Below are 66195 nucleotides of genomic sequence, written 5' to 3'. Positions count from 1 at the left end.
GTTGTTACCGCAAATAACCAAATCGTCAAAATAAACAAGAACATGTACCTCAATGTCGGGTTTTAAGATAGAGAAAAGCGAGTGATCATATGGGCATTGTTGAAAACCATACTTTAAGAGAGCGGAAGCAAGTTTTGCATACCAACATCTGGGAGCCTGACGAAGGTCATATAAAGATTTTCTTAAGCGGCAAACTTTCCCATTGGCTGATTGAAGAAAGCCTTGTGGCGGTTTCATATAGACTTCCTCGTCGAGATCACCATGGAAGAAGGCGTTATGGACGTCCATTTGATGCAAAACCCATTGTTTGGCGACAACGAGGGCAAGTAAAGTCCTGACAGTGACCATTTTCACGGTTGGAGCGAATGTTTCATTGTGGACATAACTTTGTCGAATTGAAAGTTTTATGGGATGCTATTGCCAATTACGAACCACCCTTCGCTTGCAAATGCGGTGGTTGTAAATATAACATCTCGAAATCTGCCATGGCTCGACAAGACTCAGAACGAGTCCATAAATTTCTCATGGGTTTAGATGCGACGCTTTATAAAACTATACGGTCACAACAACTCGCTCTTGACCCGTTACCTTCATTGAACCGTGTGTACCACTCTGTTTTGCAAGAGAAACGGCTTGTTTCCTCCCCTACTGTTATCGAGGAACCCACGGATATTATGGCTTATGCAGTCCGTTCCGATTCCTCTGCCCATGCCACGGCCGGTCCCACTCCGAACTGGCGCGCTTTGCGTGATGCGAAGCGACAAGAAAGGCGTAAATTATTTTGTACTCACTGTGAAGCTAATGGCCATGAATCTATCTCTTGTTTTATTCGTACTCAAAGGTTTCCGGATTGGTGGGGTGATAGACCCAAGACTCTCGCGGACTTAAAGGTTAAACGAGCTGCTTCCGCACGTACTCCTACCCGTGCGAATTTTCTAGGCGGCTCATCTTCTATTCCGTCTTCCGATCGTCTGAATGGTATGTCTCCTACCTGGATAATTGATACGGGAGCCTCTCACCATGTCACTGGTGATGCGACATGGCTGGCCGACCCTCAACCGATTTCTCCTTACCCGGTTACTCTCCCTAATGGGCAGAGTGTCTCGGCTTCTATAGCCGGAACGGTTCGCTTGAATGAATTTTTGGTTTTACGCAATGTTTTATACGTCCCTAGTCTTACCTTCAATCTCCTTTCCGTTTCCCAATTAATTGCTGTCACTGATTGTATTATTAGCTTCACTAATTCTTCTTGTCACATTCAGGACCGGTCTTTGAGGACGAGGATTGGAGTCGGTGAGTTACGAGACGGTCTCTATTTACTGCGTGCGGTGGTCAAGCCAACTATCCATCGGATGTGCGCTGATTCTTTTAAGTTGTGGCATCGACGACTTGGCCATCCATCTAATAAAATAGTTAAACTTTTACCTTGTGTTAGTAATTCAAGTTCTCAGTCAGATTTTATTTGTGATACTTGTCATGAAGCTAAACATAGCCGCAGTTCTTTCGATTTAAATGAGAATAAGGCCTCAGCTATTTTTGAGTTAATTCACTGTGACTTATGGGGTCCCTATCGCTCTCCGTCTACCTGTGGGGCTAAGTATTTTCTCACGATAGTTGATGATTTTTCCCGTACCGTTTGGGTTTATTTGCTCCTCGATAAGCGTGAAGTCACAGACATGTTTTTGAGTTTTTTTGCCTCTGTTAAAACTCAATTTAATACGGTTGTTAAAATAGTTCAATCGGATAATGGGACAGAATTCTTTCATATGGCCGAATTTTTCACCAATATGGCGTGTTGTTTCTCACATCTTGTGTCGGGACCCCGCAGCAAAATGGTCGCGTTGAGCGTAAGCATAGACATATTCTTAATGTTGCCCGAGCCTTAATGTTTCAAGCAAACTTACCGGTTTCTTTTTGGGGTGAATGTATTTTAACGGCGGCGTATTTAATTAATCGCACCCCGTCTCATCTTTTGCATAATAAAACACCCTATGAACTTTTATTTGGCTCGGCACCCATTTATACCCATATTCGCACCTTTGGATGCCTCTGTTTTGCTCACAATTTACATACCAAGGGCGACAAATTCGCTAAACGCAGTCGAAAGTGCTTGTTTATTGGGTACCCACATAATAAGAAGGGCTGGAAAGTATTTGCTCTTGTCACTCGGGAAATCTTTATAAGCCGGGATGTATACTTCTATGCGAATAACTTCCCTTATATTATCGATGCTCATACTTCTTCTACTTCACACTCGGTACCCAATTGTGACGATGGCCCATTGCACTCACCTGATCCGTGTGACCCCACGGACCCCACAGAGCCTCCACCCAATGACACGGGTTCCGGGGACGGATCAAGTACAGTTTCGGGTCAACTCTCGGATACGGGTTCCTCGGGTACGGGTCCTATATTTGATGATCCAGGTGCTCCCTCGGGTTCGGACTCAGCTGACAATCTCGATGCTACTGTCACTACCTTTCCACCTGTCGAAATGGGCCGTGGTAAGAGACCTAAGATACCATCGACCCGTCTTCGTGGATACGTTGTTGGCACCGCATGCACGTCTTCCGATACCGACTCACCTCCTGACTCCCCTTGATCCTCAGGTACTCCCTATGCTCTAGCAAATTATGTTTCATGTAACAATTTTTCTTCGAAACATCGAGCTTTTCTTGCAGCTATCACAACGGGTGTCGAACCCCCAACCTTTCGGGCCGCTCTCGCTGACCCCCGTTGGTGCAAATCGCCGCTCTTGAGAATAATGCCACCTGGGAATTATCCACTCTTCCACCGGGGAAAAAGGCACTTGGATGTCGTTGGGTTTTCAAAATTAAATATAATTCCGACGGCAGTATTGAAAGCTATAAGGCTCGTCTGGTTATCTTGGGTAATCATCAGGTGGAGGGCATTGATTACGGTGAAACTTTCGCCCCTGTGGTAAAGATGGTCACTATTCGTGCTTTCTTAGCTGTAGCTGCTGTAAAGAAATGGGAGCTCCATCAAATGGATGTGCACAATGCCTTTCTTCATGGCGATCTTGACGAAGAAGTCTATATGAAGCTTCCCCCCGGCTTTGGAAACGGAAAGGAGGGAAAGGTCTGTCGGTTACGCAAATCCATGTACGGCCTTCGACAAGCTCCTCGTTGTTGGTTCGCTAAACTAGCAGATGCCTTGCGCCGGTATGGTTTTACTCAGTCTTATTCTGATTATTCTTTGTTCAGCTACACACAGGATACTACCTCTCTTCACGTCTTGGTTTACGTGGATGACCTCGTCGTGGCCGGTAATGATCCTTTGGCTATTTCGAAATTTAAGAAGTATCTTGGTGATTGTTTCCATATGAAAGACCTAGGTGTCTTGAAATATTTTTTGGGTATTGAAGTTGCCCGAAACTCCGAAGGAATTTTCTTGAGTCAGAGGAAGTATGCCCTTGACATCATTTCTGAAACCGGTATGATGGGTTCCAAACCCGTTGAAACTCCCATCGGACAGAATCATACACTCGGGGTTGATACAGGTGAATTTCTTGACGATATCGAGTCCTATCGAAGACTTGTTGGGCGCCTTGTATACTTAGCTGTAACACGGCCCGATCTCTCTTACGCTGTCCACACTTTGTCTCGCTACTTAAGCAAGCCACGCAAGGTTCATTATGACGCAGCTCTTCGTGTTGTTCGCTATCTCAAAGGTAGCCCGGGTCAAGGCATACTTCTTCGTTCCGATAGCGAGCTCGTTGTCACAGGTTGGTGTGACTCCGACTGGGGCAGTGATCCTTCAACTCGACGGTCTGTTTCTGGGTGGCTCGTTTTCCTTGGTGCCTCCCTCATTTCTTGGAAGACAAAGAAGCAGCAGACGGTCTCCTTATCTTCAGCCGAGGCCGAGTATAGAGCGATGGCAGCTCTCCTTTGTGAGTTAAAATGGGTCAAAGGATTGCTCCTCAGCCTAGGCGTGTCTTTTTCGTCTCCCATGAATGTCTACTCCGACAGTCAGTCCGCAATTCAACTCGCTCAAAATCCCGTTTTTCACGAGCGAACGAAGCATATCGAGATTGACTGTCATTTCATTCGTGATGCCATTACTGATCGATTAATCCGTCCTTCTCATGTATCGACTAAGGAACAGTTAGCTGATATTTTTACAAAGGCCTTAGCATCGACTCAATTTGTATTTCTCCTCCGCAAACTGGGCATTCTTAATCCTCATGCTCCAGTTTGAGGGGGGGGGTATTAGGGCCGGCCTATGACATACGAAGTCTCGAGTCTCGATATTGTATTTAAGCCAATGATGATTAATGAGAAAGGCAACACAATGATTAAACACAAAACATAACTTAACATGGAAGGCCCCCGTATCAACAATCCAAGAAGAAGAAAGAGAAATATTACCATTAAGACGGTCAGTGGCGACATTACTGTTTCGAGCATGCCATAGGTTGGCCAATTCTTTCAACTCACGTGGTGTGAGTGTGTTCAGATCAATTTTATCAAAAGAAGAGTTTTTCTTATATTAATTAATATTAATATTTTATTAGAAAAACTGATTATTTCCTAATTAAATTAGGAAGTTAGAGTATTTTTTTCCGGTAAGAAGGATATTTGTACATCCTATAATATAAGGTTGGTTAGGTTGTTCATAATTGTACCCAAAACAGTCTGTCTCATTATAGATGCCACTATCCGTTTATAGCTGGCCCTCTCACAAAATTAAAGTGGGAGGACAAGTGGGGGTATCCATTTCCAATACATGCACTTGCACTACCCACTTTCATTTGTGAGAGGGACACTATCCGTCTATAGCTATAGACGGATATTGTCCGTCTATAATAAGAATTTCTGTACCCAAAAATTGTGAGAGAGAACCTATGTAGTCAAATTTGAGAGTTCTTAAAGTTGTAGAGTTACAAAGAGTTCTTTATAAATGACCTTGTGTTGATTAATACGGAGTACAATAAAAGTGTGAGAAAGTTCTTCCACTAAAATCTTGTGTTTTTTTTTCCGTACTTTATTTTTATTTACCGCTTAATTAATACCTAACAATAACTTATAATATATGTATATTTACTCATTTTTGGGTGTTTGACTGCGATTTCTAATGTGCGATTTCTAAAGTCCATACAAAAACTACAATATCCTTCAAAATACTACTACTTCATCTGTCTCGGTCATTTGTTGTCCTTTTCGATTTAAGGGTGTCTCAATCAATTGTTGTCCTTTCTATTTTAGGATTGCATTTCATGGACAATTTGATCCTTCACACTCAATTTGTTCAACTTGTCATCTTTTAATTGACCTCCTTCTTTTTCCTTGGTTTTTATGTCAAAACCAAAAAAAAATTGAATAACAATTAACCGAAACGAAAGGAGTACAATTTAATGAAGTAAACTATTTTTTAATTTGACTTTTTAATGTCAAATCTCTTAACCACTTTACTCCCAACTCCCCTAAGTTTATCTTTCATTACATATTACATACGGAGTATTATTGTTATTAGTCACTTTGTCTTAGTTATTTGTTTATCTATTTCATTTTAGAGTATCTTAGTTAATTGTTTACCTTTTCATTTTAGGAATATATTTGATAACCAATTTAATACTACACACTTAATTTGGTCCACTCATAATCTAATAATTGACTTTGTGCCAAAATCAAAGGCAAACAAATAATCAAAACAGATAAAATATTATTTTTGGTACATACATACCTCTTTATATTAGTCTAATGCGTATGTTGTAGGAACATCCACCCTCCAAAGATCGACGGTGGCTTGTCATCCAATTACCTACACGTAAAGCCAAGAGTACACCCGTGGTATAAGTAAACTCAAATACTGTCGACGACGACGTAAACTTGCGTCAAATAAACCGTGGCCGACGTAACAAGTGCAACAAAATGTTCCTTATCAAACAATACAACATACCCCATGCAAATAACTTACTCCCTCCCAAAATTTAATACATCCAAATTTCAACTTCCTTACCACTTTCCGCTCCATTCCATAATCCCTATATATATCCGCCATACATTTCGATTGCCTTTTATCAAAAACAATACTCATAAATCATCATAATACATATAAAAACAACCCATTGTTTTTAATTTACAAATACACTCTTATATATACATCTATTATCGATTGATATCACAAATATATACGGAGTATATCACTAGTACAACTAATTTATGCAAGCGAAAGTTAAATAAACTAGATAGGAATTTTTAATGGCAAGTTTTAAAGTTCTCGTGTTTGTGTTTCTGGCAACGTGGGCGCCATTGTCTGGCCGGGTTTCATCATACAACCGTCCTCCACCGCGAGAAACACTCTATTTTCCATCTAATTTTGTTGATTCCACCACTCCTCAGCAGGTTCGTCATCCTCCTTTATGTAAATTCTCTTTAATTTAATTTTCATAGAGTATCACTTTGATTTTAATTCCGTTTAATTTAAGTCCATCTCGCAATCGCGACGTTGGAACTATACATTGTGTAGCTTTATTCATTTTAGTTATTCAATTCGATTTTTGAAATGGCAGCACAAAATTTAACGTTTGCCTAATCTTATTTTTCTTGTGGACGACGAGTTCCTGAAAAACACTCAAGCTATGAACATGAAGTATAAATGTATAATCAATAAAAAAAGGGTTGCTCTCACATCTCCATCAATAAACAAAATAAATAAATCCTCTGTAAATGATTCTACGAAGTAAAACAGATGTATAGTATAAAGTGACCTTACACAAGTTCCGGTTTGTTAATAAGTACATCTACTCACCAATATGGCTATGTTTAGATCTACTTTACACTATTTTTGTGTAAAATTTGCATGATATCTCATCAGGTTGGCAATTAATATTTCAAACAATATGTAATTACTCGTACTTTTCGCTTCCAATTTGTTCCGATTATCGCCTTATACTTATCACAGAAGATTTTCACCCCCTTTATCATATCCCGATTCAAATAAAAATAGAATAATACTATTCGTACATTGTAAACCTTAAAGTGACGAGAAGCTTTAAAAGTGTATTTTTTATGAAGAAAGGTACTCCCTCTGTTCGAGTGAATAGTTTACATTTGTTTTATTTTGTGAGGAAGTAATAAAGAAAGGGTAAACTATTGACTGAGACGGTTATTGTAAGGCTTAAAGTGAGGTTATTGGGAAGATTTATGACTTTCTACTTTCTAGTACTACGTAGTTATCTCATGATTCTAGAGCCTAAAGAACCTTTTAGTGGGTCCAACTGAACGAATAATTAGTTGAATATGTGACGGAACGAAAGTCGGAAGTATATAACAACATTTTATGGCTCCAACCATCTTTACGTAACAATAATAATAGTATGACATGCATGTTGCGAACTAATTTCTTTTTGTAAGTACATTCGATCAAGACTCGATACCACTCTATCTCTTGTATATAATATACGGAGTATCATGTAAGGTATATCAATAAAAATTGATAGGCTTCACATAATGCATGTGTGAAAGTGGTATCAAGAAGGATAACGATGTCTCATTCTTCAATCATTTTTTTTTAATTAAATGTGGCATTAATATTTTGGTTACGTAAAATGTTGCATCTCTTTTGCAAATGAGAATATTCAAGACTCAAAGAGCATTATGCTATTCCTATCCTAAACAAAGCTGTGAGGTCCATTAATTAGGACGGGTTTGACTTAAAATTGGCCAATTTTAAGGAATCAATCGATCTCCACGTTGTAAGGCGAAATACAGTGGATCAAACTTTTATTTCACTTTAAATAAGTGGAGTGAATATTAGGACTTGTCTCCCAGTTATGTCGTACATAATCGATAAAACCCTTAAATTAATTAAAAACAAAAACAAAAACAAAAATACGAAATAGAAAAAGATAACTACTACTTTGGTCGAGTCAGATTAAAAATAAATATTTTGATCATATCACGTTTTAAGAAAATAATAATAATAATAATAATAATAATAATAATCGTACACAAAAAAGGGTTTGTTATATGAGTATTTTTCTTTTGTCCAAAAATTATTTTTAAATACTCTTTATAAGGGTTGGTTATATTTTTCGTTTGTCCACGACAAATCATTTTCAAATACTCTGACTTAAAATGTATAAATACGACAATTTAACGAAACTGGTTAACGTACTTAGACGATGTTTTATAATTGCTTATGGAATAAGGCTATATATATTACGTGAATTTAAGAGGGAAATGCTCTTTAGATTTTCTAAAAAGGTAGACGTACACCACATAAAGTCTTAAAAAAGTACGTACGTAATTTCTTTGGATTGTATAACATAGTCTTTACTAGAAATGTGAAATATTCCGAGCTTATATTTGTAGTTGCACCAGTCCATGACGTTCTGTTTTGCTTAAAAAGAGAAATATTTTGTGAAGTATAAATAAGTGTTGCTTTATTTTTATGATTTGTTAATTGCATCATCAAACTGACTCGAAATTAGGTTTAATAGACGTCAGAAAATAGCTTAGGCATTAGGCAACCGTGTGGGAAACTTGCTTGTATACTCGTTTTCCTTGAAATTTTCGCTAATAGCTAATACTTCCTCTGTCCCAATTAATTATATACGTCATTCATTTCTAGATGTCTCACTCAACTGTTAGGCATCTTTTTGACATTAATTTTTTCACATTAAAAGCCCTTACAAACCTCATGTGCAATCGGCCGGCTCTTAACAAGTACGTAGAAGATGAAAAGTAAGAATAGATTCATACATTTGATTCATGCCTTGAACTTCGTGCCAAAAAAAATAAGAGAACGTAAAGCGTTCGTCGGGAATTGGGACAAAGGGAGCATATGGTACTTCATATATGAAACAATTTATATTTGTCCTAAATGATGTTAAAAAGCTAAAATGCGTTATTTTTGAGTTATTTTTCTATCTTATCTTTTTAAGTCTTACATTAATGATTTGTTCCGAATTTTTTCTCTTTTTAATTTTAAATCCTGATTCAGTTACTGAAAATAGTGGCTTACTATGCTCTTATTAATGATTACAAATTACAAATGCAGGTTCATGTATCTAAAGTAGGAAGAGATAAAATGAGAATATCATGGATAACACACAAAGAAGCTTCTTCCAAAGTAGAATATGGTACAAGATCTAAAGTCTATGACTCTTGTGTTGAGGGTAGTGCCTCAAGTTACAAATACGTCGCATACAAATCAGGCCAAATACATGAGGCAGTCATTGGACCGTTGGCCCCGAATACAGTTTATTACTACCGGTGTAGTGGCCATGCATCTCGTGAGTTCCGTCTCAAGACTACACCTGCTCAACTCCCTATCACATTTGTCGTTGTAGGTATGTTCAACAAATTCTTTACTATTCATGCATATACTCGTCTATAATATAATTAGGTAATTATAATATCATTTTTTTGTAATGATCCCGTAATTATTTTTGTTAAATTAAACAAAATCTTAAAAAAATTTGTTGTCGTGTGACTATACAAGAATACAATCTCCTATATACTTAGAGAATAAACTTTCTCAAAAAATTTTCCTCCAAAAGGAATCTGCTTAAATAAGGAAACAAGATTATATTTTAGTAAATTATTCACTATAATCTTCTCTAAATTTTAAATTACATTTGTATAACTAAAATAAAACAAAACTGATATAGATCTAAAAATTATAAATTACTAACAAAAAATTCATCAAAATTATTTGAGAAAAATTATACATTAAAATCATTAGTTTTGTGGTAAACAAATCACGAAAATACACATATCATGACTTCACTCAATTCTCTTAATAAGTTTTCACTTTTTTTCATATTAAAATAAAAAGGGTGAAATATGGAATTAATGACGCGTCATTTTAAAATCTATAAATAATAAATAAAATGTAAAAGCTCTATATACCGCGCATTATGCGCGGGATCTATACTAGTATAAAAATTACTCATATTACATTTAATTTATTAAGACATCAATAAAAATGACTAATTTTCGACATGGTGTGACTTCTAAAATCAAATAAAGCAAGATTTATATAGGTCAAATGTAAAATTACGTTAAGTAAACATTTTAACTAATTGCGAACATTTAATTTGATCTATGGTAAATAATGTAGGTGATTTAGGGCAAACAGGATGGACAAAGACAACACTAGAGCATATATCAAAATCAAACTATGACATGCTTTTACTACCGGGAGACTTATCCTACGCCGATTGTTGGCAACCACGTTGGGACTCATTTGGCCGATTGGTCGAGCCATTGGCTAGCCAAAGACCATGGATGGTGACCCAAGGCAACCATGAAGTCGAAATATTACCATTAATTCATAATACTCCATTTACAGCCTACAATGCAAGATGGCTCATGCCTTACAAAGAAAGTGGTTCACCATCTAATTTATTTTACTCATTCAACGTTGCATCTTCGGTGCATGTTATCATGCTCGGATCTTACATTAGCTTTGAATCTGGCTCGAGCCAGTATACTTGGCTCGAGCAAGATTTGAAGAAGATTGATAGGAAGAGGACACCATGGGTTTTCGTTTTACTCCATGCACCATGGTATAATTCTAATAAGGCTCATCAAGGGGAAAAAGAGTCTGTTAACATGAGATTTGCTATGGAAAAATTGCTTTATGAGGCGAAGGTGGACGTCATTTTTACCGGCCATGTGCATGCTTATGAACGCTTTGTAAGTTACTCGTAACTTTTTAAATATTTCTACATCATAAAAGCATGTTTTAGATAAAAATGTAAAATAATGACATATAAAGACCAAAATAGAATATGTAAACAAACCATTGAGATAATAGATGGACGTTTATTGGTCTTTCTTAAAGACTTTAATGCTAATGTACCTTTTTGTTATTGTAACAGACTCGGGTATACGAAGGAAAGGCTAACAAATGTGGTCCTATACATATTACAATTGGTGACGGTGGGAATCGTGAAGGCCTGGCATCAACGTGAGTGTTTGAAACTAAACTCGATCTATTTATTGACGGTTCTTTAAATTGTTGTAATTACAGATATTTCGAATCTCCTATCTACTAAAGGAATAAGGATTCTCAAAAAAAATTACCTCAAAAATGCTCTAACTAAAATATGGCCTGGAGACAAATTAGATTTTCTTCCATTAAACTAATCTTATCATTTAAAAAATAATAATCTTTTCATCATTAAAATTTTAAATTTCTAAAATAAAATAAATTTGATATAAAATTATAAATATACATAACCATAAATTGTTATTTTTAACTTCGCGATAAAGAAAAAATTTATTAAAAGAATTTATGAAAATTTATAAAATGAAATCATTAGATTGAAGTAATTAAAATATTTTCATAAATACACATATTTCATGAAATTACTCAATTTTTTTGATTAATTTTGTGATTTTAATCTAAAATCTATAAGCAATACTTTAAAAAGTAAAAAGTCTATTGTGCGGGATCTAGACTAGTTATCTAATACTCCCTCTGTCCCGGTCATTTGTTGTCCTTTTCCATTTTGGGGTGTCTCAGTCATTTGTTGTCCTTTCTATTTTAAGAATGAATTTGATGAGTAATTTGATCATTCACACTCAATTTATTCCACTTGTCATTTAGTAATTGGCCCCCTTCCCTTTCCTTGGTCTTTGTGCCAAAACCAAAGGACAACAAATGACCGGGACGGAGGGAGTAAATCACTTAAAATATACTCGATAATATACTCTCCTTGTTTTGTTTACTTTTGTTAAAATACTTCTTACAAAAAAATATAAACGATAAATAAATGGATGTGGTATTAATTGGTTTATTTGCTTGTTTGTTTCAGTTTCTTGGAAAAACAATCTATTAGCATGTTTAGAGAAGCAAGCTTTGGTCATGGAGAACTCAATGTGGTGAACACAACACATGCTCAATGGACATGGAACAGAAATCAAGACGACCAACCCGTCTCAGCCGATTCGTTATGGTTAACTAGCCTTGCCTATGATACTGATTGCATTCCTCACCAATCTTATACGGAGTAATAATATCCATGATTTTACTAGCTACATTTTAGAGAAGCACTAATGTAGTTTGTTAGCTATAGTAAAAATGATTTTTAACTTTTATAGGACAGAAAATTCTGAACTGGTTGCAACCCTATAAGTGTAAATTTTAGAACGGTTTTTCTAACATGTGCCCTAAGGGCACATGATAAGAAGTTAAGTAGGGAAAGATATTCAACATTATATCACTAATTATGGTAAATAAGAGTTTCAAATCTAATTTCTCATGATATATTCTCAACAAACCTTCCATACTTAACTTCTTATCATGTGCCCTTAGGGCACATGTTAGAAAATCCGATTTTCGAATTAGCGGTAATTAAAATGTTAATGTTAAATTGAAATTTCGATGTTATGGTACAAAATACTTGGCTAGAAATATTAAGGACAATACTGTCTTCTAGTGTTACCCCCATTATGGTTATTGTATTTGTTTAAGACACTTTCCTTATGTTAAGTTAGGACTCTAGTTTTACCATAACTAGTATTGTTGCCCGGCTTCGCCCGGGCTACCTCTATTTACAATTAATTTTTTTTTTCATTAAATTAAATTACTTAAAGTTGCATAACCCATAAAATTATCATTAATATATTTTTTATAACATATCCTAAAATTACGATGAAATAAATTTTGAGACAAAAATTCACTACTCCCGCTATTAACATTTTACTCTTATTAATAAAACAATTGTAATAACATTTCACTACTTGCCCGTAATCATTGTTACTTTCACTACTCCCGGCGTAATTATTGTTACTGTCACTACTGCCGCATTAATATTGATAATTTCACTACTCCCGCCGTAATTACTGTTACTTTCACTATTGCCGCATTAATATTGATAATTTCACTACTCCCGTTGTTGTTTCTACCACTCTCACTTATCTCGTTGATAATATTGTTACTTTTGCTATTCAAATGAGTGATTACTATCATATAACTATATCCAATGTTACTACAATTTTTTTCTTTACTGACGAAATTACTTTTACTACTTAGACGTGCAATTTTAAGAGGATTATATATTTATATAAATATATTACATATATGCATTAAATCAAATCGAAAAAATTATGCAATATTATATATTATGGAATCTAACTTGAATTATTTATAACCTACTTATTATATTTTTGTATGTTAAATAATTATTATCTCTATACATCTAATAAACTATAAAGTTTATTAAAATTGCATAGATTTTAAATTTAATATATAATTTTATGATGATAATAATTAATACCATAAGTGTGCATGTTTATACTAATTAATTATTTTTTTTAAGGAAATTGATCATCTTCTAGTCTTCTATAAATATTTAGGAAAATTACCAGGCATCTTCTTTCGTTTAGTCTCCTTGAAATTGACCATCTTAATTAATTATTTTATTTTAGGCGAATTGACCATCTTAATTAATTATTTTATTTTAAGAAAATTGACCATGATTAGAAAAATTACCAAGCTTCTATATAATTTAATTTTAACCCAAACTATATAATATTTGCATTGAGATCCCTTAATTGGGTCCATCACACGGTGCTATTGATTTAAAACTATATAGTATAATTAATTTGTATAACTTTCTTTAATTACATTGAAGTCCCTTGGTTTCTGAATTTAATATATAGTATTGATTCTGTTCTAGGTTATATTTATTTTACGTGAAATACAACATATATTAAACAAGAGTCTATTTATATAGAGAAACTAACGTAAGAGATCATGGAAGATGAAACTTTCAAAAGAATACGTTTTCGATAGGACATAGGTTATCAACGAACAATTTTTTATGTGAAATATAAGAAGTTTAGTACTAACTGTGTAAATAATAACTACAATAACAACATAATTCGGAATTTACGCAAATATGTTAAATAACATGTGTTTTATTCAATATGTGTTTTAAATTACAATTGGATAAGCTAAGCCTTATAACCAACATGTCCAAATGTCTTGCAAAGTTGCCACACTTCATCATTTTTACCCCAAGCTGCTCGTGCTTGTTTCTTCTGAAGATGCAGATATACTATCGTTACTTCTGTCAAAAGATCGTGACAATCCTCTCCGACGTTTAACAAAGCGTTACAACATTCTTTTGAAACATCTTTTCCGTTAGAAAATATATATTTAGATATAACATCTCCACAAGTTTTGCCTAAATTAGTTGCACATTTTTGGAAATCATCGGAAACCGTGGAGCTTGGGGTAGGAGCAGATTCAATAGCAAAACTGTGTTCCGCCATGATAAATAATGGGATTAGAAGGAGAGCAATCGTGATTGGTTTTGACTCCATTATCAAAAGATAATTTAATTATTCGTATTTTTAGTATTTTTATTGGTTAGTGCAAAAAAATATAAAAATATAAAACAAGTAAATGACTGGTTGTTGGATAACAAATGCATTCATCGTGTTAATTTATATATGAGGTTTCACATTTAACATTTTTTATGCATGCATATAATAAATAGCATACATTGTTGTTAAGATTTATTTAAATTTAGTTTATGTACTTTTATTAATTGTGATGACTTTCATTCTTAATTTATCAAAAAAAAAAAAAAAAAATTCTCCCAAGTTCATAATTTTTTTGTGGTTACGTAGCATAATTTAGTGTCATATGCAAGTTACTTTATTAAATGTGACTGTTAAAACATTTATTAAGTATATGATCGTTGTAAATGAATTTAAGCTAAGAATAATATAGGATTTTTTTCATATTAAATAGGGGAACTTCGAAAGTGTACTTACAAGGATTAGTAAATGTTTTACATTGTATTTTACATATATTAACGCTGGTTTATCTTATATGTAGATCCTATATTTTCGTTTTTTTTCTTCATCATCACTCTTTATTTCAAGTTATCAAATGAGATATTCTTTATCTTAACTTTAAAAAAAATTGACTATAGAGACCTGAATTTCTAGGTGAAATAAATATTGACTTAGGAAGCTTAGATTTAGGAACCGACAAAATTGGCAAGAATAACCTGGATTTGGGACGCGATAGATATGCAAGTTTTTCGATAAATAAAGTACTAAATAAACCCTTAGGATTGAATTAACTTGGGTTTTAGGTAGAGGTGGCAATCGGGTGGGTTAAGTCAGATTCGAGTCGGGTTGTTTCGGGTTCGGGTTATCATATTTTCGGATTTTCTCGGCTCGTGTGCATTGGTGGGTCGAACCGGGTTCGGTCAGGGCCTTTTCGGGTCATAACTTAGTTCGGGTATAAATCTAGTTTACATTGATGCAACAACCATAGAAGTATCCCCTATTTAGTATTTACTAAAAGAATAGGCAAAACTCTAAATTTTCCCGCCTAAACATATTTCCTAAAATAAAGTTTGTTATTTTAGCATATTCTATTAGTATGGTGGATATAATACACATAATATTTTAGATTTATATATTTATGTCATTTAGTATTTTACATTCTACAGAAAATTATCCCCAATATTTTTATGATATAAAAAGGAATTTTTTTTTTTTTTTTTTTGCTAAACATACGAAAAAAATTCATTGATTTTCTACGATAAAAAGTTGCGGCTATAAATATATTATCAGTAAACTTTTATAAAACAACACCATTAATCTCTAGGTAATAGGAAAAACTTTCATTGAAATACTCATTTCATGATTATACGATTTTGGCTTTGATTTTTCAAATCAAAATATACGTAAAAAAAAATTAGTTAATTTAAATTTCATGAATATAATACACTAAAAAAAAGTAAAACTTTATATATACCGTGCATACATTGCACGGGAGCTAAACTAGTTATTGTATTAATCGTAGATGCTTAATGCTTATGTTGATGATGTTATGTCATATGTGATAACTCTTTTCTAATGTTTGACCTCTTTCCGTCTATGGATGAATACAGTCAAGCTGACTTCTTACAACAGAAAGACCAAAATACTCACGTATGACATCCACTAAACTACACTAACAGAGTAACATATAATAATTATACTAACAACATAATTCGGAATTTACGCAAATATGTTAAATAACACGTGTTTTATTCAATATGTGTTTTAAATTACAATTGGATAAGCTAAGCCTTATAACTAACATGTCCAAATGTCCTGCAAAGTTGCCACACTTCATCATTTTTACCCCAAGCTGCTCGTGCTTGTTTCTTCAGAAGATGCAGATATACTATCGTCACTTCTGTCAAAAGATCGTGACAATCCTCTCCGACGTTTAACAAAGCGCTACAACATTCTTTTGAAACATCTTTTCCGTTAGCAAATATATATTTAGATATAACATCTCCACAAGTTTTGCCTAAATCAGTTGCACATTTTTGGAAATTATCAGATATCGTGGGGCTTGGGGTAGGAGCAGATTCAATAGCAAAACTGTGTTCAGCCATGATAAATAATGGGATTAGAAGGAGAGCAATCGTGATTGGCTTTGACTCCATTATCAAAAGATAATTTAATTATTCGTATTCTTAATATTTTTATTGGTTAGTGCACAAAAATATAAAAATATAAAACAAGTAAATGACTAGTTGTTGGAGAACAGATGCATTCATCGTGTTAATTTATATATGAGGTTTCTCATTTAACGTTTTTTATGCATGCATATAATAAATAAGCATACATTGTTGTTAAGATTTATTTAAATTTAATTTATGTACGTTTATTAATTGTGATGAGTTTCTTTCTTAATTTATCAAATTTTTTTCCTCTCAAGTTCATAATTTTTTTGTGGTTACGTAGCATAATTTAGTGTCATATGCAAGTTACTTTATTAAGTTCGAATGTTAAAAACATTTATTAAGTATATGATCATTGTAAATAAATTTAAGCTAAAAATAATATAGGATTTTTTTTCATATTAAATAGGGGAACTTCAAAAGTGTACTTACAAGGATTAGTAATGTTTTACATTGTACTTTACATATATTAACGCTGGTTTATGTTATATGTAGATCTTATATTTTCGTTTTTTTCTTCATCATCACTTCTTTATTTTATTTTATATTTTTTTTGAAGGGGATCACTTCTTTATTTTAAGTTATCAAATGAGATATTATTTATCTTAACTTAAAAAAAAAAATGGCTATAGAGACCTGAATTTCTAGGTGAAATAAATACTGACTTAGGAAACTTAGAATTAGGAACCGACAAAATTGGCAAGAATAACCTGGATTTGGGACGCGAGAGATAGGCAAGTTTTTCGATAACTAAAGTATTAATTAAACCCTTAGGATTGAACTAACTTGGGTCTTAGGTAGAGGTGGCAATCGGGTGAGTCAAGTCGGATTCGAGTCGGGTTGTTTCGGGTTCGGATTATCGTATTTTAGCATTTTCTCGCTCGTGTGCATTGGTGGGTCGAACCGGGTTCGGTCGGGCCATTTCGGGTCATAACTTAGTTCGGGTATAAATCTAGTTTACATTAATGCAACAACAATTGAAGTATTATTGTATTAATCGTAGATGCTTAATGCTTATGTTGATGATGTTATGTCATATGTAATTAGTCTTCTCTAATGTTTGACCTCTTTCCGTCTATGGATGAATACAGTCAAGCTGACTTCATACAACAGAAAGACCAAAATACTCACGTATGACATCCACTAAACTACACTAACAGAGTAACAGATAATTCGGAATTATCTGTTAGTAACAGAGTAACAGATAATAACTATATATACTAACAACATATTTCGGAATTTACGCAGATATGTGAAATAACATGTGTTTTATTCAATATATGTTTTAAATTACAATTGGATAAGCTAAGCCGTATAACCAACATGTCCAAATGTCCTGCAAAGTTGCCACACTTCATCATTTTTACCCCAAGCCGCTCGTGCTTGTTTCTTCAGAAGATGCAGATATACTATCGTCACTTCTGTCAAAAGATCGTGACAATCCTCTCCGACGTTTAACAAAGCGCTACAACATTCTTTTGAAACATCTTTTCCGTTAGCAAATATATATTTAGATATAACATCTCCACAAGTTTTGCCTAAATCAGTTGCACATTTTTGGAAATCATCGGAAACCGTGGGGCTTGGGGTAGGAGCAGATTCAATAGCAAAACTGTGTTCAGCCATGATAAATAATGGGATTAGAAGGAGAGCAATCGTGATTGGGTTTGACTCCATTATCAAAAGATAATTTAATTATTCGTATTTTTAGTATTTTATTGGTTTGTGCATAAAAATATAAAAATATAAAACAAGTAAATGACTGGTTGTTGGAGAACAAATGAATTCATCGTGTTAATTTATATATGAGGTTTCACATTAAATTTTTTTTATGCATGCATATAATAAATAAGCATACATTGTTGTTAAGATTTATTTAAATTTAATTTATGTACGTTTATTAATTGTGATGAGTTTCATTCTTAATTTATCAATTTTTTTTCTCTCAAGTTCATAATTTTTGTGTGGTTACGTAGCATAATTTAGTGTCATATGCAAGTTACTATATAAAATGCGACTGTTAAAACATTTATTAAGTATATGATCACTGTATATGAATTTAAGCTAAAAATAATATAGGATTTTTTTCATATTAAATAGGGGAACTTCGAAAGTGTACTTACAAGGATTAGTTAATGTTTTACATTGTACTTTACATATATTAACGCTGGTTTATGTTATATGTAGATCCTTTATTTTCGTTTTTTTCTTCATCATCACTTCTTTATTTTATTTTATTTTTTATTTTTTTTGAAGAGGATAACTTCTTTATTTTAAGTTATCAAATGAGATATTCTTTATCTTAACTTAAAAAAAAAATGGCTTAAGACACTTGAATTTCTAGGTGAAATAAATATTGACTTAGGAAGCTTAGATTTAGGAACCGACAAAATTGGCAAGAATAACCTGGATTTGGGACGCGATAGATAGGCAAGTTTTTCGATAACTAAAGTACTAATTAAACCCTTAGGATTGAACTAACTTGGGTCTTAGGTAGAGGCGGCAATCGGGTGGGTCAAGTCGGATTCGAGTCGGGTTGTTTCGGGTTTGGGTTATCTTATTTTCGGATTTTCGATAACTAAAGTACTAATTAATAAGAGTTCCCATGATTTTGTAAATCACATGAAATGGAATAATGTTGTTTGGTTGGAATATGGGAAGTTAATTACACATGAATTCACACTTACCTAGGGGGGCCTAGGTAAGCAACTTCTCACATGGAACTTCAATTTATGTGATTTGGGGAAAACAAACAACTCTCTCATTTTACAAATCCTGTTAATTGCAATTCATGTGTTTTAGAATGGGCAACCAACCGTCCCCTAAGTTTGAGTTACTATTTGACATTGTGATTGAAAGGTTAAATAAAACCGGGAAATATGAGTTAAATGAATTAGGGTAATTTTAAAAAAAATTATAAATTCTAAGGTCAAACATTAAATCATCTATGATATACCTGTAAAAATTTGACTTGACACCGGCTAGTGTTTTCCGAGGTTAAGTCCAACGAATTTTGATATAAACTAATCGGACTGAAGTAACCCGTTAACTTAGTCCCTCTTAGATTCAACCTGTCTTTTTCGTGGTTAAGTCCAGCGAATATTGACATGGGACCCCGGAGTAACCCGTTAATGTAAGTTGTCTTAAATGTAATTATAGAACATATAAGTCACTAATATTAATAAAATACATTAATATTTATATAATCTAACTGAAAGAATAATTAATTGTAGTACTAGTACTTATAAATTACAAATACACTTAAAACTTTAGTTTTATCTAACATTTATAACCTTACTTGTATTATGGTTTATCCCGTATAAGTCGATCTAAAGCGATAGTCTTATGCTCATAGGATACACATATACATTCTAAATTTTGGGTGCAAATAAATATATTCACAAAATCTCATGGGACACTCCAATTATAAGTAATGGACGAAAATACCCCTGATTTTATTATACTGCATTCGAGAGGTTGGAAGTTAAATGACAAATCAGTTATATAAAACATAAAGAGAGTGTCTCAGGACATTATGATAGTGTATTTAGACCCACTCTTAATTTTTTTATAAAAAAAAATAGTAAGTTTCTTATAAAATGTCTTACAATAAGTCATTGTAAAACCATCCACAAACTACATTGATGCCCTTATCACTCAACCATGTTAAGTAATGGAAGTTTTATGAGGTTAATAATGTAAAGTTATACATGGTTTTTTATTAATGCATGTGTAAAAACGTTTTATAAAAGAATTAATATTTTTTTTTAAAAATGGGCTCCTTAAGCGAAAATTAATGAGCGTAAGCCGTAAGCAATCAGAGTTCGAGCAAAATTCGCACGACCCAAATATACTAGCCCTTTACCAACTACAATCTACAAAACCTATTTAATTTGACTCGCCTAATAAAAAACCTAAAAATACACACAATTACTCTTCTCTTAGTCCTTCACCGTCTTAACTTCACACTCTGTAAATACGTTTTATAAAAGAATTAATATTTTAAAAAAATGGGATCCTTAACCAAAAATTAATGGGCATAAGCCGTAAGCGATCAAAGTTCGGGCAAAATTAAGCCCAAGTGTGCGGGCCGGGCTACAAGTACGGGCCTATTTCATCGACCGAAACCTGGCCCGCCCGGGGTTAAAGCGGGCTTTCGAGGCAATTCAGGCTAAATTTTATTTTTTCTCTTGAAATAAGTTTAGAAATCCCCATTATGAAGTTAGATACTTTGTGTATTTGTTATCAAAATTTTCATATAGAATTATGTGATTTTTTCAAGTATTGTCAATTAAGTAGTAACCTAAGAGCATCCGCAAAGGTGGAAACGGACCTCCCCATATATACTCTTTTTCCTCATATGAGGCTCCTCATTATTGCACCAAGCTCCCCAATATTTGGGGTTCCTCTATTTTTGGAGGAGCTTCCGAAATGAAAAAGTGGGCCAATATGTACTTGATTCTTGCACATGGCAGATTGCAGTAGATTAATTAGAAAAAAGTAGCAGTTTGCACTTAGCTTAATTAGAAAAAAGTGTCCTCGTCGTTAGCTTGTGTCTCATAAATTAGTTAGACTTGTAAGCTATCTCCGTCTCACTCGCTATTTGTAATACTCCCTCCGTCTCACTCATTAGTTATTTATTTTACTTTCTCCGTCTCACTCAATTAGTTACCGAATAAAACTTGTAAGCTACCTCCGTGACACTCGTTATTTATTGTACTCCCCCTGTCTCACTGATTAGTTATTTATTTTACTTTCTCCGTCTCACTCAATTAGTTACCGAACAATTGAAATAACGACTTACTTAATCAACATTGTGTTTGTAACTTCAAATCTATTTAGTGTGTTTGTTTTATCTTTCTCGTGTTTAAATTCACGTTTAAAAAATTATCTTTCTTGTCCTATTTTCGGAATTAATCAACTTATTAACTCAATTACTTAAAAATAAAAAATACTTAACAATAATAAATTAATTAACAATGTAATTTACTAATTAAAATCTTAATAATCGATTTATTTAACAAATTCTAATCATCCATGTCCATTATTAAATATAAATATTTGTTGGAGAACCCCATTGTTGCATAGATGTAGTTATGAAATGGGGAGGGTAAATGGAAAATTTAGTGGAAAATGAGGTGGACGAATAAGAAACGGAAAGAGAAAATATGGGGAGTCTCACCTTTGCGGGTGTTCTAACGTACCTTTTATGAACCTAGTGATAGATGTGACCCATACAAACTAAATGCAGGATTTTTAGTAGTGTAATAATATATTTTAGTGGGTGCTTACTGTATGTTGTTGTAATGTTGTAATTGATTTGATATTTGTTGTTCTTTAGGCTCAAAAATATTGACTTAGCACGCCGATAATGGTAAAGAATTTATCGGCACTAGTGTGATACAAAATCATTAGCTCATTTTTTATCATTTAAATACTAATAAAGGAAAATACTAAGCCTTATCAAACTAAGGTGTTGTTTGGCCAAATTTACCTAAAAGAGTTTTTACTTTTTAAAATGAGTTTTTCCACAAACTACTTCTTGAAAAAGTTGTGATTGTTTGGCCTAACTTTTGTAAAAAATAATTTTTCCCAATTTGATGTGTTTGGCCTAATTACTTTTATTCGACTTTTTGGAGTTTTTTGTTTACTATATAATTTGGGTCTGCGTCACACTTGTCAAACTTTTCACCTTTAAGCGCATTTTTTCTAATAAAAATTATGTAATGTCATAGTTACAACCGCAATTTTATACTATCTAATACTCATAAATCGTAATCATGATATTCTTAGCCGATGTTATCTCCTCGATTAGAAAGTTGCAATATCAACTTATTATGTTGCAAGATGATGAAACTCACCTACAAATATAATCAATTAGTCAAACTATAAACAAAAGCATTAAGCATTTATATTGGTGGGTACTTGAACTACAAAACAATTACTACGTACTTAGCCAAAGAAAAAATAATTATAAAATAAGACCGTCTTATAGTTTTATACTATGTGATATTACTTTTATAAGCCAAACATTCAATTTTTACATAGAAACTATAAAGGATCGTCTCACACTGAAAGACGGTCTTATACTTTATTGAAAGGATCGTCTCATACTCTTTTCATCTCAAATCGTAAATTATTTTTCCTTTTTATATAATTAATATTGAGCTTATATTTAAAAAATACCATAAGACAAATCATAAGAAATATACGGAGTACATAGCAATAATCAATGCCCACATGACTTAAAGAACGTACAATTAGAAGCAGCCGATTAACAAAAAATAAGCAATAATAGAGTGAAAAATATTATAATTATAGAGTACAAACAATAAAAAAACCAAAACAATTGCCCATCTAGTAGAAGTTGTGAGAAGTAGAAGTAGAAGTAGGTATTTGCAGCTTCTGCTTTTAGTGACTTTTTTTTAAGTTTTAACTTTTCAAAAGTAGTTTTACACCCATCCAATTTATAGTGTTTGACCTAGTTTTTATTTTTTCAGTTGTAAAAGCACTTGTAAATCTTGGCCAAACGGCACCTAATACATGTAAACAAGTGACTACGGCTTATTTACAATACAACAATTGATTGGTTAATTATTTTACTAAATGCTTATTAACATTCTTAAATTTTACATATTCTTAAATTTTGCAATGTTCGGGCCGGGCCAAAATCCGGGCATAACGACGGCCCAAACCCGGTCCTATTATATTGAATCGGGCCATGGGCTTCGAGCCGTTGACTTTTCGGGCCTAAAATTGAGGCCCAAGCCTGGGGAAAAATCGGGCTGGGCCGGGTGGGGCTAGCGGGCTTGAGCCTTATGATCAACTCTAAGTAACACACATGGTTCTATTTTCTAGATTAGGATCCTTTCAATTTCCTTCTTTCAAGCCCCATTTAATAATAATTTCCCTTCTAACTTTCATTTTACCTTTACTTTTATGAATATTTATGCATAAATTTAGGACCGTTAGATGTTTGGAGAAAACAATCTCAACCAAATGATCAATGTACTAGGATCCCTCTCTCTCTAACAATTTAGAGAGAGAAAACCCTTTTAAAAGCAAAAAAATCACAGACTTAAGAAATGGGTGTAGAAGCCTCCTTCCCAAGATATTCTTCATCCCTATTCTTTAATCTTCATTCTTTATAGTCATGTTCCTCCTTCAAGATGAGGTAGATCCTAGTCTCTTATCAAGTCTTTTTTCAAACAAATTCAGCCCTTTTTTCTTGATTTTCTCCTTCTTAAAAATTAGACTTTAATTTGCTCTCCACTTTAGTCTAGGAGGGCATTTTTGAGTCACATATCTTAGTTAAGAAAGGTTTAAATTAAGGATTTAATAGCAATATTTATCGATTTACCTTTGTAAATTGAAGTCATTGTTGATTTTTTCATAATATTTCAGCCATTTTTCTTCATTTTCTCCTTCTTAAAGATTAGACTTTAATTTGCTTTCCAATTTAGCCTAAAAGGGCATTTTTCAGTCACATATATTGGTTAAAAAAGGTTTAAATTAAGGATTTAATAGCAATTTTTATCGATTTACCTTTGTAAATTGAACTCATTGTTCATTTTTTTTCAGAATATAAAGTTTATCTTTTTGATGAATGTGTATTGAAATTTTTAATCCTTTTGGATGTGTAAACAAATCTGGTTTTTAGGTTTCTTTGTTCCCCTTTTGTGTTCTTTACAGTTTGGTAAGGTTACTTCTCAACTTCTATTTTATCGTAATGAATTTGTTTTTTGGGTTTTAAAGTATCCGACTTTTCAGACGAGAGTCTCCTTCTTTGTACCCTTTCTTATTATGGTTCTCCGTGGTAAATGAAAATTCTTTTAATTTCGTTTACCTTTCTCATCCGAGAGGATGGTATAGGTCTAGTTTCTTTACCTTATCAAAAATTTAAAAAAAATTTAAAAAATCAATATACTAAGTATGGACTCGAATATAAACTCTTATTTTACCGTCTTTTCTTTACAAAAATCCCAATTCTTTTCTCTAAAAAAAAAATAAAAAAAAAATAAATAAAAATAAAAAATAAAATAATCCCAATTCTTTCGTTGAACCCAAAACCCACCTCTACGCTCTCTCTAACCCTAAACGCACCTCTTAACCATAAACTGAGATTATACGGCAGCCGACGACGATAGTGACAGGCGAAGACGACGACCACCAAGAAGGTTAAATCCCTCTTTTTTTATTCCTAATTCGAATCCATCAATTATTTAGTAAGTATGATTTTAATCTTTTTATTGTTTTTAATTTCATATGCTTATTTGAATTGAATCTCATACGAATTTGCTATTCAGTTTTCTATTCAAACAAATTTGCCCTTAAATTAGTACTGTATTAATTTGCTATTCAATTGATATTAATTTGTTCTTAATTTCATATGTTTCGTCTGATTTTGCTGATGATGATTTGTCGAAGAGTGTGCTAGTTAATGAATGAATGCTTTAAACTTTGAGCTTTGCTTATTTGATTTTCAGGGATAATGTACATGTGCTTGTTAATGCAAGTGAAATCAGTGGTGTTTGAATTTTATTTTTGCGAATACCTTTCCAATTACAAAAAAATGCATTAATTACTCTAGATAATTGTCCTCTTATTCTTTTGGGGTAAATCCAGTTGAAGAATAAGAAGATGGTGGCCGAGATTGGTAGTGAGAGAAGGATAGTGTCATAATTTGGAGTGGGTATAATGCAATTCTTTCGTGTAGTGGAAGAGGCTTTGTGGATTTTGGGATGAGCCATGCCGGGTTTTGGGCGAGTGGTTTGCTGCTTTCGCTTAAAAATAATATCTACCATGAGGGGTTGTGGCCGAATTTTAATAGTGACCAAAGGAGTGGTGGTCGAATTTTAGTAGTGAGATAATGCAATTTTGGTGGTAATTTGGCCAAGAGGCTGGTGGCCAATAATTTTGGCGGTGGTTGACCAAAGGAGTTGCGGCAAAACATTAATAGTGGGTTTGCTGCAGTTCTTGGGGTTGTGTAAGGTGGATTAAGGGTGGTGGTAGTGGAAGAAGATTAACTCTTAATTAAGGCGTTAACTTTTATCAAGAGCCTCACCCTACCACATTTGAAGACCATCTCAATCAAAGCTTTAAGGTTATGATCGATTGAATCAGTTAATCAGAGTGATCATATATCTTATACTGTATCTTGGGCCATTGAAATTAAGAAACCGTTGCTTAGGAATTAGAAGATGAGTTTTTAAATTCTAAATTTCCAATTAAAGAAGAAAAGAGTTGGGAATTCGGGTCTTAGGAAAAAAAAAAAAAAAAAAAAAAGAGGGTAGAGAGTCAGGGTGAGAAATTAGAAAAGCATTGCTTCGTTTTTACTAAATTAGATTTTTTTTCTTTTCCTACCACTATTATTATTTTAAAACTCTGAACAATGGGCCCCTTTCTAGCTTGGGCCCTAGGCCGCCGCCCCTCCAGACGACCCTCAGAACCGAACCGAGCCGAGCCTGAGCCTAGTCTATACCTTCTTTACTTAAATAAGGAGGGAATGAAAAGTATAATGTGGTACTCTTAAGTGAAGGTGTAGTAATGTTATTTTGTTGTATTTCTTAGATTTAGCCTCTAGATGGGATGGAGGGAGTATTATTTTGTAGACTTTTTCCGTGATAACTAAATGATAAAATGAATGAATAAACCAAATCAAAATATGTGTGAATATACTCCTCTATGATTATCATGCTTCAGCAGTTTGCTATAATCAGTCATGAACTAGTGTCTCACGTAGTGCGCTATACGCTATGATGGATTACAAGGGTTAATGGCTTAATGCTGTAAACTTGTCTATTTATGAGACAGCCGAGTTGAGGATTATTATGCGACACTGTTACCGTGACCACTGTCGTGACAGATACCGCGATTTTTACCATCATTGTATACTTTTATGTCATCAAAATTTTTCCTGAAATTTAGCTCTTGTTTCCCTCCTTTTTACTGTCACTTAAAGTTTGCCCTTGCTAACAACAACAACAACATCAGAGCCTTAATCCCAAAAAGACTTGGGGTCGGCTGACATGAATCATCCTTTACACACCTCAAAATGCGAATAGAAAAGGGAAAATGAAAAACAAAAGGAAGAGCGAAAATGTAATGCAAAGTGCCGTGAAAATATATGGAGAGATGAAGTCTTAAGCAATTTGGAATTCCTGCTAGGTTCTTACTTCAAATTTCGTTATTTTGCTTGTATTACAGTAAAGATCCTAGCATCATGCCCTCCGCCCGATCTTTATGGAAGGGCCCTTTTGTTGATGCATTCTTGATGAGACTGAAGGATAACAAACAGAAGCTTGCAAACAAAAAGATATGGTCTCGCAGGTCTACCATTCTGCCAGAATTTGTTGGCACTACTGTTCTTATTTACAATGGGAGGAGCTTCACTCGATGTAATATTACTGAAGGAAAAGTTGGACACAAATTTGGAGAGTTTTCTTTTACAAGAAAAATAAATCCCCACAAAGAGATTGTCAAGAAAAAGGAGAAAAATGAGAAAAAGAAGAAGTGATTTATCCAGTAAATGGGATTTGCCCAAGGCAAAAAAGCGTCGGTGATTCGCTCTTTGTTCGATGTTTTCTACATACCGTGTTGCAAGTGTCTTCATCTATTGTAGCCTTTGGTTGAACTAGCTATTTCAGGGATAGCAAAATCTTCTTGTTTTTGAAATTGTTTTGACCTCTAGCACTCAAATTCAGAGATAAAAGTCTTGGGTTTTATCACATTCTTGAAATTGGATTTTTTTTTATTGAATAAGAACCTGCTGTTGAGTGTTGCCTATAGTTCTCAATTTGACTAGAAGTATCAAGGGCTGGCAAAAGCTGACGTGAACCGAGGAACCAATTTGTTCTGTCCGATATCTAAAGTTGGGTGAACCGAAACCAAACTGGCGCATGTAATAACACATGCGTCTACCAATGTAAATCCCTGTTATTCTATCGCCTATCTTTATCTTGTTTAATAACAAGAGTTTACATCCTTTTCTTCCCTTCGTACCTCACTATCGAAACAAGATAGAGAGTACACGGCACATATCGAATGCAATTTTCACTTGCATAATTGTCCATATTGTTTTATTTAGGTGAAACATGACAAATTAGGTCCAAGAAAACATCAGTCTAACAAACTAGAAACATTCTAAGGTGAAATACCCTTCTCAAACCCCAGTTATTATCTTTTACGACAGAGGTATGAGGTATCCCCGTCTTAACATTAAAATGGGTCAACACCTGATCATTTAAGACGAATCTTTTGCTTTTTTCCACGCATTTTGCTTTTATCCTATTCATGATATTTTACTCGTCTTAAGCTTAAGATAGAAATACCCGTCTTAAACAAGAATTTGTGCTATATCAATAGAAAACCATCAAGGTTTCTGCAATAATTTGAGGTCCACAACAAATTAGTTTGCCTGATGGTGGAGTAGAAATCTTAAAATCAAAGACTCTCTTTACAAGCTGTTCTTAGCTATAAGTGAAAAAGGATTACCATCATGGCATCATTCTGGACCCTCTATGCAAAATCTTTGCTGACTTCCTAAGCAAACTATGTCTACTGTTTCATCAAGATCTCTGTCATACCTAAAACTGATTGCAATATTGAAGTTTAGGGATTCGAATGCGAAATGCAACAACATTACCTCTAATGCTTAACAAGCCTTAATCGGGTTAGATGTACGCAACATTACTCTTATATTGAAAATACGAAGATAATGTTCTCGTATGACTATAACTTTGTAAGGAAGCTATGTTAACAATCGCGTCGACCGGGATACAATGCATACAACCATTCACAACTCTTGCGAATGAAAAAACCAAACTTAGTAGGGTGTACTCGTTCGGTTGCCTTCAGCACGGAGGAGATTATCCGAGAGCTGTCGGTAGTGGATACTCCCGGTCAACATCGAAAAAAAAGAAAAAAGAATTGGGAACACTTTTTTTTATTTATTTTTAAAAAATTGAAATTCCTTGGCTTTGAACCTAACTAAGATTTCCTTGTTACACCTAACTTCACAGTTCACTTTCAGTGTAGAACTATATAACACACAAGCTCTACAAACTACCATTCACAACTCTTATTTCTAACACAAGAGAACACCAAAGCAACACAAATATACATTGTAAAATGATGAAGCTTCTTCTCGTACCGTTACTTCTCCAAGGCATTGTCCTGACATTGGCTCAAGCTCAAGCTCCGGCTCCAGGACCAGCCGGACCCCCAAACATAACAGCAATTCTAACAAAAGCCGGCCAATTCACTATGTTCATTCGGCTGCTTGAAACTACTCAAGAGGCTAGCCAAATCAACACCCAACTAAACAACTCAAACAATGGTCTCACAATCTTCGCTCCACCAGATAACGCCTTTACTAACCTCAAATCGGGAATGCTAAACTCCCTGTCAGATCAACAGAAAGTGGAATTAATCCAATTCCATGTACTTCCCAACTACATATCTCTTAGTCAATTTCAAACAGCCAGTAACCCTTTGAGGACCCAAGCTGGAAACAGCGACAATGGCCAGTTTCCGCTAAATGTGACCAGTGCAGGAAACCAAGTTAATGTAACAACAGGAGTTGTGAATACAACATTGTCTAATTCCATTTACAGTGATGGGCAATTAGCTGTGTACCAGGTGGATCAAGTGCTTCTTCCTTTGGCTTTCTTTCAGACACCTGCACCTGCCCCTGCTCCTACGACAGCTAAGCCGAAAAAGGGTGCCAAGTCGAAGGACAGTTCAGATGATGGGAGCGACACCACAGTCGATTCTTCAAGTGCCAGTCAATTGATGCAGGTGGCTTTCAACAAGTTTGCGGTTGGAGTTGTGTTTGCTGCAACTGTTTGCTTTCTTCTATGATCGTGTCATATTCCTTTTTATTGTGATATAATATTCTTTGAGAATTGTAATTGGTTGAAGTTTTGGTTGTTGATGTCGCGATCTATGTACTGCTGCCTTTCGGCTTCTTGATATGAATGAATTTTGATCTTTCTAATTTTAGTTCCTGCCATCTGGAAACAGTGTATTCAACACAACCCTCGGGGGTAATGCTCGACAGGGAAATAAGGGATTTGGGTCTGTGTATTCCGATTGTATAATTATCTACTTATCTAGTCAATGAAGGATGACGGTCTAGATGAGACCGGTAAATTTAGCTCCAGTCGGGTTAAGGTTTGGGGCACATTACGTTTGTGATTGCACAGGTGGATCGGGATTTTATTCAGGTTGATGCGAGTCAGTGTTGGCAGCCTAGGGTGCTAGCAAAGTTGTGTGTATTATTATCAATTTATTGAAGGATGACAATTAAATTGGAGCCAAATCTAATAGCAGTTCACCACAAGTTACGGTTTATCATTCAAGCGGAAGCTGATCAAGTCGGCTTTGTCAGGTCTAAGTCTAGATAATAGACTGTTGATTGAAGAGTGTTGATTTTTGTAGGATGATGGTGACATTGTTATCGATGCCTCATCTCAGGTAGAGCAAATATATGTTCGGTACAATCATGAGGTGATTAGTTAGAACAGTCATGACGGATATTATTCATGACTTCAATTCAAATTTGTTCAGCTTTAAAACCCGTCAACCCTCATTTACAATCTCAATTCAAATTTGTTCAGCTTTAGAACTCGACATGACTTCAATTACGCCAACAGGAAATTAGTCAAGGACGAATACTCGGGATTTAGGAGTAAGACCAAGATAGAAGACATGAAAAGCTTTGATACCCTATTTACTTGGTTTCACCATGTTTTTCAAAATATGTGAGATAAGTTTTTTTGGAATATGTCGAAAAATTCATTCGTATGAACGTATTTCTGAAACGGGAGCAATAAAAGTTAAGAGTGACAATACAAACTCCGATATTTTACACAGCCAATATACAAGAGAAAGAAAATCTAACAGGCGGTTGTTCACTCACTAGCGAAGGTACATATAGAAACACAAGAGCACACACATGCATAACCCACACCCTTGGAAAGACGAGATAATACCAGAAACGATACCAAGACACTTTCTCTTCTCATTCACTTCTTCAAAACACTGCAAAACATATCGGTTCGAGTTAATTTTGTTCTCACGTGAACAGACAATAAGTTACTGAGCAAAAACAGACTATGACTACCAATGCAAAGGGTAAAATCTGATGTGACTTAACCATCTTCTTGTTTTTCTCAATTCTCAAGTTATATTGCAACCAAGCAGAAATTGCACTAGAAATCAGAGAAACAGTATGCCAGTGTCTTACTTGTACAGATAAGCAGCAATCCCCAGAATTATACATAGGAGAACGATGTCGATGCAAAAGTTTCGGCTCGATCTTAACTGAGAAGGCAAAAAGGGACTTAAATGTTAAGCAGTTGAGATGACATAAAAATAGTAGAATCAAAGAATAAAAGTAATGCAGTTGGAATTTCAGATTGCCCTAGTATAGTACCTGAGTTACAGTGTCCTTAAGCCTGACATTTGTATTCTTAAGATCAGAAGCTGCCTTGTCCACCTGTAAATGTTAAAAAAAAAAATATATCAAACTACAGATCAACATCGCATAGTGCCTTTATATTCTTTCGCTGCTACACACACAAATTCCTCACCTTGGTGTCAATCTCATCCATCAATGGAACTTGCCTGTCCATTTCCTGCATATAAGATCAGCAGAATATACGCTTAAGAAATAGAATTTGTTTACCAACCTAGTACATATGAATTTTATAGAAAATTAGAAACATAATACAAAAATAGTAGGAAGAATTTTTTTTCCCTAGAATAACTCTAAACTCATTTCCCATACAAAAAAGATGAAATATGCGAATCTTACTAAAGGTACGAGGGTAGCACCATAGCAGAAATGGATGGAGAATAAGACTTATGTTAAACATACAATGTGAAGTAAATTGAACAAGAGTATTTCTGTACTTTTACCAGACCTTCCTACGATTTCCTCCATCAACCGCATTATAATCTAGAGTAGTGCATAGTGACATGAAAGTCAATCCTCGTGAGTCGTACCCAGCGTTATGAGTTGATAATTGGGGTCTATGGAAACCAATCGGATGACGCAAATTTTAAGAAATTCATCAAAAGGTATTGCGCTACAATAATTTTCTTTGATCTCTACTAATCCTACTTAGGAGTCTTCTTAGCCCTCTTAGATAGAGGATCAATGCTAGGTCATTTACATATAAAGTAGTTTCTCAAAATTGCAAAATATCAAAGAAACATCCTAAAAGGAAAAGTAGGTAGACATCAAAGCAACAGAGGGACTACTAAGTTCGATGAAATCACTGACAAACAGAAATTTTAAGCAGCAACATATTTAACAAACCTCGTTCATATCATGAGCCATGTTTTTCAAAGTGTCTAAGCCTTCTGCTATCACATCAAGACCTTGGTCCTGTTACATAAAGACATCTGTAAGGGAAGAGAAGAAAAACAATTCTTGCAAGCAAAAATTCCAACTTCAGTGAATGTGAGAAAAAGAAGCAAACAGCATGAAAGGAAGCACCTGTCCAATTTTTCTCATTTCATACTCACTCCTAAATTGGCTCGACTGCTCTGATTCTTGGAAGTATTCACTATCAACTTGTCCATCTACATTTGTCATTGAGCAAGTGAGAATATGTTCCTCTAACCCAATAGCCACATTTAAAATAGTAGGAAATAGACATTTTCTCTGAAACACTGATTATAAACTCAACCAATCACCTGAACCAAATTTAATATCTGTTCGGGTCGTTGACGAACTCCAACCAGAGGTCCACCCACCATTCTTTTTAGGAGCTGGTGTCCCATCTGGTATGGCACTAATTCTATCAGGCAAAGCAAGAACCAGATCATTACGAGCACCAAGCTCCTCAATTGATAGCCCTTTGACCTGGAATCATTAAGAAATGTTGTTTTCATTTCCTTTCATCTTCCACAAATTCAAACTTACACACAGGCACTTTAACAAATAATAAACTTAAACATCAGATGTACACATTTTTTTTCTAATAACATTCAGATGCCGCATTCAATCTCAATGAATTGGTATATAGCTATTTGAAACAATAATGACAAGACTTTTGACTGCTTTTTCTAAGTTTAAAATAATGATCATATATTGTGAAGCAAGAGAAAGCTATACACTTATACGGTTATGCCTCTTCTATTAGATAAATTCAGAAGAGGCTTTAATCATTGTGTAGTATGACCATGTGATGGTAATTTACAAAGTGTAAGAATTACTTATATATCTAATTTAAGTACATGATTCCTTCTGATCATTGTTTTAGTGCTGTTTTCAGGTGGCACCCTCAATCTTTTTTCTTACTGTGGTAGTATAATAAGTTGTCACGTGTGCAAAGTATTGATTTTGGCAGGAGTTTGAGGTTGTGAATTTGTTACGTTAACCGACACGGTGGCTTAACTAAATCAGATAGAATATGGCAAATCTAATCTAAAAGAACTCGAGTCTGCAAAGTTAGTTTGCACACAATCTTGAATGCCACTGTACCTAATAAACTTAAGAGGGATGGTAAACCCGTGCAAATATGCTAGTGAAAGACACTTGTATTTTACAACGTCAAGAAGACAGTATGTCGTTGACCGTTTGAAATTATTAGTTGACACCTAAATAAATATGGGATCAAATCTCTGCGATTTTTATAAATCAGTATGTCATCTGAAACAGAAAAGCCTATAACATGGATAATTCAGTTGTACTCTTGTTTTGAAAATTTGCACTAACATTATCACCTGCCAAGGGGTTTTACAGAAAAGCACAACTATATAAAATGTTACAAGATCTTGAGCAGAAATGTTTGAATATGAAGGGCAATGGAGATGGAACCTTCTATAAAGTAGACATATTAGCAGTATTGAAGCTTTACGAAAGGACACAAAGAAAAAGCGAATACAGTAAATACAAATTAAACCTTGTTGACAAAGACCAAGAGATATAAGACTTCAAGTATCATTGGCTTCGATATACGCATGGCATGAATGGATCCTTGTCAGAGACACTGAATAAGTGAGCAGTGAGGTTCATTGTTTCATAACATCATAAGTCCCGATAATATATGTCGGTGTGTACAATGAAAGCACGTGACATAAAGGTTCTACGATAAATCAAGCCAGGTAAACGATCAATGGACAGCATCATAAAGGCAAGAAAATTAATACAGATAATGAAATTGGCTGAGGGATCCTACAGTGTGATCGGGACTTTACAAATCATTATCAAAGGAATATGGACTATAAAGAAGAGAAGGGGTGAAGTATTCAAGGAATAATCTGTAAGTGAGACTTTCAACATGAAAGTTCCTAATTTTGACAAGTAGTTTGTAGGCATCCCGCACATCAATACCGTGGAGGCAGACAATTCTGCTAAAACAGCACGACAATATGAACTTGAACTATTGACAGAAACTCATATGACACCTTTGTATACACACAATGATCCCATTTCATTATATATTACTCATGTCAATATTGTGTTACTGACATACAACCAGCTCACACAAGACAAATTATGAATTACTCCGTATCAGTCACGTTGAACACAAATAAGGAGCAACCACATATATATCACACATTAAAGGATGATTGATATTACAGAAACTTACTCAAAGACACGACACCTATAGAATTGCGAAACTAAATTGAAAAGAGTGAATTGACAAAAGCTTATACCTATTAATACTTTGCCTTAAAATCAAAGAAAAGACACCATCTTCTCAATACATAGTACTCCAGTCTCCACACAATACCATTCCATTCCTTAGCCAAAGAAAAGACATCATCTTCTCAATTTTCCCAAACATTATCATTTAATCACTAGAATCAGCAGTAAATCTAGCTATCTAAGGCATTCACCCCCTAAAAAAGGAAAATTTAACTTTATTACTTAAAATTTTCGATTATTTTTCCAATGTACCCTATTTTATCTGAAATTTTTCGCCCTTTAACTACAAATCCTGACTCCGTCACTGATTATACACTTCAACAAAAATAATTCAAGCAAAACAAAAGGAAATCAGCAATACTACATTATAACAAGAACAAAATTAGAAAAAACAAACCCTTTTTTGAGCCAATTTCTGCAATTTAGGAAGTTCTTCAAACAATTTGGCCTTAATACGACGAATCTCAGCATTCAAAGCTACAACAGCAGCTCTATTCGACTCGTTCGCCGCTACATCTGCTTTCTACACAATTTCAATCAACAAATCATACAATACGCAATCAAATCAAAATAAATCAAACTAAAAACCCTAAATCAACAAAAAAAAATTAGAAACCTGAAGAGCGGTTTGAATGTCGGTATCAAAGGAAGAATAAAGGCGAGCGAAAGCATCGTCACCGGAGACATTGGTATCGCGAAGTTTATCGAGATCGTATTTATCGTATTTTTGGCAGATTGATTCTACTCTTGTCAGAATGTCGATCACACTCATGGTGAATTTTTGTTGTTCTTGTTGTTTGTTTGGTGATGTTTTTTTTTTATTTGACTTCAAGTTTGAATGGTAAGATCAAAGAAAGGATGCACGATTGGAGACTTGGAGTACAGACCGGCCTTGGTACGAGTTACGACTCAAGTGAGCTGTCCGACAGTTGTTGGCTTTCGGGGTCGATATAGAGGTGATCAAATGCGTTATCTCACGGGTTGGACTTGGTTCGACACGATTATTTTGGGGGGTTGGTCCTTTTATTTGCCAATTTGCTAAATATTGTCGACAATCACTAATTATCGTCGACAAAATTTAATGACTTTCCTAATCTACCCCTCACCCTAACACCCCCCAAATCACTAGAAAAAAAACCGCAACAAATTCAAGCAATCGAAGACGATTTTCTAAAAAATCGCAACTTAATTTACGTAATTTACGATTAAAACGGTTTAAATCATGTCTACAAATGATGGTAACAACGAACAAGCTAGTAACGAATTTCAAGTTTATGATTTGACGATCAGATTAGAGTAGAACGAATTAGTGATTATCGATTCCCGTGCCCAAGACTATACGGAAATTAGTGGTTTTTTTTTTAAAAGAATACGTCGGACAAAGAAATTTCTTTGTCCAGACGAAAAAATTTTCGTCCATTTTTTTTAAAAAAATGATAATAATAATAATAATAATAATAACAATAATAAAAAAAAAACGGACGAAAAACATTTTCGTCTGGACGAAAAATATTTTCGTCTAGACCTAGGGCTGGACGAAAATGTTTTTCGTCTGGACCATTTCGTGTATTTTTTTTTTAAAACAAAAACTAATTTCCGTTTTAAATTCGTTCTATCAATACCGCTTCTATCCTAATCATCCTAATTCAACTAATTGATGACAAAATTTAATAAAATTCTCCGACAAATGTGTTACTAGCTTGATCGTTGTTAACGAAATTCTCCGACATGATTTAAATCGTCTTAATCGCAAATTACGAAAATTTAATTACGATTTTTTTTTCAAAAAAACCGTTATTTTTTGTTTTAGAAAGTTTTTAGAGAGAGAAAGAAGGGGAATGAAATGGAGGGCATTGTGGGAAAGTTAGTCTTAATAGTCGACGATAATTAATAATGTGTCGACGATATTTAGCACGAACCTTTATTTGGGGATGAAGAAACTCATGGTCCGGCCCTTATAGGTCTTGAGTAATTGTTGGACCGGGTTTGGGTTGGCAATTGACCCAAATTATGACACGAGTTGACGGGAAAAAAGACATTTTACGTATGTTGTGCTAAATTAGTAAAAAAAAGATAATAACTGCTACTTGTATTATTTGTGTATTTATAGAGTTTAAAACCAACTCTTATTTATAATGATTATATATTTCGCCGAAAGCGATTACATGATTAAGGTCGAGTTCTTTTACACTTCATTTTTCTGAGTTTTGAACCGAACTATTATAAATATATAGGAATTAAACTGGACTTATAAGAGCGGAAATTTTCTAAAATTATAAGAGCTGAATTTTTCTAAATTTATATAAGTGGATCTGAATTGAGCTGAACTTATAAGATATGAAGTATTGGATCCCAACTATTCTGAGTTGAGCTTATAAGATCTGAACTTTCTAAACTAAACTTATAAAATTATAAATATAGTTCAAAATACAAGATAGGGTAGTAGCCTAAAGGAAGTTCCTTCTCACCAGCAATCTGTTCTAAAATTTCTTTAGAAGAATATTATGATGGTTTGTTATAGCTGAAATCGAGTAAAGGACTTTGTTTTCGGGTTTAAAACAGGTTTAAACTCGCCTTTGGTTGAACAACTAGTGCAGCAAAGAGCGAGCTAGCAAAACAAAATAACAAAACAAAATAGCTGGTTTAATCTTTCAGTCAGATCAATTGGTCTCCCTTGTGACGGGTTACCATTTGTGACGGATATTTTGTGAGATAAAATGGTAACAAAATGGGTTAGTGGAGAAAGGGGACCACATGAATAGTGTTGCAGAGAGAGAAAAAGTGGGTATATTGTGAGGTAAAATGGTATCCGTTTTCAGCTTGTGACGGATATGTCATGTCTTCAATGAGAATTTGTGCAGTCAGATACTCAGATGTTAGCACAGTACAGAGTGAATTTGCGGAATAACTTCATCAATTAACAACAATGGCGCTAGTAAAAATTATACTAATATACTCTCTTGTGTCTCGATCATTTATTTAGCTTTTATTCAAATACCCTCACATACAAGTTCCCTATGTATTTTACTAGTATTGGTACCCGGCCCCGTCCGGGCTACTTCTATTTAGCATTAAATTTATTTTTAATTAAAGATAACTACTTTAAAGTTACAACACTCATAAATTTATCATTAATATATTTTTCTATTACATATCTTAAAATTACATTGAAATAAATTATGAGATAAATTCACTACCCCGCTATCAATATTTTATGTAAATCAATTGGTTAGCTAATTGTTCATATATATTGTCTTTTGTTGTTAGTATTGTTACTTTTATTACATTCGTTATTACTAATGTTACTTTCACTAAGCTCGTCGTAATTATTGTTACTTTCATTACTGCCGTATTAATATTGATAATTTCATTACTCTCGTTGTTATTGTTATTACTTTCACTACTCCCGCTCGCTGCCAATATTGTTACTTTGACTATTCAAATGAATAAAAATTCTCTTAGTTTTCCCTCAAAAAAGCATCTAGCTAAATAAGGTAATAAATAAATTTTTCTTTAATTAAATAAATTTTTTAAATAAATGCATAATTGTGATTTTTTCATTAAAATAAAATAAAATTGATATTAAACTATAAAGTATAAGTTCCTAAATTTTTCACAATAATTATTACTGTAGAGAATAACTTGACACATGCTTACTATTAGCTTCGTGACAAAAACCATTCACTAAAAAAACTTCACAACTTAAATATTTGTTTTTATTAGTTTTCCATTTCAATTTTTTTGTTTCATATCAAAATACAATTGAGTGAACTGATAAATATTAATGAGGTGCAAATTTAAAAAGTATATAAATCCTCCTATATACTAAGATAATACAGTTTTTCTAAAGTTTTCCCTCCAAAGTGCTCAAACTTATGCATGGAAACAAATTAGATTTTTATTTATTAAACAAATTTTCCATTTAAATTAATTTATACAGATAAATTGTATCTCCTATTATTAACTTCGTGATGAAAAAGAATTTTTTAAAAATAATTTGATGTAGTTCAAATATTTTATAAAAAACATAATTCATGGAATTATTCAATTCTTTTGATTAATTTTAATATTAGTTATTTTTTATAAAAATTTGTGAGATATAAATCTAAAATCTATAACTAATGCACTAAAAATCAAAAGACCTATATTTACCGCGCATTTGCGCGGGACCTATACTAGTATTACTATATCCAATTGTGACACCCCCATATACCAAAGAGCCTTAAGAAAACCTTCCCTAGCATATAAAGGCATCACCATCCCGGTTGCCCGAGGTAAGTAATCATCAAAAGTTGATAAAAGAACAATTACAGTTATTTTACAAGTGTTACAGCCAAACTACAAAATAAAGGTACAACTCATCAACTATATACTACTTCTGACATAACTCGTGAGGACTCATCCCAGCCAGGACTCCAGCAACCATCCAAGACAACACCTGCTAAGACGGACTACTCACCATAAGGGATCACGACAGATACATAAGACAAACAAGACAACCACACAAGGTTAGTAACTGAGGTATGACACCACAAACAGTACCAACAAACTACAAACACAACCAAACACACACACACACACAGTCACAACCACTCCAACCAATCTCCGTCTCCGACTGTCCACTGGACCAGCCCTGCCAGTGGGGGACCGCAGCCGTACCCACTAAATCCCCGCTCATCATACCGAGCGATAACCCTGTCCCATTAATGTGCACATTCCCTCCCGTGGCGGGTTCCACGGAGGGCGAAACTAGGGCGTGAAGCCACTCCCGCAAGTGACTCCACTCAGCCGAGGACGCACCTCGAGAACCACAGACAATCAGTCACAAGCAGCTGTATCAAAACAACGACAACCACAACAACAATAACAACCACATCAACGACAACAATAATCAACGACAACAACAACCGACACTCTAATAACCAACAGAGACTGAGTAGGCGAACCTACCTTTAACCAAAAGCAGCGATTCCTCGATCAACCATAAGACATCAACAAAGCAAGCAATCCCTATACAAACAGTACATAAGCATATTACTACCAATACAACCCTACAAGGAACAACAAAGACAAAGATGATGACGACGACGTACCTACGCATCTCACAACGGCGTTAAGACCGCTACCCGACTCAAGCAACGCATCCCCAAGGCACTAACATCCTCAAAGGCTCCCATGGAAGGTATTTGGTGAAGGGAAGGGAAGGAGGCGACTTATAGATCTGAAGGAAGGAGGCGGAAATGATTTGCGGTTTTAACAAAACGCGATTATAAACCCTCGCTGAAAAGACGCTACTCGATCGAGTAACCCACTTACTCGATCGAGTGGCCCCTACTCGACCGAGTACCCAAGCTACTCGATCAAGTAGCCTCTACTCTATCGAGTACCACTCACTTCTAAAGGCAATCAAGGCACCAGGTAACTCCGACACGCATCACTAAGGGCTATTGCCTGCCCCCAAAGGTCGGTCAACGTAGGTCAATGGGTCTCTAAAAGGACGGGTATTACAGTCTTCCCCCCTTATAAAGAACTTCGTCTCCGAAGTTCAACCCACTCTTCCCCAATCGCACGACAAGAACCCAAGGTTGACAGCACTGTTCTCCCGACACAGGTCACTACTCTCTAGAAGCATTACCCCACTATGTCATCATCATCACTGCCCGACACACCATATACACCAACTTCTACGACCCACAACTTGAATTACCAACTCACAACATGTACCAACACGACCAACGACTATACTATTACCCCAAGCATTTAGCCACGCAACTACGAGATTATACTTTCACTTGCACACAACTACCTACATCAAACATGTCACACCACGATCCTATTACACTGCGTGATTCAAACATTTTATTACCGTTCTCGACATCCTTATCTCTTTATGACTATCTTTTCATTGTAAATTTCTCAACTTTTACTTAAACATACAAATTACTCATCAAAACAATTAAAACGATTATAACTTCATGCCAGCAATATAACCGGGATAATAGAAAACATTACAAACATGCAACAAAATTATTATAATATCGGTCTTTTTATTTTGCGACCTTACTCTTCCCCTCTAAAAGGAACTTCGTCCCCGAAGTTCACCATCAAACAAATTTCCTATACTTAAAGCACCTTGTCGACATTACTCACTAATCACGACGAACATAGTCCTATATATATATACATCTGCTACCTTACGAGAATAATTATCAAGAATCATAAAAGACATGCACATATCAATTGTACATAATGTAGTTATAGAAATTCTGCGCAATAAGTAACAAGTCTTTTCGATAATAAATAAGTTAGGCTTGCTAGTGAAAGCAATAAAAGAAACCTTTATGTCACATCTATTCCCACAAAACATCATTTATAAGTCGAGCATGGACCCAAGCATAACTAATAAGTCGACCCAAACATGTTACTAACCTTCAATAACCATTAGAAGTATCCAAACATGCAAAAATAGAAATAATCAAACAATTTATTTTCGAAAAGTTTCTGTAACAGTGCTACTCGATCGAGTGGGTTAGGCACTCGGTCGAGCTGGCCTTACTCGATCGAGTATCTTAGTTACTCGATCGAGTATCCCGAAATCAGATTACTCTTTAGCTACCATACCTGCAGCTACTCGATCGAGTGGCCACAGGTTAAATGCTACTCGAAAACTTCTCTAACATCACACAAAGTGTATATATACAAAATCGCATAACCGCGAGCCGGATGATAACCGGACCATATATCCTGCAAACAAGTCTAGGAAAGCAAATATGGCCTTATGGCCACCAATACAATCCGAACATAAAAGTACGAAAAGAGAATGTCCCAACCAAAGCAAACTAACATCCGATACAACTGCTAACAAGATAATAAAAGGAGTATCACTCCTGCTGCTGCTGCTGCTCATCCATGACATCATACTCGTATCCACCACCACCTGAGGTGCCTGCTCCTGACGTACCAACACCCGCATCACCACCGGCTCCAGCATCTGGCCTCACATACCAAGGGGTCAAACCACCGTAGGGATAAGTCTGAGGTGCTCCCCATGTGGACATGTCCACCCCGTAAGAGTTGAAAACCCCGCTGTAATCTCCGACTCCCCTCCACCAAACTGGATGTGGTCCTGATGTCCCAATACCCTGAGAATATGTCATCTCATGCATGTTCAGGAGCGTCAAGGTAGAAGACACTCTCTTAGTCAGATAGCTATCATGTGTCTCTGGGGTATCAAGGTAAGGATAACAAGGAAACGGGTACTGTGGTGGAGCTGCCGGCCGTGGCTGGGTCTTAGCCATCCTCTCCCTCATATGACGTGGTCCCCTCCCTATCCTGGGTCTGTCCTCCGCAGCTCTCACGTTTTCCCCCTTTCTAGGCTCGAGCATAACCTGAAGGATCGTATCATCGATGAGGTATGTCTGTCTCACCGGAGGTGTATCCTCATCCTCCTCATCAGAATCGGCAGCTACCACTACCGCATCTAACGGCTCAGTCGGTGGGAGGTGCTCAGGGGCCGGTATCCTCATCCAGCTCATGCCCCACACCCTCTATGCTAGGCTACCATCCGCCAAGGTTCTCAACCATTTCAGGTCCAGGAAATAATCTCTGTCCATGGTAGGTACCGGGGTGGCTAAGGGAACGTACTCGGAGGAAGGCTCAAAAGAAGCTAGCTTTTTGGCTAGTCGAGTGGCGATAGCACCACAACTCAGGAACCTAGTACTAGAAGAGGCCATCAAAGCAAGGCTAGCACAAACTATTGCATGAGCATTAAAGGTCACTTTCTCAGTCCGCTCAGGGTTAAGGTAAGCCATCAGAAGCAACAACTCGTGGGAGTTCAACTTACTCATATCAGACCTCTCGTAAAGGAGACACGACATAGCACGAAGAAAGACTCTCAAGGTAACATGCTGCACATCATTAATCAGCATGTTGCTAGCGGTGGGAGCTGATTTCCTGGTGATACAGGGCATAAGGCGGCAAACTCCACACTCAGATGGTATGTCACGAAGGGATCCCTTGGGAGGCTTAGCCAAGCCAAGGTGAGAGGCAAAAAGGTCCATGGTCAACACGAAACTAGTGTTCATAAGACGGAACTGTACGGTCTACTCAGTCGGTTCGTATTTAAACGAGCTCATAAACTCCAAGGTCAGAAAAGCATAAGAATGCTTCCGCAAACGGTATAGCCCAGTAAACCCCAAAGTCTCAAAGATATGACGGACATCCGTCTCAATACCCAGGTCCTCTAAAAGGGTCGTTCCACACAACGAGTCGGTCTCATCTTACGGGATTGTAAGGCCACAAACCTTTCCCGTTATGTAAAGTCTACAAAGACCACAGAAGGATACTCTGGTACAACTGGTCCACTACCCTCCCCAACTTCGGGCTGAGAAGCCCTACCCCTCTTACTTTGTCTGGTCCCCAAGTTTAGTCTCGGCATCTGTTTCAACATATTATTTAAGTACACCAACGCATATGCACCAAAACATGCTATTTACACAAATTATGTCATGAAAGAATCATCTAAGTACACACTATCACCAACAATTTCCCAAATTACAAATAAAATTTCAATTCCTTATATCTCAGACGGTCTCTACAGTTGTGAAAATTTTATCAAGATTAACATGAATTAACTCAACTACCACAATTTTTAGGACTCATGTATTCAAATTACATCCATGTACAACATAGATTTCCAATCATATGAAACGAATTTCAATTTGAGGCACTTTTAAGACGGGGTTTTAAGGTAAATTTTGAGGTGAAAATTACAAAAATCAACTTTCCACATGACATATTCAACATAAATTACTCAAATTTCATCCTTTAACATGTAAAAGACAACCAAAAATCAATTTAATTTCTCAAACCCTAGAAAATTCGGCTCCAATTACATGCAATTACTTAAGTTTTGTATTATAAGCAACAATAATCATAAAAGGGAAGCATCTAGATTATACTACAACAATCACAAGCAAATTTTCTTCCATATAAATCGAAATTTCAGATTTTCTACCATTCCAATTGTCCCTAATTGATGAAAAGTATTAAAATAGGAAAGAGATTCATACCTCAATCAAATAGGAAGTGAAAGAACAAGTAAAAGCAAAGAAAATCACAAAATAAATCACCACAAGCACAAGGATTCAAGAATTTGAGGGGGATATGTAGGTTAGGGTTTGCGAGATGTGAGGAAGAAATAAGAGGAATGAGGAAGAAAAGGGGTTTATGAACCCGTGAAAATTCTGGTACTGTAGCTTACTCGATCGAGTGTCTTGGGTACTCGATCGAGTGCCCTCTACTCAATCGAGTAGGAGCTATTTGATCGAGTTTTCGCAGGAAATTCCTATATCCTTGACGTCATAGCTTCCTAACTAGATCGGGTGAGGTCTACTCGGTCTAGTAAGCACTCACACTCGGTCAAGTAAGGCTGGGTACATGGTCGGAACTTACGAGGTTACTGAAGATTCCTGCAAAACAACATCGCGTGTCGAGTCCAAACCGAGTTCGGAAATCGTCACCGGTTATCATATCCGTTCACATTATACCATTACTACTCAATTGTACCACACCGGTTTCACCAACTAGGATACATATCATATTATTCTATAACAAACTCCACACAACATCGTTCACCATGCTATTAAATCATTCATATATACATTTAACGTACCATTTCGTATCTAAACCTTTATCTACAACATCGCTAACAAACTTATAGTCACATTACTCTAATCACTCCTTTAACACTAAATTTACAGGTATTATACTAGTGTGCTAGTAACATAATTGTGTCTCAACACAAACAATTAATCTACTCAAATTAATCACGTCACTTGCGGAAGTTTTCAGCCATACATGTATACATTCATCCATTAACATTTGGTACTTCTCATTATAATTCTACAACTCTTTAACTATCATCATTAGCAATATTATAAAACTTATAAATCCGTATAGAAACTATCATGACTAACGACTTCAAACAAACACAGTCATTACCACATTTCATATCGCATCACACGTTTCTACTCTTGTCGCATACTTCTATCGTATAAAACCTTTCATGTTCCTCATTATCATCACACACACACATGTTAGTTCCACCAAGACTTTACCATATATGTTTCTAACATAACTATCATGCACATGCTAACTTCAACATAGACCCGACCACAATCAATTCCAACACTATCACCATACATATTAAGCACATAATTGCCGACTCCACATTCCCATACCCAGTGACTGGCTTAAGCACAATGGGGCCAAGATTTTGAAATGAGGGCGCCTACTCACCTAAAATCTAGCATCAGCTGGGGCTCCCATTATACATACACCAGGTTCATTTTATTAGACTCACTACGTTCATTAGATTCATTTGTTACAAGTTTCAAAATCGTCGCTCTGATACCACTTTGTGACACCCTCATATACCAAGGAGCCTTAAGAAGACCTTCCCTAGCATATAAAGGCATCACCATCCCGGTTGCCCGAGGTAAGTAATCATCAAAAGTCGATAAAAGAACAATTACAGTTATTTTACAAGTGTTACAGCCAAACTACCAAATAAAGGTACAACTCATCAACTATATACTACTTATGACATAACTCGTGAGGACTCATCCCAGCCAGGACTCCAGCAACCATCCAAGACAACACCTGCTAAGACGGACTGCTCACCATAAGGGATCACGGCAGACACATAAGACAAACAAGACAACCACACAAGGTCCGTAACTGAGGTATGACACCACAAACAGTACCAAGAAACTACAAACACAACCAAACAGACACACACAGTCACAACCACTCCAACCAATCTCCGTCTCCGACTGTCCACTGGACCAACCCTGCAAGTGGGGGACCGCAGCCGTACCCACCAAATCCTCGCTCATCATACCGAGCGATAACCCTGTACCATTAATGTGCACATTCCCTCCCGTGGCGGGTTCCACGGAGGGCGAAACTAGGGCGTGAAGCCACTCTCGCAAGTGACTCCACTCAACCGAGGACGCACCTCGAGAACCACAGACAATTAGTCACAAGCAGCTGTATCACAACAACGACAACCACAACAACAACAACAACAACAACAACAACCACAACAACGACAACAACAATCAACAACAACAACCGACACTCTAATAACCAACAGAGACTGAGTAGGCGAACCTATCTTTAACCAAAAGCAGCGATTCCTCGATCAACCATAAGACATCAACCAAGCAAGCAATCCCTATACAAACAGTACATAAGCTTATTACTGTAATACCCGCCCTTTTGGAGATCCTTTGACCAGTGTTGACCGACCTTGGGAGCGAGAATAGTCCTAGAAAGACGTACCAAAGTTATCTTGGGTTACGAGTTGGGAGTGGTACTCGATAGAGTAGAGGCTACTCGATCGAGTAGCTTAGTTACTCGATCGAGTAGGGGGTTACTCGATCGAGTAGGTTGGGTACTCGATCGAGTATCAAGTTTGCAGCGAGGGTTTTATATCGCGTTTTGTTAAATCCGCATATCATTTCCGCCTCATTTCTTCCATCCATCAATCGCCTCTTTCCCTTCCCCTCACCACAAAACCTCCATGGAAGCCCTTTGAAGGTCCTTGTGCCTTAGGAGAGCGTAGCTTGAGTCGGGTAGCGGTCTTTTGCCGGGTTTCTCCTTATAAGTATGTCATAATCATCATCACTTTTCCCATGGTTGTGATTAGGATTTGCTTGATAGTAATAGATAATTGTTTTGCCCTTATAGGCTTTGCTTGGTTGCTGGTTATGACATGTGTCGGCGTGGATTGGTTGCGGTTGCGTAAAGGTAGGTTCGCCTACTCAGTTTCTGTAGATAGTCTAGTGTGTCGATCGTTGTATCGTTGTTGTTGTGCTGTATTAGTATAATTGGTTGATTCAGACGATGTAGTGATTGTGATTGTGATTGTGATTGTGATTGTGATTGTTTGTCTGTGGTTCTCGAGATGCGTTCTCGGCTGAGTGGAGTCACTTGCGGGAGTGGCTTCACGCCCTAGTTTCGCCCTTCGTGGAACCCGCCACGGAAGGGGATGTGCACATTAATGGGACAGGGTTATCGCTCGGTATGATGAGCGGGGCTTAGGTGGGAACGACTGCGGTCCTCCACTGGCAGGGCTGGTCCAGTGGACAGTCGATGACGGAGATGGAGTGGAGTGCCTGATTGTGATCGATTGTCTTGTGCTGTTTTGATAGCTGTCGTTATCTTTGTTGTGTCTTATTTCAGTACTGACCTTGTGTGGTTGTCTTGTTTGTTGATGTGTCTGCCGGGATCCCTTATGGTGAGCAGTCTGTCTTAGCAGGTGTTGATGTGGTTGCTAGCTGGAGTCCGGGCAGGGATGAGTCTCCACGAGAATTAATGGTTATAGCGAGTAGTCTTTGATTTGTATCATTTATATCTTTAGTTGGTTAAATCACTTGTAAATTAATTTAATAGTTCTTTTATCGGCACTTGATTATTACTATCCTCGGGCAACCGAGATGGTAACGCCTTTATATGCTAAGGAAGGCCTAGTTAAGGCTCCTCTGTATATGGGGGTGTTACAAAGTGGTATCAGAGCGACGATTTTGGAATCTGTAACAAATGAAAAATAATGAACGTAGTGAGTCTAATAAAATGAACCTGGTGTATGTGTAATGGGAGCCCCGCTGATGCTAGATTTTGGGTGAGTAGGCGCCCTCATTTCAAAATCTTGGCCCCGTGACACTTAAGGCAGTCACATGGTATGGGAATGTGGAGTCCGTGTGTGTATGTGTGATATGTATGTTAACTGAGTCGGAGTTGCCTCTGGTTAAGTCGTTGCTGGAGTTAATAAGTGTGATAGTGGCATTTGGGCCGTGTTAAGTAATCTTTGGTGGCATTCGTAAGTTCTTGGCGTGATTAGTAAGCTTACACAATAGTTATAAGATACGTGATAAAAGTTACGTAGTAGAGACGCGTGAGAATGTGAAAGTGAATGTCGAGACCTGAAAAGTGAAAGTATTGGTATATGTTATAAGTTTACGGTAGTCATATAAGAGCTTATGAGTTTTATCGTAATTGCTATGATGATAGTAATAGAATAGTTGAGTTGTAATTTAAAGCATGGCATACAGTAATGCGTTAATACCTTGTTTCTTGGTTGAAATTTTTCCCCTGCGTAATAATTGATTTGTGCAAGATGAATTACTTGTGATTGAATGTGGGAAGTGATAGATCAATTTGTTATGAAGTATATGCAATTATATGTCATGTGAAAGAATGAATTAATGTTATTTACATGTTTCAAGTGGAATGAACGCAAATGGGTAGTAATGTATAAAGTAAGTTCAGGTAGAACATGATGGCATAATTATATTTATGAATGACTCGGCCGCGGGTAAACCGAGTTGGGTAATTGTGTAGCGTAGTGTGGCATACACCTTACTAGTAAGGCGATATGTTATGCGTGGGTAATGATAGTAAAACGTGATTGAATGTGATAATTAGTGCCGAATTCCGAACTTAGTTTGGAATCGACACGCAGTGTTGTTTTGCAGGTATCTTCAAAGTTACTTAGTTCTTCTGACCAAGTACTTAACCACAGTTGACCGAGTGCCGGTGCTTGCTAGACCGAGTAGACCTCACTTGATCAAGTTAGGAAGCTATGACGTCGGGATGTAGAAATTCCTGCAGACACTCGATGAAATGGCTCCTACTCGATCGAGTAAGGTGGTACTCGATCGAGTACCCCAGGCACTCGATCGAGTAGGTTACTGTGCAGGGAGACATACGGGTTTCTTAAAGCCCCAATTCTTTCCCTTTCTCCTCATTCTTCATCTATACTTCGACAAACCTAAACCTTCATTCCTCTCAAATCTCTCATACTCTTGGGTTAGTAGTGATTCCTGGGGTTAATTTCCTTGTTTAATTTCGTTCCTTTACTTTATCACTTAATCAAGGTATGATTTCTTCTCTATTTCTATGTTTTTATGCCTTAAACTTGTTGAGGATGGTTATGTAATCTGAAATTTTCGATTTGTATGGATAGATTGTTGCTTTTAATGGTTGAAATATGATTCACATGCCTACTTTTCGTGTTTGTTGGTGATTAAATGCTGTAAATTATATTAGAAATTTGTAATTAGGGGGCCGAAAAATTCTAGGGTTTACAAAATTGAAATTGATTTTGATTGATTTACATTGATTAGATGGTGGAATTAAGTATCATACATTGTTTATATCATGTGGGAGAATGAATTTTGATGATTTTCACCTTAAAAAGTTGCCTTAAAATTCCGTCTTAAAAGTGCCTTAAGTGGAAATTCGTGATTCATATGTGAAATTTGGCATTGTATATGAATGCTTAAGTAAAGGTTGAACTTCAATATGATAGTAATGATGATAAATGATGAAGAACATGTCGAAATAGTCACAGCTGTAGAGACCGTCTGACAAGCTTACCTGAGTTAATTTCTTTTTCTAATATTGAGGATGGTGATCATATGTCCTAAATTACTTCTCCGCGAACGTGTATACTTGCCTCACATGTTGTTGGAAATGTTGTAGAGTAGCCTTAGAATCCTGCTAGGATATTGGAATTCGTTGAACATGTGTATTCACCATGACAAATTTTCGTAGCCGTGGTTTGTGAGTAGTTGTAAACTGAGTTTATATAATTCGAGGAAACTGTTGGTGAAATGTGTGTATCTAGTTGAACATTCAAGTTTAATGGCACGAGTCATGCACTTCAAATATCAAACTGGTTGATGAGTTAGTGAACCTTGCTGAGTATATAGAACCCAAGTTGCATGAAGTATATGTTTACATGTTTATACAAAGTTGTTGACATCATGTGCCGAAACAGATGCCGAGACCGACCACAGGGAACTGTCAGAGTAAACGGGGAAGGGCTTCACAGCCCGAACCTGGGGAGGGTAGTGGACCTGTGGTACCTGTAGTGTCGGAGTACCCCAATGTTGTTTTTGTCGATTTCAAGCAGAGAGAACGTTTTGTAGCTTTACAAAAACGCAAAATGAGACCTACGAGGTGTATAGACACTACTGTGTTGGAGGATTTGGAGATAGAGACGGATGTCCGTCACATATTCGAGACCTTGGGTTTTACGGGTTTGTATAGGCTGAGGAAACATACTTATCCCTTCCTCACTTTGGAGTTTATGAGCTCCTTTAGCTATGACCCAGCGGGCCAGACTGTTGAGTTTAGGTTGATGAATACCAGTTTTCTGTTGACTATGGATTTGTTTGCCTCTCACCTTGGGTTGGCCAAGCCTCCCAAGGACTCCATCACCGATATTCCAGCCGAGTGCGGTGTCTGCCGCCCGATGCCTTGTCGACGGGAAGCAACCTCCCACCTCGAGCAACATCCGATTAATGACGTTGAGCATGTTACCTTGAGGGTCTTTCTCCGTTCTCTTTCGAACCTCCTTTATGTGAGAAAGGATATCGATAAACTGAATAATCATGAGGTCTTGCTTTCGATGTCTTACCTCAACCCGGAGCGGGCGGAAAAGTGGTCTTTAATGCTCCTTCTATGGTTTGTCTTTGCCCTTGCCTTGATGGCTTCTTCCTCTTCCCGTACACGAGTTGTGGCGCTATCGCCACTCGGTTAGCTGAAAAGCTAACCTCTTTTGAGGCTTCTTCGAGTACGTGCCTCTAGCTACCCCAGTGCCTACCATGGACCGTGACTACTATCTCGACCTGAAATGGTTGAGGACCTTGGCTGACGGTAGCCTAGCATGGAGGGTGTGGGGCATGAGTTGGATGAAAATTCCAGCTCCTCAGCATCTCCCACCGACGGAGCCCCTAGAGCCGGCGGTAGTGGCTGTGGATGTGGACGATGAGGAGGAGGAGGAGGAGGAGGATGAGGATAGACCCCGCCAGCTGCAGACCTATCTCATCGACGACACCATTCTCGAGGTGATGCCAGAGCCGACGAAGGGCGAGAATGCGGGAGTTGCGATGGTAGAGAGACCTAGGTTGGGGAGAGGACCCCGTCGAGTGAGGGAGAAGGCCTCAGAGTCTAGGCCACAGCCGGTAGCGCCACAGCAGCAGCAGCATCCTTTCCCGTGCTACCCTTACCTCGACACCTCGGAGACGCGATCCAGCTACTTAGCAGAGCGAGTGTCATCTACCTTGACACTCAGGAACATGCACGAGATGGCGTACACTCAGGGGATAGGGACCGAGGGACCTCACCCAGTTTGGTGGAGTGGAGTTGGGGACTACTCAGGGGTTTTCCATTCCTACGGGGTGGAACAGTCGACGTGGGGGACACCTTAGTCCTTTGCCTACGGTGGCTTGACCCCATGGTATGTGAGCCCGGGAGCAGGAGCAGGATTTGATGCGGGTATTGGTTCATCTGGTGCAGGTATGCCTGGAGGTGGAGGGGGTGATGATGAGGTGATGGTTGATCAGCAGCAGCAGCAGCAGGAGGAGTGATACTCCTTATTCTTATCTTTATTTATGGTAGTTGAGGTTGGTAGTATTGTTAGATGTTAGTAGTTGTTTTTCTTTTATTGAGACACGGTTTATGAACTTATATTGTTGGCCATAAGGCCGGATTTGCTATTTCGACCTTACTACAGGATGATTGGGAGTCGGGGCATCATCCCGACTCAATTTATGTGACGATCATGTATATATATGTTGGCTTATGACAGGTGGTGTAAGAAACTTGGCCTGTAGGTACTCGACAGAGTACCCCGTACTCTTTCGAGTAGCTGAAGGAAGGGAAGAGAGAAAGCATTCTGAACTCAGGCTACTCGATCGAGTAGCCAAGACACTCGATCGAGTAGCACGGCACTCGATCGAGTACCCTCACATACTCGATCGAGTAGCACTGTTACAGGAGGTTTTCAACAATTAAAAGTGTGCAATTGTTTTATAATTACAAGTTTGATATTTAACATGGTTGTTAGTGCTTAATAACATCTGGGAACCGTTAATTTTATATGTTGGAAGTCGTGTTTGAGTTTCCTATGTACTCATTGGTAACAAGTAGTGAAGTGGTGATGATTTCTTGTTGTTTTTAATATTCCATATGCCATATTTCCATCTACCCTTTGAAGTTACATCCTTTCTTACTTTTGGACATACAATGTTAACATGCTTTATCAACGGCGGCTAGTTATTCCGGTGATTTGTGTATGATTTCTAGATTATCAAGCACATAGTTAGTAAGTAACGTCCATAACAAATAATATAGCTTTTAACTAATGTAATGCTACAAGTAATAAGTAATGTGTCTTATGATTTTGACGGTGAACTTTGGGGACGAAGTTCCTTTTAGAGGGGAAGAGTAACGCCGCGAAAGGAAAAGGCTGCCTTGTATTGTATTTTGCTTGTTTATAATGTTTTATTGGTATTATGTTTTGCTTTAATTACAAAATTTCCGAAGTATATGTGATTACTTTAGTTCTATAAGCGAATATGTTGTATATTTCGATGGGCGGTCATGAAGAAATAGTTATGGTGCAATGAATCGTAATTGAATCACGTTGTTGAGTAACATGGTGGCATTAGTTGTACAACATGAAAGTTGATATGAGACATGTTCCGGATTGATAGTCTGATAGTTGTTACCATATGTTGGGTGATCGTGGATTGTGCCTTGCATTGTGAAGGTGATGTTTTATATATATATAGAGTAACGGTTGACGGTGATAATGTGCGTATGATAGTAGTAAGAGTCGTTACGAGTAGAGCGTAGACAGTGATGATGATGGCATGGTGGGATGGTATTTCTGGGGAGTCATGACTCGAGTGGGAAGAATATGTTGGGTCGTGTTTTTCCGCGTCTTATGTGTTGGGATAGGTGAGTTGAACTTCGGGAACGAAGTTCTTTTAAGGGGGGAAGACTGTAATACCCGCCCTTTTGGAGATCCTTTGACTAGTGTTGACCGACCTTGGGAGCGAGAATAGTCCTAGAAAGACGTACCAAAGTTATCTTGGGTTACGAGTTGGGAGTGGTACTCGATAGAGTAGAGGCTACTCGATCGAGTAGCTTAGTTACTCGATCGAGTAGGGGGTTACTCGATCGAGTAGGTTGGGTACTCGATCGAGTATCGAGTTTGCAGCGAGGGTTTTATATCGCGTTTTGTTAAATCCGCATATCATTTCCGCCTCATTTCTTCCATCCATCAGTCGCCTCTTTCCCTTCCCCTCACCACAAAACCTCCATGGAAGCCCTTTAAAGGTCCTTGTGCCTTAGGAGAGCGTAGCTTGAGTCGGGTAGCGGTGTTTTGCCGGGTTTCTCCTTATAGGTATGTCATAATCATCATCACTTTTCCCATGGTTGTGATTAGGATTTGCTTGATAGTAATAGATAGTTGTTTTGCCCTTATAGGCTTTGCTTGGTTGCTGGTTATGACATGTGTCGGCGTGGATTGGTTGCGGTTGCGTAAAGGTAGGTTCGCCTACTCAGTTTCTGTAGATAGTCTAGTGTGTCGATCGTTGTATCGTTGTTGTTGTGCTGTATTAGTATAATTGGTTGATTCAGATGATGTAGTGATTGTGATTGTGATTGTTTGTCTGTGGTTCTCGAGATGCGTTCTCGGCTGAGTGGAGTCACTTGCGGGAGTGGCTTCACGCCCTAGTTTTGCCCTTCGTGGAACCCGCCACGGAAGGGGATGTGCACATTAATGGGACAGTGTTATCGTTCGGTATGATGAGCGGGGCTTAGGTGGGAACGGCTGCGGTCCCCCACTGGCAGGGCTGGTCCAGTGGACAGTCGGTGACGGAGATGGAGTGGAGTGCCTGATTGTGATCAATTGTCTTGTGCTGTTTTGATAGCTGTCGTTATCTTTGTTGTGTCTTATCTCGATCGACCTTGTGTGGTTGTCTTGTTTGTTGATGTGTCTGTAGGGATCCCTTATGGTGAGCGATCTGTCTTAGCGGTGTTGATGTGGTTGCTAGCTGGAGTCCGGGCAGGGATGAGTCTCCACGAGAATTAATGGTTATAGCGAGTAGTCTTTGATTTGTATCATTTATATCTTTAGTTGGTTAAATCACTTGTAAAGTAATTTAATAGTTCTTTTATTGGCACTTGATTATTACTATCCTCGGGCAACCGAGATGGTAATGCCTTTTTATGCTAAGGAATGCCTAGTTAAGGCTCCTCTGTATATGGGGGTGTTACAATTACTACCAATACAACCCTACAAGGAACAACAAAGACAAAGATGATGAGGACGACGTACCTACGCATCTCATAACGGCGTTAAGACCGCTACCCGACTCAAGCAACGCATCCCCAAGGCACTAACATCCTCAAAGGCTCCCATGGAAGGTATTTGGTGAAGGGAAGGGAAGGAGGCGACCTATAGATCTGAAGGAAGGAGGCCGAAATGATTTGCGGTTTTAACAAAACGCGATTATAAACCCTCGCTGAAAAGACGCTACTCGATCGAGTAACCCACTTACTCGATCGAGTGGCCCCTACTCGACCGAGTGCCCAAGCTACTCGATCGAGTAGCCTCTACTCTATCGAGTACCACTCACTTCTAAAGGCAATCAAGGCACCAGGTAACTCCGGCACACATCACTAAGGGCTGTTGCCTGCCCCCAAAGGTCGGTCAACGGGTCTCTAAAAGGACGGGTATTACACCAATGTTATTACAATTCTTTTTCATTACTAACAGAATTATTTTTACTATTTAGGAATAAAATTTTAAGAGGATTATATACCTATATAAACATAATACATATATGCATTAAATCAAATCGATTTGATTATGAAATATTATATTTTTTTTGAAAATCTAGCTTGATTTATTTACCTTTTAATAGTTTGCAAAATATAACATACTATATTATATTTGTGTATGTTAAATAATTAATATATTTATACTAATTAATATCATAGCCGGGACATGTTTATTTTAAGGAAAATTAACATGTTCTGGTGTTCTCTAAATTTATTATACTCAACCAAAACTATATAATATTTACATTGAAGTGCCTTAGTCAGGTCTATCACAGGGCACTATCAATTAAAAACTATATAGTATAATTATTTTGTATAGATTTATTTAATTACATTAAAATCCCTTACTTTTTGGGTTATATATATAGTATTGATTTCATATTTTTAACCGTGGATCGATTATTCAATGTTAAAATGATTTATATATATATATATATATATATATATATATATATATATATATATATATATATATATATATATATATATATATATATATATATATATATATATATATATAGAGAGAGAGAGAGAGAGAGAGAGAGAGAGAGAGAGAGAGAGAGAGAAAATTAGGTTCAAGTGAGTCCTCTACTCTTAGATGAGTCCCTAAGTCCTATTTCTAACCCTTAGATCATAGAAATTGGATGGCTAAGATTAAAACAAGAAAAGAAGGGAGATATAAAAGCAAGCAAACCCTAATCCATCCTCACTCACTCATTCATTCTCTCTGCCTCCTTCTCTCTCTAACTCTCTCCTCCCTCCTTTTCTCCCTCCTTTTCTCCCTCCTCTCTCCTCTTCTCTCTCCCTCGGCCACCACACGAGTACCACCACCACCCGCCACTACTCCCTATTCGCAAATACATCACTCCCTCTTCTCTAATATTTCCGGCCACCACCTGTCTCTCTTATCTGCCACTCCTCCACACGACAACCACCACAGCCCTACCACCACCACATACGATCTCACATCGTCACCACCACCATCCGCATGATACCACCACTGCCACGACCACCGGCTGCTGCTGCCGCCCCTCACGCCTGCCACCACCGACGCATCTTTTTTTTTTTTTTTTAATGTTTGGTGTTTTTCGTGCTGGTTGTTGCCGCCCCTTATCCTTCCTCTTTTCTTTTTTTTTGATTTTCCGTGTTGGTGGCGTGTCATGGTGAATGTTGCCGTCATTCTCATTTTTTTTTTTCAGATCTATGTGTGTGTGGCGGGTGGTGGTTGCGGTGGGTGTTTGGTAGGTCAGGTAGGGTGGTCAGTCGTGGTCTTTTTTTTTTTTTTTTTTTTTTTTTTTTTTTTTTTTTCGATTTTTCCTTCATATTGGTGGTGGTGGTTGCTATTTTTGGCGGCGGCCGTGGTTGTGTGGCTGGTGGCGTTGGTTAGATGAGTGGGTGGTGGTCGTGGGTGTGGGTTAGATGCGTGGTGGATGCCTTTCTCTCTCTTTTTTTTGTCGATTGTTGGAGTCGTGGGTGGACTCGTTTTTCAGATCTACTACAATTTTTTTTTGGCAGAGTCAGGTTGATGTTGTTATTATTGTTGGCGGTGGTGGCGACAAAGGAGGTTTTATTGTTGGCGGTGGTTAGGGCAGAGAAAAAAATCCAATTATCCAAACTGATCCGATATCCGATCTGAATCCGATCCGAATGTTTGGATATCCGATCCGAAAGTTAAGTTCGGTTTGGATATCTGATCCGAAATCTTTGGTTTTGGTTTGGATATGGATATTAATATTAAAACATTTGGATATCCGATCCGATCCGAAACTATAGTTTTCTAGTAAAATTTCGAGAAAATAAAATTTTATTTGATACAACAACTTAATTAATGTTTAAAATATTAGAGAAATATCTAGATGGTACTTAAATTTTATGTCGAGAACATTGGAATAAGAATACTAAAGAAAATCATCATGTAAGACTAATGAATATAATCGTGTTTCAAACTTAATTTTAAAGTAAATTCAAAAGTATGGATATCCGATGGATATCCGCATCAGATCCGATTATTTTGGATACCCGAACTTTGGATATCCGAACCATTTGGTTTGGATATTGGATATCTAACTTCAAGATTTTTAATATGGATATCCGATCCGAACTAGCACTTTGGATCAAATACCCGATCCATACTCTGCCCTAGCAGTGGTGGTGGTTATTGCCTATAAATAAAAGGACTCGTATTAAAGTTTCGACTCGCAAGAATTAAAGTTTTACTCGTTTACCATTAAAGTTTCACTCGTAAACCACTAAAGTTTCATTCGTAACTTCGAGAAATAACAAATTTTTACATCATTATATAAATACACACTTTTATATTGAAAATGGCCTGAAAACCATTAAAGTTTCACTCATCACCATTAAAGTTTCACACGTTTAACATTAAAGTTTCATTCATAAATCACTGAAAAATAAATAAATATTAATTAAAGTTTCACTCGTCAAATGGCCTAAAAAAATTAAAATTTCATTCATCACCATTAAAGTTCCACTCGTTTAACATTAAAGTTTCATTCATAAATCAATGAAATTAAATAAATTTTAGTCACAATTACATCATTATATAAATTCAATTTTTATTTATTAAAATGGCCTAAAAAAATTAAAATTTCACTTTTAAGCTTTAAAGTTGAACTCGTATACTATTAAAGTTACATTCAAAAATCAGTTAAATTAAATTAATATTAATCACAATCACATTATTTCATAAATTTAAATTTTTATATTTAAAATGGCCTAAAAAAAAAATTAAAGTTTCACTTTTAAGCATTAAAGTTTCACTCGTAAAACATTAAAGTTATATTTAAAAATACATAAATTTAATTTTTTATTTACAAAATGACTTTAAAAAATTAAAGTTTCAATCGTAAAGAATTAAATTTGCTCTCACATATTAAAGTTTCACTTTTAAAACATTAAAGTTTCATTTCAAAAATTGATTAGAAGTCTCAAATCTCAACCATCAATCTAGAAGATCTAATGGCTAAGATAAGGACTTAGGGACTCACTTATTTAGGTGGACTCATTTGAACTTGCCTATATATATATATATATATATATATATATATATATATATATATATATATATATATATATATATATATATATATATATATAGGGTCGGAATCCAAAGTGAGAATCACCCATATAATGAGAACCGTGAGAACCACCTACCCCTAAACATTCGACGCGCGCGCTAATCAATCACCTACCCCTAAACATTCTAAACTCCATCATTTTCCAATTTTCGTTTCCCATCGAAAATATTAAAACGAGTAGAGTATAATTTAAACATGTAAGGTACCCATTCTTTTGTCGAGGCACATCCACAATCACAAACGGAAAATTGTTTATCTGCAACAACTTTTTGTATCCTGGAAAGTCTCTTGCAATAATCCTCAAAGCACGAAATAACTACAAAAAACAAAAACCAAAAAAAGAAAAACACAATAATATAAAAGCGAAGGAAAACCAAGACAAACTTGAGGTAACAAACCCCTAAGGCATACAGATATAATCATACCGTTTCAACTAAAAATTTACATCTTCCGTCAGGACGCCTAGGCAAGCTTGAGTCAAGTATAAAGTTGGTCTTTTTAACAAAGTCAGACACGCAAGCAAATCAATGTTCACGGTCGACACAGTAAGGGAATAAAGCCTGCAAAAACGCACATATGGAAATGAAAACAGATAATATACAAACAGGTTAGACAGGATAATTAATTAAGTTCTTTCTTGGGCAAGTAGTAAATTCTGTCAGATATAATAAAATAAAAAAGTGACGGGATAATTACCAGTTTAGCTTTGGTTAGACTTTTGGGTAAGTACTGAAGCTTAATGTACTGACTTTGAAAACTGTTTTTAGCGACAACATCCTGAAAGTTGAGGAAATTTGTGAAAAATGTTGGTAATTCCAAGTAGAAACATTAGCGGTTACTAAGGATGAATATGAATACCTTGATTATTGTCGGAAAGTACACAAGATTTGGTCTTTCAAGTGTTAAACGAAGACCAACAAGGTCAATTACCATATCCATGAGCCATTTTCCTTCAAACAAAGTCGACATTCCTTCTTGGGTTACTTGCAGCCATGGAGTGTCTACAACAATGTCACTAATAATGCACATATTGTAATTAGATGCACACAGAACAGCAAAGTGAGTGGACAAAAGCAACTTAAAAAGATGCTATATGGTCAGTGATAACTTACTCCTTATTTGCCACATTTGTCCTAATAAAATTCATCAAATGTTCATCTGTATAGGGCAAGTCTCGTGGAACTTCATTCCTGGGGAGGAAAAGGAAAAACACAGAGCAATTACATAACCATAGCACACTTTTAATAAAACAGGAGTCATCATATAGTAATGAGAAGCATTGTTGGTAAAAGATTTCTGATTACCGAATCTCACAGCCATTCTTGTAAGCCTTTGCTTTAGACGTCACTTGATCTTTGACGATGTTGTCTTTCCAAGTCAAAATTTCATTGCAAACCCTCACAATGTAACGCTTCACATCAGTTCTCTGAACAATAATATAAAGTGAAATCAACAGCAGAACCTACATATCTAATACACATACCTACATATCTAATACACATACAAGGCTGATTCATGAAAGAACAAAGCTAATACATGCATGTTGATGGCTTCTGGTGTCAAGAAATATAGAAACACCAACTAAAAATTTGACTTAAATAATGGATACTTATGTCCTTGAGCAGCTTTGAAGTATACCGACACTTATTCCCATTGTACGTCTCCATATGTCGCATCATGTAAATTCCAGTATCACGCTCGACAGAGAAACTTTTATTCGGAACATACTCTTTGGCTACTACAAAATATGTAGCATGCAGCTTTGGAATCATGGAAGAAAGCTTTGCACTTAACTGTTTCTTCTGTTAGACAGAAGACAATGCCAAGCAAATAAGTTCGTTATATAAGAATTAAATCAGCCATTTAACATACTTATTGCCAAACGGTGTGAAAATATACCACATATTGAACATTGACATTAAAATCTACACACCCTGGATCACACGGGTGTATAACTTCATAAAAGTTATGATCAATATCAAAACAATGAAGAAGTGGGCTGGGTGCAACAACAGGGAATAAAACCTGTCAAACAATGAGTAGTTGGATTTGTATATTATTTAATTATGTATTTTGAAAACTTTTAAAATATTGAACAACTTACCAATTTCACGTCTCTATAGTTGATATCCAATGAGGCTATCTGTTGTTTCAAATAGGTGACCCGTATTAGAGAATAAAAAGGTACAAGTTGATAACTTAGACCAACAAAATTTAAATATCAAACTTACATCAGTTGTTTCAGTGAGAAAGAGATGGGAAATTGATCTACGATCTCTTAACCTATTTCCATTATTCAGATAATCACACCACACATTGATCACTTCGATGTTAACACTACCACCAAATAGCAAGGTCTTCATAACATATCGTGTAAGAATCTTGCCGCCACGGCTGAACAGAACCTCGCTACAAAAAATAAAACCTTAGTGTTATAGAAAGAAAATATAATACATATACCGAATAAGAAAAAAATAAAAGCAAAATTAATTGACTAATACATACCCTTCATCTAAGTCAGCAGCAAATGCATAGTCACCCATCAGTTTTTCAGACTGACTCAAGGCATCCATCACGTTCACATTTCTTATGAAAAAAAGTGATCGAAAAATGTCAGGTAACTCAACTTTTCTCTTACACTTCCGAGTCTGGGAGGGGACGGTTGGGGACAGTTCTACTAGCGGAGAAGAAGACATAATTGGAGATTTATTCAATGACAGTTGTGACGAGATAACTATTGGTGATGCAGGGGATGGATTGGAAGGTGCAGCTGATGTGCTTGCACGGGGAGGGGAATGAATAGAAGGTGCAGCGGAAGTGCTTCCACGGGGAGGGGATGGGATTGAAGGTGTAGCTGACGTTGTTGCACGGGGAGGGGATGGAATGACAGGTGCAGTTGACGTGCTCGCATGGGGAACATCCATATGACACATATCACCAGACCTCTGTGCTTCGCGGAACTCTTGATATGTATATAACGCATCCTCACCGTGAAAGAGACTGAAAGATGGTCCCTCCATGAGTTCCTTGTCCATCTTTTCCTTCGTAACTTGGTGTTCTTTAAATGCCTCACCAACACGGTTATATGCACAATTCAGAATCCCCTCTAAATCAGCCAAGATGTTGGGATCGTTGTAAAACTCATCAGAGTCCATATAATCCACATACTTCTTCCCCTCCTCCACTTTACCCTCATCCTTTCTCTCCTCTTCCTCCATTTCATGGTCATCTTTCTCCTTGACCTTCTCAAATTTATCCTCCACTTTATCCTCATCGTTTCTCTCCTCTTCCTCCATTTCATGGTCATCTTTCTCCTCATCCTTTCTCTCCTCTTCTTCCATCTCAGTTTCTTCTTTACTTTGCTGCGAAAGTGAAAACCCTTTAAATAACGAATCTGCCAAAGTCGACATTTTGATAACAACTTCCATACTAGGAACCACAAACTTTGCTTACATGATTGCCTTTGAGAATGCACCATAATTGTCTGCAAGAGTAACAGCAGTCCCCGCTAAAAACTTGATACAATCTGTTGGTTTCTTATCAACAGGACCTCCTTCTTCAGTATCCTTAACCTTTCCCTTTCCCTTTGTCGTCACTCCAGCACCCTCAACCTTTTCCTTTCCCTTTGTCGTCACTGCATCATCAACCCGTTTGTCAGTTTCAGACACGGGTGCTTTATAAATAAATCTGTCTTCTACACGACCCTCTCCAAAACCATTTGCCTCATGTTTTTCCATCTTCACCCTCTCCCTGATACGTTCGTCAGACCAATTGGCTAACAAAGGGAAAGATCGAACAACTGTTCTTGTCTTAAAAACGACTTTATCCAAGTAGATAAGACAGAAAATGAGAATTGGTCCCTTAAAGGACGTACCAGGGTCTTTAGCTGCTGCCTTTTTCCAGGAAATGACATTTTCAATCATGTTGACTCGTGCAAACTTGCACCAATTATATTTAGGTATATCAGACAGATCGGACAGGCAGCTTAATATACGAGTGCTGGGATAATCACTAGCTACCCCCATCAACAGAACAAAAACAATATATACAAGAAAATTACTCTTGAAATCATCAAAGATCCCATTTGCTCAATCATCTTCTCTAGTAAAACCTTCTTGGTAATATCTGTGGTACTAAATTGCTCCTTAAATCTCCGAATGACCTCTAAATAACCCTCTTCTTTCTGATCAGCCCAACTGGATTGATATCTAATGGCCCCATAGGAATTCCCGTGACAAGGTAGACATCCTCATCTGTGATAGTCAAATCCCCATTCATCAACGAACAAGTGAATGGATTGAAAGACTCCACAATCCATCTAGCCAAATGGCCATGGATTTTTCCGACTGAAGTTTTAACAACTCTCCAAAACCCATGCTCTGAATAGCTTCAATTTGCTTCTCAGACGGGTTCGAGTTGATAAAATTAATTATCAAAGAAGGACTCATCCTAGTTACCAGCGTATCATAATCTTTACCACGCTTCCTATGTGGAGTTCCTTTCCTACTAGCATTGCTGCTTGCATCTTTCTTATCAGTAACATGGGACACTCTCCTTTTCTTGGCAGATGGTTCTTTAATATATTTCGGTAAGACATCCTCATCAACTGGTCTTTTAGTACGAGGACTCACTCGACGCGGAACAACTGTTTCGGGTTTAGTACCTTCCTTGTCAGCGGTTTCTGGTTTAGAAGGTTCGTTGTCAACTGTTTCTGATAAGACATCCCCATCATCTGTCAAATGTTAAACAACATCAATTAGGTGATATGCAGAAGTTTTTAATGCAATAATGTTTCAGCATTTCACCTAAAATGGGAAATTTTAGCATTAATGTATCAACAGAAGTTGCATAAAATAACCTAGCAACTGATGTAAAATTTTAATGCACATATAGTGCTTTGTCATACATGTAGAAGACTATTTAATGCACATAATATGCTTTTTAATTCATGTACAAGGTTGTTTTAATAAAGACACCCTAGAGGGGTCGAGTGAACCCTTTTTTGGGGACGGGATTAAATGTAGAAGGCCGGGTATCCAAAAACGGGACGGGAAAGAGTTGAGGGTTGGATTAGGAGGATCCGCTACCGCGGATCCGCCTAATCTAACCCTCAACCCTTTCCCTTATTTTTCAACATGTAGAAGACTGTTTAATGCACATACTCTACTTTGGCATGCATATACACAATTGTTTAATAAACATATGTTGCAGGCTATCCTAAAACGGAACGGGAAAAGGTTGAGGGTTGGATTAGGCGGACGCTACCGCGGATCCGCCTAATCCAACCCTCAACCCTTTCCCTTCTCACATTATCGGCCACGAGACCAAAAGACACCCTAGAGAGGCCGAGTGAACCCTTTTTTGGGGACGGGATTTAAAGTAGAGGGTCGACTATCCTAAAACGGGATGGGAAAGGGTTGAGGGTTGGATTAGGCGGACCGCTACCGCGGATCCGCCTGATCCAACCCTCAACCCTTTCCCTTCTCACATTATCGGCCGCGAGACCAAAAGTCACCCTAGAGGGGCCGAGTGAACCCTTTTTTTGGGGACGGGATTTAAAGTAGAGGGCCGGCTATCCTAAAACGGGACGGGAAAGGGTTGAGAGTTGGATTAGGCGGACCTCTACCGCGGATACGCCTAATCCAACCCTCAACCCTTTCCCTTCTCACATTATCGGCCGCGAGATCAAAAGACACCCTAGAGGGGCCGAGTGAACCCTTTTTTGGGGACAGGATTTAAAGTAGAGGGCCGGCTATCCTAAAACCGGACGGGAAAGGGTTGAGGTTGGATTAAGCGGACCGCTACCACGGATCCGCCTAATCCAACACTCAACCCTTTCCCTTCTCACATTATCGGCCGCGAGACCAAAAGACACCCTAGAGGGGCCGAGTGAACCCTTTTTTGGGGACGGGATTAAAGTAGAGGGCCGGTTATCCTAAAATGGGACGAGAAAGGGTTGAGGGTTGGATTAGGCGGACCGCTACCGCGGATCCGCCTAATCCAACCCTCAACCCTTTCCCTTCTCACATTATCGGCCGCGAGACCAAAAGACATCCTAGAGGGGCCGAGTGAACCCTTTTTTGGGGACGGGATTTAAAGTAAAGGGCCGGGTATCCTAAAACGGGACGGGAAAGGGTTGAGGGTTGGATTAGGCGGACCGCTACCGCAGATCCGCCTAATCCAACCCTCAACCCTTTCCCTTCTCAAATTATCGGCCGCGAGACCAAAAAAACACCCTAGAGGGGCCGAGTGAACCCTTTTTTGGGGACGAGATTTAAAGTAGAGGGCCGGCTATCCTAAAACGGGACGGGAAAGGGTTGAGGGTTGGATTAGGCGGACCGCTACCGCGGATCCGCCTAATCCAACCCTCAACCCTTTCCCTTCTCACATTATCGGCCGCGAGACCAAAAGACACCCTAGAGGGGCCGAGTGAACCCTTTTTTGGAGACGGGATTTAAATTAGAGGGTCGACTATCTTAAAACGGGACGGGAAAGGGTTGAGGGTTGGATTAGGCGGACCGCTACCGTGGATCCGCCTAATCCAACCCTCAACCCTTTCCCTTCTCACATTATCGGCCGCGAGACCAAAAGACACCCTAGAGGGGATGAGGGAACCCTTTTTATTTGGGGACGGGAGTTAAAGTAGAGGGCCGGGTATCCTAAAACGGGACGGGAAAGGGTTGAGGGTTGGATTAGGCGGACCGCTACCGCGGATCCGCCAAATCCAACCCTCAAACCTTTACCTTATTTTTCAGACATGTGGAAGACTGTTTAATGCACATACTCTGCTTTGTCATGCATGTACACGGTTGTTTAATAAACATATGTTGTCGGGTATCCTAAAACGGGACGGGAAAGGGTTGAGGGTTGGATTAGGCGGACCGCTACCGCGGATCCGCCTAATCCAACCCTCAACTCTTTCCTTTATTTCTCATTCTAAGGTAAGGTTGCATTTTGTGAGGCTGTCAAAATTAATGTTGATTAGTTCATGCAGGTGTAGGTGATACGTGCATATTATATAGTCTTTTTAGCCTATTTCAGCACGTATTTCAGTGCATTTTTGTACTGTTTATATAGTATTATGCCCCGAATTGGCTACTTTGGTTCGTTTTATCCATTTTGTAGAAATGAACGCGAAAGTAATGGAATCGTACCCTTTTCTGTCCTTTTTGCATGCATTTAGAGGAGACGGGATTTTTCCTGAGTGAGATACTGCATTGGGAAGCGTGAAGGCATGAATTACGAGGCAGTCGGGCATGGACGTGAGCTGAATTGAAGACAGAAGACTCGATCGAGTAGTTTAACCACTTGATCGAGTGGTTTTTATGGTCCCAGTTGGCTGATCGATTAGTTTTCTACTCGATCCAGAGGTGCTCTAAAGATGGGTTACTTGATCGACTGATTAATCTACTCGATCGAGTAGATTGTCCTGAGTTTTGCTCGATCGAGTGGTTTTATTTCACTCGATTGAGTGGTTTCTGCTGTCATGGGCTTTAATTAGCCCGTGAGTTGTTTTATTTCGATAAACTTAGTTATTTTCCTATTTAAGCACGCTTTAGCTAGGTCATTAGTATCAGAATTCATTCACTACTTAACTTTTATCTAATTTTCAAGACTGCGTTACTTTTCTCCTTTCTCTGTAACCTTGTTCTCGGGATTGTTTTGCTCGGATTTTGTGTTCTTTTTAGGATTCGCACGATTGTAATCCCTTCCTCTTTTCTTAATAATAATCTCTCTTTTGTTTGCTTTAATTCTTCGTTTAGTTATATTTAATTTTGCCTAATTTACTTTTATGCATTTTATTTGTTATTTCATCATGTTTATTGTTAATTCATTGTTGATTGTTAGTTTTGATATTATTAGCGATATGAGTAGCTAAACTTCTTTCATGTTGGGATTAGGGGAGCTACGGTAGAAATGTGACGATGTAGTAAATAGGTTAGATGATTTAATTGTGAGATTCTGTCACCATAGCAATTTAATTGTATTTTACCGACTTAGTTGAGTGCACGCTTCTGAGTCATCCCTTTAATCTGGCTAAAATTAATCCTAGATCGAATGATTGGAGTAAATAGGCTTGCTATGAACAGTAGACTACCCTGACGAGGATGAAAGTTAAGTTAGTGGTAATTTAGGATAGAAAGTGGACCGAAAGGACCTTTCCATATCCGTCTCACATTAATCTGTCTAAGTTGTTTACAGTTGAGTCACTGGACTACCGTAGTGAACCAAAATCCTGACATGACCCTTCTTTATCTGATAGTTTAGATCTATTTCCTTGCTTTTACTGCTCTTTTCTCTACTTCTCTTCCTTTAAATTTTGTAGTTTAGAAAACAATTCAAACAACCCCCCCATTTGTGACCAAATAGACGGACTTCTACAGATATCTTGCCTCCCTGAGGAGATCGACCTGACTTCCCTAGCTATATAGTTAGGTTAGTTAGGTTATTTTTGATAGGTATACGACAGACGTATCAAATTTTGGCGCCATTGCCGGGGAGGCAATTGCCCTATCTGTCTTTGTTTCGTTTATTTTATCCGTCTCAGGGAATTTTTATTCCTTGGGGCAGTTCTTATTTATTTTCTTTCAGTGTTGTTTATGCCCAGGTCAAACAGGTTTGAATTAGTTTCAGTTGATTCAGAGCCAGAGAGATTATTCAGGCATAGACTCCGTCTGCAAAAGAAATCACGAAAGGAAGACTTGAGTACTTTCGAGCCAGAGCTACATCATTCTCTTTTCGCAGAAGACATTCCTATTTTTGCCGATCAACAAGTAAAGATGCCAAAGCTTTCCAGTCATTCGGTGCCTAAAGCATTCTCAATTCCAAAGGGTTTCAATCTTCAGACTTAGGTCGGGAATACATTCGACATCCGTCCTTCCTACATCAATCTGGTGGAGCGAAATCTTTATAGAGGTGTGGTAGGTGAAGACCCGAGGAAACACATGAAGGTCTTTACAGACTACTGTTCTACTATCCCCGCCACTAAGGGGATAACTCAAGACAAGATTAAGGAGGTTCTATTTCCTTTCTCTTTGACTTATTCAGCCAGGGAGTGGCTGACTGACTTGGACCGCACAGCTGCAGGGGTTATAGATTGGGAGTCTCTTGCTCTTGCCTTTTACAAGAGATATTTCCCTCCACAGCGCACCAATCAGCTGAGGGACAAGATTACCAGTTTCAGGCAGGCTCCCGATGAGAGCTTATATGAGGCATGGTCCCGATTCAAGAAATTGGTGAGGTCTATTCCTCACCATGGTTTTGAC

General features: G+C 37.0%; 3 protein-coding genes and 1 long non-coding RNA gene across 4 annotated transcripts; 3 read left to right on the top strand and 1 right to left on the bottom strand.

The window, feature by feature from the left end:
- The first annotated feature begins 5760 nt into the window (after nt 1-5760).
- Nucleotides 5761-12238, top strand: LOC141599724 (putative purple acid phosphatase 20). Its single transcript, XM_074419836.1, has 5 exons — nt 5761-6365; nt 9025-9316; nt 10090-10667; nt 10853-10941; nt 11792-12238. The coding sequence occupies exons 1-5, from the start codon at nt 6222-6224 to the stop codon at nt 11988-11990; spliced, it is 1302 nt and encodes a 433-aa protein (XP_074275937.1). The 5' UTR covers nt 5761-6221; the 3' UTR covers nt 11991-12238.
- Nucleotides 12239-24472: 12234 nt separating this feature from the next.
- On the top strand, nt 24473-27242 carry LOC141599717 (uncharacterized). Its single transcript, XR_012523903.1, has 2 exons — nt 24473-24684; nt 26666-27242. It is a non-coding gene; the product is annotated as an uncharacterized LOC141599717 (long non-coding RNA).
- A 1275-nt stretch (nt 27243-28517) lies between these two features.
- Nucleotides 28518-29456, top strand: LOC141599712 (fasciclin-like arabinogalactan protein 11). The gene has a single exon (XM_074419816.1). The coding sequence runs from the start codon at nt 28589-28591 to the stop codon at nt 29318-29320; it is 732 nt and encodes a 243-aa protein (XP_074275917.1). The 5' UTR covers nt 28518-28588; the 3' UTR covers nt 29321-29456.
- A 707-nt stretch (nt 29457-30163) lies between these two features.
- LOC141599703 (syntaxin-71-like) lies at nt 30164-35051 on the bottom strand. The gene is made up of 9 exons (XM_074419806.1): nt 34741-35051; nt 34522-34647; nt 32165-32333; nt 31965-32050; nt 31785-31853; nt 31054-31098; nt 30897-30959; nt 30708-30784; nt 30164-30502 (listed from the first exon to the last, which is right to left on the bottom strand). The coding sequence occupies exons 1-9, from the start codon at nt 34894-34896 to the stop codon at nt 30487-30489; spliced, it is 807 nt and encodes a 268-aa protein (XP_074275907.1). The 5' UTR covers nt 34897-35051; the 3' UTR covers nt 30164-30486.
- Between the last annotated feature and the right edge of the window lie 31144 nt (nt 35052-66195).

The sequence above is a fragment of the Silene latifolia genome, chromosome 1 (assembly GCF_048544455.1).
Source record: "Silene latifolia isolate original U9 population chromosome 1, ASM4854445v1, whole genome shotgun sequence".
In the NCBI taxonomy this organism is placed as follows: Eukaryota; Viridiplantae; Streptophyta; class Magnoliopsida; order Caryophyllales; family Caryophyllaceae; genus Silene; species Silene latifolia.
The sequence above is the reverse complement of the archived record's forward strand: the minus strand, read 5'-3'. Positions and strand labels throughout refer to the sequence as shown.

Excerpts from the sequence above, each read along its gene's own strand:
- LOC141599712 (XM_074419816.1), top strand. The coding sequence starts at position 28,589 with ATGATGAAGCTTCTTCTCGTACCGTTACTTCTCCAAGGCATTGTCCTG.
- LOC141599724 (XM_074419836.1), top strand. The coding sequence starts at position 6,222 with ATGGCAAGTTTTAAAGTTCTCGTGTTTGTGTTTCTGGCAACGTGGGCG. Across the intron at positions 6,366-9,024 it reads ATTCCACCACTCCTCAGCAG|GTTCATGTATCTAAAGTAGG; the intron begins GTTCGTCATCCT and ends TTACAAATGCAG. Across the intron at positions 10,942-11,791 it reads CGTGAAGGCCTGGCATCAAC|TTTCTTGGAAAAACAATCTA; the intron begins GTGAGTGTTTGA and ends TGTTTGTTTCAG.
- LOC141599703 (XM_074419806.1), bottom strand. The coding sequence starts at position 34,896 with ATGAGTGTGATCGACATTCTGACAAGAGTAGAATCAATCTGCCAAAAA. Across the intron at positions 32,051-32,164 it reads AGATATTAAATTTGGTTCAG|ATGGACAAGTTGATAGTGAA; the intron begins GTGATTGGTTGA and ends TGACAAATGTAG. Across the intron at positions 30,785-30,896 it reads TTAAGGACACTGTAACTCAG|TTAAGATCGAGCCGAAACTT; the intron begins GTACTATACTAG and ends TTGCCTTCTCAG.